The sequence below is a fragment of the Chenopodium quinoa genome, unplaced genomic scaffold (genome assembly GCF_001683475.1).
Source record: "Chenopodium quinoa cultivar QQ74 unplaced genomic scaffold, ASM168347v1, whole genome shotgun sequence".
Taxonomy (NCBI): domain Eukaryota; kingdom Viridiplantae; phylum Streptophyta; class Magnoliopsida; order Caryophyllales; family Amaranthaceae; genus Chenopodium; species Chenopodium quinoa.
The window spans coordinates 1,885,672-1,957,760 of NW_018744697.1; the positions used below are offsets into that span (position 1 = coordinate 1,885,672).

Consider the following 72,089-nt stretch of genomic DNA (forward strand, 5'->3'; position numbering starts at 1 on the left):
CTGGTGTTCAACCTACGGTTGCTAGGATTGTTCAAACTGCACCCCAGAATTGTTCACAATTCAATCCAGAAATGTTCAAATCCAATTCAAGAAATGTTCATTCAACAAATGATCCAGTTTCTCGTGTTCAAAATGTTCAAGTTATTCCTCCAACAGTTCAAAGAAATGATCAAGGTGCTCGTGTTCCAAATGTTCAATCAAGAAATATTCAATTAGATTCTGGAAAAATTTCTTCTAAGTATGACAGGTTGTTAGCCTTTTTTGATACAACTTTAGCTAAACATTTGGCTACTAAAGATAAATAGGTTAGTATATTAGATCTTTATAAATGTGGATTTAACTTCTTTTTTGTAATGGTGGTTTAAGTACTATTTTGTAATGTTGAATTTTCTGTTTATTATTTTAAAGACATAAAAACTATCTGCCTATTTCATATAGTTCTATTTAACTCCATTTTATATATTTTGTAATGTTGAAATTTATATTAGAATTTTATATGTTTTTAAAATTCAACATTTATAAATGATTATATAGTCATTTGTATATGAACAAAAGTAAAAATCAATTAGAAATTTATATTAGAACTTTATACGTTATTAAAATTCAACAATTATAAATGGTTATATAGTCATATGTATATGTACAAAAGTTAAGAAAAATTAAAACTTTAGATTAGAATTTCATATGTTTTTAAAATTCAACATTTATAAATGATTTTTTAGTCATTTGTATATGAACAAAAGTAAAGAACAATTATCTATTTTATAAAGCTTATAAATTTTTTCATTTAAAGATTAAAATGAAATATGAACAATAAATATTTAACAAATAAAATTCATAAGTCTATTTCTTAAAAAGAAACAAAAAACATCTATAAGTCTATATATAATATATGAACATATACATATTTGTAAATGAACATATAATACTACTCCTTTGCAAACTTTCTTGCTTTCCTTCTATTTATTCTTGATTAAGAGTTTTCTTCAAACAACATCAATTCTTTTGTGTATTGGATCCTTAACTTCCTAATTTGGTTCACCTGTTGAAGAAAATGAATTATCAAATTTTAATTTTTAAACACTGTTTTATAAATGAACATTATATCTTATATTATTGAACATTTATCATACTTACATTGTTTGTTTTTAAATCACAAATCCAACTATCATTAGGATCAGCAGTGAAGGTTTCCATATGCTTCATAATGTAAACTACACAGTTTGAATGATCATCATTGCTACGCCATTTCATCTTTTCCAAAACAACTATGTAGTTTTTAATTCTATTTGCATCTTCATATCCAAGGCGTTTCATGTATTCTGTAAATCCTTTTAACAGATAATATCAAGAGAAAAAATTGTTGAATTGTTGGTTTTGTTATGAAGTCATGAACATTTAATAACACATAATTGATCATGTATCTAAGTATAAATGAACATATTATCTCACCATCAATTTTGGTTGTTCTTCATATTTTGCTTGGACTGAGACATGTTGTGTCAGTTTTCTATTGTCTATTATATGAATTTTGTCTTCTACATGATTGACGTACAATTAAAAAAATGTTGAGAAGTTGATACAGGGAAGAAGACTTGAACAAATAATAAAATATTATTGAACATTTTACTAAATATAATTGAACATTTGTATATGATTATCATGGCAATACCTGTTTGTATCCAACAATGCTATCACTTTTATTCCGCTTCAGCTCGTTGTTCATTCTTTCTGTGAAGGATTAAATTCTTTTCTCCATGGATGAGCCTTCTTGACAAACTCTATTTGTGCACATAATGTGCTGTTGAAATAGACATAAAAATATACAAAATTAATGAATTTTTAGCAATTATAAATCATATAAAACAACACATATACTTTAAAAAAGAAGTAAAACTAACATGAAGCATTATTGAGAAGTAAATCTTGTTTCTTGGCTTTTTATGATTAAGAAAACTTGCCCATGCATCTATCACACAATTTGTCACTTCAACATCATCTTCAAGTGTTTTCATTTCTAGTCTATTGATGTGATTCAACCCATCATAATATAAAAGTGCACTGCAATATGAACATTTAGTAATATATAGGTGAACATATTTTCAAATAACATATTTAACCTTAAGTAAAATTAGTAAAAGTAAATACCTTTCATCTTTTCCACCTAGTGCAAAGTCTACTGCAACTTGGTTCATGGTTTTCTCATCTTTGAATAGATCCTTGTATTTGATCATGTAAGGAGATCGGAAAGAAAGAGGAATTGTTTGCTTTTCACATTATGGTCTTGTTGTACATTAAATAAAATAGTGAAATTAAAAACATTATTTCTTATATAGATGGACATTTATATGTATATAGAAAAATTATAAAATTGTACCTTTCAACTTTTTGCTTTCCAGTGTTTTTATCCTTTTCTGCAATTGTAGGGAATATTTCAAGCATTATCCCAAACTTGAACCCCACTGTGATCATACACTAAGTACGGTGGCGTCCAAAGGGAAAGAAGATAGAGTAAAAGAGTCGCCAACAAGTTTTAGGAGCTTGTAAACCGTTCACGAGGTGAAGGTTACACCCCTTAACAATCTAGGAGATCGTCAACTCCAACAGGTCTGGAACCATGACTGGTAGTTCGAGGATGAAGGTACAAATCCAACCTAAAAGAGATTAAACCTGCCCTTATAATAGGCCTCTACTTTATTCTGATCGTATTCATGTGCGCTTTCTGACTAACATGCAATCATTAGGTTTAACCCTAAACCTGTTTATCTATGTTGGTTGAATTTAATGCACAAATAAAACTATTATTGGCGATCACTTGAATTATAATCAAATTAACCCTAAACAAGATTATTAATTCTCTTATTAAGCGTTATTACAAGTACAAATTCCCTTTAAACATGCATGAAAGGTGTGATCAAATAATAATAAATATCAAGAAACATAATAATAATCATAATAATTATCATAATTATAATCATAAAATTATAATAATAATAATAAAATAATCATCATCAAAATAATTATAAATCATAGAAGTAATCATGTTCGCGTTAAAGCATAATAATAACAGCGAGATCCTAGGCATGATACTAACGAGATTAATAACAAACCCTAAAATGTCACTAAGAAATAAAAATCAAAGCTTTAGCCCTAACATGATACTAACATGAATATTAGGAAAGAAATAGGAAGCCACATACTTTTAATCATACTTGATATTAGGATTTTTTAGTTGTTACCCTAAACATGATACTAGGAAGATCAAAACACCCTAACACGACGCTAGGAATCATAATAACAACCTAAGCATGATTTCTACATCATAATATTAATTAAAATCATTAAACACTTACTTGGATGCCTTGTATCTCTTTCTAATAACAAAATACACGCGTTAGTAACTTCAAGGAAAATAATAAAACAAACAATTAAATTAAATAATTGAAATAAAGATTAGGGACCAAACCCTCATAAATTAAAACTTTTCACGTCTTGGGCGAAGGCAACTTCGAACAATGCTAGGTGTTTATTGGTCTTGTGAATGCGGAAATTGTATGTAAAAAGGTTGGTTTAGAAAAGAGAGAGAAAGAACAAGCTTTAGCTTCGAGAGAGAAGAGAATTAGAGAATTATTATATTTTATGAGAATTGGTGATGAAAAACGGAGGTTTTAGGAGGCTATTTATAGAGAAAACCAGCCAAACGGATAAACAAACAAATTAGAGTTTCGACGAGGAAAAAAGAAGTTAGCGCCAGGCGCTAAGGCTAACGCTAGGCGCCAGGCATTAGCGCGAGGCGCTAATGTCTGTCGTTAGGCGCTGATTAATTTTTTCACGCGTTTTCTCAATTCAGATAAAATTTAGCCGTACAGAAGGGCAAAATCGTATTTTTTGTAAAAACACTCTTTTATTTTGATTAAAACTCTAAAAAGTCAACAAAAGTCAATTTATCAATGCTAATTGAATTAGGAATGAAAAGAACCTTCTAGAAGAATCTAGAAGACTAAAACCAATCCTAATTGCATTAGGAATGATAAATCCATATTAGGCCCTCCTCTAGATCATTGGGCCGCATATAAGGCTCAAACCGGGCCTAGTTTAGTAATTTGACCATAACTTCCTCATTATTCATCGGAATTGGGCTTATAATATATCTTTGGAAAGCTCTTTTCAAGCCCCATACAACTACACCATTATTGGACCCATACTATGGACCAAACAAACTAGATTGGCTGACCAAACAGAGAGAAAAGAAAAGAAATTAAAACTATCCGCAACACTAGACTTTCCAAACTTTCACTTCATCCGATTATGATTCGATGTGAAAGGTACTCATCACCGGGTTTGGTTTTGGGGAGACACAAATGGGTGTCTACAGAAGCCCCCACTTTGACTGAGTTTGGAGAAACGCAAGTTTCGAAAACAAAAGTCAAAGTATCGACAGGGACGGAGAATTATTTAGAACGTTCTGCGATCCTAAATCACTCTTGTAACACCGATACTTGCAAACTAACTTTAGTTAAATAAATAAGAGAGTTAAGAAACGCGTATCTTGCACTGTCGAGCACACGTCTCCGATTTGCTGCTGTATTGTTGTATTTCTGTATTTTTGACGACCACCTACAAGCTTGAGAATGTCGCCTGAAGACTGATACGCTTGTAACTGCCTCCAATTCTGCCATGATAGACTTTTGCAAGCTAGAGAACCCCACCGAAGATTGCTTCGCTTGAAACCACCTTCTAGTACTTTGTGACCATCTTCCGCAAGCTAGGGAATACGATCGAAAACAACTTCGCTTGAAATCACCTCCAGTTGTTTGTGACAACTCTCCGCAAGCTAGGGAACGCTGCCAAAGGTATCCTCGCTTGAAGCTATCCTCATTTGTTGTGATAATATTCCCGAGGAAAATTACCAAAGACCCATGCTTGTCGATCTTGAAAAGCTCGCTTGAACTTTGCTTCCGCTATGCCAGTACGTCTGCGCTTTTGCTGCCTTTGAACCTGTATGTCGGTGCTTTTGCTGAATTTTTGAACCAGTATGTCGGTGCTTTTGCTGTATGAACCATTATGTCGGTGCCTTGCGATGAGTCAATGCTTAGGTGCTTTAAGCTAAGTGAGACGATCATTTATCAGGTCGATCACTTTACGCAATTGTAATCGAGCTGATTACTAAATCCTGTCAAATTGCTCAGAGGGGCTAACTGGCGTACCAAGGAACCCAAAATATTGCATGAAGTTGAAATAACTGCACTGAGTGGATGAACAGTCTGTCGCCGTTGAAATATTGTTGGCGCCGCATATTTGGCTCTAGCGATAGGCGATGGCACTAGCGCCAGGCCCTAGCCTTATCATCTGGCGCCAAAGCTTGTCGCTTGGTGCTAGAGTCGGGATTTCCATATATACCCCTTTCTTCTACATTTTCGCTGCTGCTACTCATTCTTGCTCGAGAAATCGCCAGGAACTTCAATTTATCCGTTCTTGCTCGTTTCTCAACCAAATTCGCTCAAATTTATTGCAAATAAAAGCTTATTTCATCCATTTTCCTGATCTATGTAAGTTTTTTCCAAACTCACTCCGGTTTTAATGAATTTCACGCAAGTTTGTTCACAGATTTCTTAAAAATTCGAAACTTGAATTGCTTAATTCACTTTGTTTGTCAAAATTTATTCCATGAAATTGCTCGATTATGTTTATATATTGCCTTGGGAGTAATTTGAGACTTTTTTGACTCAATTTGGTGAAGAAACGAACAAATCACCATTGTTGGACCTCTTAAGGTCGGGAAGACAATGTGGCTTGTTCTTGATGTTTTTGCTAGCAATTCTTCTCCAATTTGTCACATTAATTACTATAGTATTGCAAGAAATTGTTTAAATTCTTGAAAAATGCCGTATATGCTCAATTTAAAATTGTGCTCTGTTTTAGTACTACGTACACTGTTTTTGCGAACATAGTACCATGCGGCTAGGCGAACCTTAGATACTATAGAACCTTAATTTATGTCAATTTTTCACAATGTAGTATGGATAGACAGCGAGGTTCGGGTTCACGGTCTAGAGACGTGCGAAGGGAGCACGACAGAGGACGACGCCGACCCGTCCACTTCTCTCTGTCCTCTCCCTGAGTGGAACGAGCAGACCCTGTACTTCTCTCCCGTCCACCACATTTCTGAGAGGGTGCAACGTGGGATCACAGTTGGTAGGACGTGCTGCCATGGCTCGGGCTGCGATACCTTGGGCGACCTATACAAGATGTACATCGGCATTGACGAAGAGGCGAGACTTCTCTGGGAGTCTTGCAGGTTGACTGCGTTGTTTGAGAGCTCAGAGGCCATAATTGCCTCTAGCGGGGGTCATCACGTGACTCGTGTCCTGGTGGAGTTCTTTTGGGACATCACCAACACCTTCCACTTTCCTTGGGGTGAGATGATGGTCACCCTGATTGACTTCAGTCTTATTACGGGACTGGAGTTTAGTTCTGTTGCGCTTCCGTTTGACAACGAGATCAGCGTCTTTTCCCCTGAGGTCGAGGAGCTGTTAGGTCCGATTGTTGTTCGGGCTCATGCTGAGGTAGAGTCAACTCAGTTTAGCGCAAAGGGGATCCGCCATTCGACTCTAGCGGCGGCTTTCGAGGATGATGCGACCACTCGAGAGCAGCGGTTGCGCATCTTTGTGTTTATCTTGCTGTCGGGGACGTTCTCTCCTAACAAGGGTAGTAGAGTGCTGCTTTACTACCTACCTGCGGTCCGTGATCTACATTTGATCGGGACTTATGACTGGGCCAGCATGGCCTATGCTGACTTTGTTTGAGCGTTACGAGACTCGTGTCAACACAGGTCCTTCACGGGGAACGTCGCTCTATCCGGCTTTTGGAGAGTCGTAGAGGTATACTTTATCTCCCATAAAGTTTATCTTTAAGCTTTGGTTAGCACTTGCTGATGATTTTTGCCTTTTATAGATGTGGTTCTACGAATACTTTCCCTCTGTTGCGCCAGCAAGACCGCCGCCGCGCAGATTTCCAGTGAGTGCCTCTTGGGGAAGCCACCGCGCTGGGATGTCTACTGTTTATGTCCGAGATCAGATCAAATCGGTATGGTTCTTATATATTTGAACACTTTTGTATTACCTTCGATGGATTCTTATCTGATAGGCGTTTTTTGCAAGAGCCTGATGTGCTGTACCGGCCATGGATCGGCTTGGTTGTCCTTGGGTTAGCCGCGCAGTATACTGCTGAGCGTCGCTATTTCTTAGGGACATATGGAGCAGTCGCATATCTTGGAGAGAGGGTTGCTATTCAGCATTCCTCGGACACTTTCGTCGTTCCTGCTCCTCCGCCGCGTCACATGTTCAATGCCGCGAGGTTGGTGAGCATGTCAAAGAGAGCTGGCACCCCTTGGCGATCTTATACGATCCCTGGGCGGTGCTATGAGAAGGAGCTACTGCCGTTGTTAGCTCCAGTCCCTTTACTGGCTGAGGAGGTGGCAGTATGATTTCCATTTTTTACCTTTTGTTAAGTAGCCCCCAAGTAATTTTATACTAACTTTGATTTTCTTTTGTCAGGCTGGAGCTATTGAGTTTGTGCCACCTCGTATGTCCATCCATTATTAGGGGACATACGGGCCGATCGAGGAGATGATTCCTTCGGCTCCTGAGGGTGAGCGCTTCGTGGAGCGGTCGATCCCTCGTCACCAGACTCGGGTAGGTTTTATTTATTTGCAATTTTTGTCCATATATGTTATGCATTTTTACTGACTTTATTTTCTTTGGCAGTTCTCACGCGAGGTGGTCACGGCGATGGCACGGTGTATAGATGCCTTCCGGAGCCAGCTCGTTCGGATGAGGAATGTGGCTACGTGTCGTTGCGACGACGCCGTTCAGGAGGTAGTTTTCTTTCTTATTTTTGCATTACTGCTTTTATTTTGATTGTTTCTGACTTAGTTTCTTCTCGTACCCGTACGAGACCTGAGGTACGGAGAGAGCCGGCGAGGTCTAGCTCGAGACGTCGTCGTACTAGTTCTGGCGGTCGAGGTGGTCGTTCTGAGGCTGCCCGGACCGAGGCGGTGGAGGGTTCAGGCTCTTCACTTGAGGGTGCACACGCTGCGCCGGTAGGCCAGGGAGAGGCTACCTTGGCTCTTAGAGGTGGTGGGATATACGAGGTCGGCTCGTCATCGCAGCAGCCTCCGCAGCCTCAGGTTGATCTTGGGTGGACAGGTCATGTGCTTAGTTTTCCATCTCCCGAGGAGACTAGAGCTGGAGATGGAGCTGGTGGAGAGGTTACTCCTCGTACTACGCTGTTTTATGACATGATGGGCATACGTCCTCCGGCGCCGTAGTTTATTCCTGTGCTTTTTTTATTTTGAATTTTTATAGAACTTTGCCTTTATTTAGACTCATTATTTAGACATATTTGTATATACATACTACTATGAGTTTTTTTTAACATTCATTTATTATTTTTTCATTTTTATGTGCATGTTTGTGTGTGCAAGGAATTGTGGTAATTAATTTTGCGCAAAAATTCCGTCATTTTTATTATTATGGAGGGTATCCGACTTTCTCCCCCAAAAAGAAAAAAAATGAAAAAATAAAAATAAAAATATTGGATTTACAAAAACTTAAAAGTTAAGTTTAAATAGAATCCAAAAAATAATATAATTAATATAATTGATATATTAATTAAGAAGAAAGAAAAATATAATTAGAAAAAAGGTATAAAGAGAATAAAAAAAACCGTAAAGGCATTGGTCAGACTCGAATCAGGCAAAAAACGCGGTTTTGAAAAGCTCATATGATAGACACGTCAGCGCCATCTGGCGCCACGCGTTTTGAGTTAGCGCCTTAGCGTTTGGCGCCAGGCTCTGGCGTCAGGCACCAATGTCTGGCGTCTGCGATGAGCGCTGACTCTGAATCCTTTCTGGATTAAAACTGTGCTGATTTTGTGCATAAATAGCCCCCTGCCCAGCCGATTTTCTTCATAATTTCAGCAGATTAAATATATCCTTAGCTTTTGAAAAAATAATAATCATGTCTCTAGTCTCTAAAAGTTTTACCAACTTCACTCATGAATGGTGTTGGTCTCTAACTGTCAAGGAGAGAAAAGAGTTAGACTTTTTTCATATGGGGGGTATTTATGGTGTCAAGGGGTTAGATCTTGATGTAAAATTTATTCATACCGCCTTAGAATACAGGGATGTGGATACTCATTGTTTTAGGTTAGGATGTGATGAAATTAGCCCTTTGCCGAAAGAATTCGGTGCTATCTTAGGCTTCCCTACATTAGATATGGCAGTAATCCCTAGACTAAATGAATATTATTATAAGGATTTTGAACGCTTCTTTAACTTAAAAGACAAAGATCTAACAAAATAGTAGATGGTAGCATAGTTTATTTCAAAGAATTTGCTCACCATTATTTTGATAGACCTTATTCTGAATTTTTTCATGTTTATAGAAGAAGGGCTTTTCTTTTTTGCATGCTTAATCAATATCTTCTCACTAGTGGTAGAGCTAATGAGGGTCAGGCAATCATATCAACTATTTTGAAGCAGATTGAATCTTGGAGAAATCCAATGCCATTAATTTTTGGAGAGACTATGCTTAGTCTTAATAAATTAAAGAAGAATACAAAAGCACCTTTTCGGAGCTCTCCAATTTTATTACAGGTAGAAAAAAAAATAATATTTTTAATTACAGAAATCAAAAACATATTTTTGTATAGTAATATTAATTTATTTGTATTGATTTTTTTTTTTTTTTTTTTTACAGATGTGGCTAATGGAAATACTAGAATTAATTAGTCCTCAAGACAATGTTGAAAAGTACACTCCAAACTGCTTTGTGAGAAGGAAGAATCGCTTCTCTAAGATAGGGCGCCATGAATGGAAGGTCTTCGGCTCTTGCAATTTTACCATCAAGTGGGTCGTCCCTTGGTGGAAAATAGAAAAGATGATTGGTGTCAACAAGCAACCTTTCTACCGTCTTCCAAGCCTGTCCAGGATGACTTTTTATTATCCCTGCAGGGTAAAAAGACAGTACGGTCTACTTCAAACAATTCCCTCCGGGGATCTTCGTCGTCCCTATGAATTTCCTGTCTCTCAAGAATTAGACAAATTTGATGCTTATTGGAGCACTAGACCTTTATGGGAAGTGATCACCCAAAAGGTTCCTCCTTCCTTGCCCAATGATGTGAAGAAGTGGCTTCTAAAGAAACCTTCAAAGGACATGAAGAAAAACCAGAGTAAACTGATGTGAAGAGTCGTCTAGGTGACAAAGTGATTCCCGTTAAGGAACGTTTGGGTGAAAGAGTTGAGTTCAAAACACCTACAATGCCTGAGAAGAAAAACTCTACGAAGGGTAAAGGAAAGAGAAAAGCTAACACTACAGAGAAGAAGGCTTGGGTAGAGAAGAAACATGGGGTTCTAGCTAAGGGAGAAACTATTTACTCCAAAATTGAATGTAGGTCCTCTAAAGGATGCCTACTAGCTAAAGTTATGGATGAAGAAGAGGATGTAGATAAAAACTGGAAGATAGCAAAGAAAGAGAAAAGATTAAAGAATTGCTTAACTTTTGATTATTAGACTTAGTTTTAAATTCAAAGTTAATTTATTTAAGCTTTATTTAAATTCCATCAATAATGTAATTGTTAATTTATTTTATTAATGAAATTGCAGCTTTTTTTAATTAAATTATCTCCTTTAAATTTAATTTATTAAAGCAATGAAAACTAAAAATTTAATTTTCCAGAAATTTTTTCGAGTACGGAAGTCGAAAATTTTCCGAAAAACACCGAAATATTCCCAGGGACTCTCCAGAAAAATGGCGCCACGCTTTTACGACTGGCGCCAACTGCGGCAGTCTGGCGTCAGGCGATAGGCGTTGTCGTCTGGTGCTAAGGTCAATCGGCTGGCGCCAAGATTTATTTTGTGACGCCGAAGTTTTGTCGATTTTCTGTCGAATTTGTTATTAAGTCTGGGAGGCGAGGTTTGAAAAAAATAAAGTGGTTGCACCCGTAAAGGGTTGCCTACGTATCCTTTCTTAAGGAATCAGGCCAAACGTAGCTCTCTTGAGTGTCCTACTCAAGTAATTATGGGTAGTACTTTTTAAGTTGGTCAAGATTTGTCATGTTCGAGAACTCATTGCCATCCATATCAGTTAATTTTGCTGCACCTCCTGATAGGATTGTTTTGACAATATAGGGTCCAGACCAATTAGGCCTAAATTTCCCCCTTGGATCTAGAACATTCTTCCTTAATGCTTTTAACACCAAGTCTCCTACTTTGATGTTTCTTGTCTTGACCTTCTTATTAAAATGTCTAGCCATACGAGTTTGATAGCATTGAGTATAATGTAGAGCTTCTAGTCATTTTTCATCAAGTAGAATTAGCTCCTCATATCTCGCCCTAGTCCATTCAACTTTATCGAGTTTGCTTTCTAATGCAATGCATAGAGATGGTATCTCTAGCTCTACAGGTTGTACGACATCCATTCCATAAACCAAGGAAAATGGCGTATTTCCCGTTGATGTGCGAATTGACGTGCGATAACCCCCAAAAGCGAAGTGGAGTTTGTCAGGCCAATCCTTGTAATTTTCTGTCATTTTCTCGATGATAGTCTTTAAATTTTTCTTAGCCGCTTCGACTGATCCGTTTTTCTTGAGGTCTATAAGGAGAAGAATGATGATGTTGGATGCCATATTTTTGTAGCAATTCTTCACACTCGGCTTGAAAGTGAGTTCCATTGTCACTTATCATTTCATGTGGGACTCCATATCGACAAATAATATTTCTTTCGATAAAGAGTGCTACATGTTTTGCAATGAGTTTAGCATATGATTGTGCTTTGACCCACTTTTTGAAGTAATCAATTGCTACTAGAATATATTCGTTACCTCCTGTTCCTGGGGGAGTGATTTTACCAATAATGTCAATTCCCCATGTAGAGAATGGCCATGGCGAAGTGTAGGTGTAGAGTAGAGATGGAGGAACGTGTTGTAGATTGGCGTAAATTTGGCACTTAGGGCATCTTTTTACGTATTGATGACAATCCCTATTCATGGTAGTCCTATAGTATCCTTCTCGCATTATCTTTTGGACTAGCATTTTGCCATTTACGTGAGTTCCACAAATTCCTTCGTGGACTATCCTCATTGATCTTTGAGCATCCTTTTTTCCTACACATAAGAGAGCTCGACCCTTAGGTACCCTTTTGTGTAACTCGTTGTCTATGAGTACGTATTGGGAAGCCAAGAGCCTTAATGCTCGTTTTGCTCTTTTGTTAGCATGGGGAGGGTATTCTCCTTTGGTGACATAGTTGAGTATATCCATATACCACAGTTCTTCTTCTTCTTCATCTTGGATCACTTCATCATCTTCTATAGCTTAAATATAAGCCGGTTTATGCCTTTTTCTATAGTTAGAGGAATTTGCTCGATTTTCGTTAGAATTTTAACCATTGAGGCTAGTCTTGCTAAGGCATCAGCAAATTACTTTTCTCCTCTAGGTAGATACGTGTATTCCACCTTCTCTAACTGATTAGTGAGAGTTTCCAGATAAGTTTGGTAAGGAGCTAGACTTTCGCTCCTTACTTTCCATCTTTTAAAGATTGTATTGATGATCAATGAAGAGTCTCCGAATATCCGTAATTATTTCACTCCCAATGCCAAAGCTGTTTCAAGGCCTACCACGCATGCTTCGTATTCGGCTGGGTTGTTGGTAACGTCGAAATCAAGCTTTATGGAGATTGGAACATGCTCTTCTTTAGGTGATACTAGTAATACTTTAACGCCTTATCCCTTTTGGTTTGAGGCTCCATCAAAGTATAAGGTCCAAGTATCGTCCTCGGTGACCATCAAGTCTTCGTCTGGAAATTCATTCTTGTGTATTGGCGTCGAATCTTCTATTGGAAAGTTCGCTAGAAAATCCAAAACCACAGATCCTTTGATAGTTTTTTGTGGCATGAACCTTACATCAAAATGGGCTAAGTTGACTATCCATCTTGATATGCGCCCATTGAGTGTAGATTTCTCGAATAAATACTTAAGTGGATCCAATCGGGAAACTAGAAAGACTGTATGCATGAGCATGTAATGTCTTAACTTGGTTGTAGCCCATACCAATGCGAGGCACAAAATTATCAAGTGGTGTATAGCGTACTTCATACTCGAGCATCTTTTTGCTTAGATAGTAGATCGCATTTTCTTTGCCTTCTACTTCTTGTGCGAGCATGGCTCCTATTGTCTCTTTGGTGACTGTTAAGTACAACCTAAGAGGTATTCCCGGAAGTGTTGGTGCCAATACGAGAGGATTTGCCAGATAGGCTTTGATCTTTTCAAAGGATTTTTGACACTCGTCATCCCATATTACTGGTACATTCTTTTTAAGATTTTTAAAAATTGATTCACATATTGTTGTCAATTTTGATATGAACCTGCTTATGTATTGCAACCGACCAATAAATCCTCGAATTTGCTTCTCGGTTTTGGGCGGTGGCATTGACATGATTGCTTTGATCTTGGTTGGGTCTATCTCTATTCCTCTAGAGCTGATGACATAACCTAAAAGCTTACCTGAGGTGACTCCAAGAGCACATTTGGATGGATTCAACCTCATGCTGTATTTTCTTAGCCTTTCGAAGAATTTTCTCAAGGCTATTTGATGGCCTGGGCGATCTTTTGATTTCACAATCATATCGTCCACATATACTTCAACTTCTTTATGCATCATGTCATGGAGCAAGGCAGTCGCTGCTCGTTAGTAAGTAGCACCCGCGTTTTTCAACCCGAATTTCATTACCGTGTAGCAGTAAGTAACCCATGGTGTTATGAAGGTTGTCTTCTCCATGTCTTCTTCTGCCATGAGAATTTGATTGTACCTTGCGTATCCATCCATGAACGAGAGAAGTGCATGATTCGATGTGTTATCTACCAGAATATCGATGTGTGGTAAAGGGAAGTCGTCCTTTGGACTTGCCTTATTTAGATCTCGATAGTCGACACACATTCTTACCCTTCCATCCTTTTTCGGAACTGGGACGACGTTGGCGACCCATTAAGGGTATTTGGATACCCTTATAAAACCTACAGTTATTTATTTTTGAACTTCTTCTTTTATTTTAAGAGCTACGTCGGGTTTCATTTGACGTAACTTTTGTTTTACAGGTTTCATTCCTGGAGTTAGCGGTATGGTGTGCTGAGTTATTTCTCTATTAATGCCTGGCATATTTTCATATGAATAAGCGAATACATCGATGAATTCTTTAAGCAAATTAATTAAATCCGTTCTTTCTTGTTCATTAAGTGTTAATTCGATTTTAACTTCCCTTTTATTAGTTGAATCATTTGAGATATCAACTTTCTCATTTTCCTCAATAATCGGTGTTTTCTTTTCAAGTGTTTCCATTGCTTTAATAAGTTCTTTGTCATTTTCATTGTTAGTTAAGCAATGCTTGTCATCTTGGGTTAAAGAAAAACACGAGGAGTAAGAGGAAGAAGACATATTATTAAATTCGGAAATCATTACATCGAAGAGAGATATGTCCTCAGGGACTTGATCGCCAACTTATCTAGGGGAAGAGATAGAAGAAGAGGGTGCTACAACTAAAGATTTAGATGACTCTATAGGAAGAGACTCTAACTCTGACTTTGACTCGGACGACTCTTCGAACGTCGGTCCTTGCCCCGTTGTGATGGAGATTTTCCTTCCGCTCGGAGTAGTCACCTTGACGGTTTTGCGCCACCCTTGTAGTGATCCTTCCGCTAGAGTGATGAGATTTGAGGGATCAAAGCTTTCGCTTTGTAGGACCGTTTGGATGAGCGAGGAGTTATCCTCTATGTACGTTGGCTCATCTTTTTCTTTCCCAAATAGTAATCCCATGACATTAAAGTCAAAGCATGGGGGTGCTTTCTTCTTATGAATAGGAGTTGGGATTTCATCTATAAAATAACAATCTAGGAAAATTTCGAATCCCGGTTGCCTTATGCCATTTACGACAAAAGGTTCGGGAAATTCGTAACACGGATAGTCCTCTCCTTCTTTTATGAATTATCCATTGAGGGTAAGAGGATACTGATCCATTGGGATTGCTTTCTTTTGGATGTGAGCATCCCTACGTGCTTTTGACTTTACCTGCGCTCGCTTGAGACCTTCCCGAGTCGGTTCGAAACCAAGTCCGAAATGGTCTAATTTAGGGAGGCCAGGTAATTCCAGCGGTTTTGCTATTCCTTTCTTCTTTCCTAGAGTCATCCTAGGAAAATGTCCTTATTTCTTTAGAATAGCGTTCACTATCATATTGGAGTGGGGATCGTGGCAGAGAGGGGTCCTTTCATCCTCTTCGATTAAGGAGACCTCTTCATTAAAGCCCCACAAATCTTCATCATCTTCATCATGATCCACATTAATTATTGGATTTTCTATGGCTTTAATCCTCATGGGTGAAGCATCGATCGTAATGGGAATTCCTCCAACTATGGCTTTTACCTGTTGGTGGAGAGATGAAGGGACGACCTTTAGGTCATGAAGCCAAGGGCGTCCCAACAATAGATTAAACGAAGCCTTAATATCTACTACTTGGAATGTAGTAGCGTGTTCTATTGCTCCTGCCGTTATATTCATAGTAATCTTTCCAAGAGCTTGACGACGAGTGTTGTCATAAGCTCTTATTCCTTGCGTTGACAGGGTTAGGTCTTCATCCCTTATGCCTAGCATCCTCGAAGTTCTGAGTGGACAGACATTAATGGCCGATCCATTGTCTACAAGATTCATAGGGACGTTCATTCTCTTGCAGACTACTGTGAGGTTTAAGGCCTTATAATGCTTGTCACCTTCTAGAGGTAAGTCCTTGTCGGAAAAGGTGATCAAGTTGATAGGACTAGGGAGATCACTCGTAAGGAAGTTAGACAACCCCTCAGGAGTGGTGTCAGAATCTATCCCTATCTTATCCAAGACATTCATCACTGCCAACCTATGTTCTCGAGATGTTGCTAGAAGCTTCCATACATTCATTTCAACCTTGGTTTTCTTGAACTGTTTGACAATATCATTGTCTTCTATGATTGGTGCGGGAACTTATTACATAGTTGGTATAGGTTGTGTCGAAATAGGAGGTTGAATTCTCCCGGATCTTATGAGGACGCCTATTGATGAATCTTCTTCGACCTAGAAGTCATCCATGGCATATGACACCGAAGGTGGAGGTCCTACCATGTCTTTTAAGTAAACGTCTTCTTCATCATTGTCCCAAACTCCATTAATACTTATGTCTTCTTCTTCTGGAATTTGGACTAGCCTTTTATCATCAATCATTTTCTTAATTAAATCTTTAAATTTAAAGCAGTTTTCAATAGTGTGACCCCCTGATTGATGGTATTGACAGTAGAATCTATCTGTCCTTTTTAATGATTCAAATGGTCTCGGTTTGAGAGGTTTGACCTCGCCACTCTCGGAGAGCATATTGAACATTTGAGCATATGGAATCCCAATTGGAGTATAGAGTCTATTACTCTTCTTGGGTTTGTCAATTACTTGCAGAGAAAAGGGTTTCTTTTTTTTTTTTTCTCGCTAGCTAGAGGAAATGGGATCTTGTTTACTTCCATGAGATCTTGAATGAGGTTTTGAAACCTGTAGCATTCATTCGTGGTATGACCGTTCCCTCGATGGTACTTGTAATAGGAATTGGGATCCCACCTTTAAGATCGCTTTTCTGGTGTTGAATCCTCGATAGGGCCAATAGGTTTGATTAATCCTTGATCATAGAGACGTTCAAAAGTAGCATCATAGGTCATTCCCATGGGTGTGAACTCTCTCTTAGGTTTATTTTTCGTGGGTGGAACCTTGTCACACTCTTTCAGAAGCTCTTTTAATTGTTTCTTTGCGACTTCAAGAGCTTTACGTAACAAGTTTGATCCCTCCAACATGGACAACGTAAGCACTTGTACATCCTCTGTACTTGCTAGTTCTGGAAGGTCATCCATGGCATCGAAAAAGATCTCCTCCTCTTCTTAAATAGCATGGATTTCCTCGATAGGCTTGATGAGAGATGAAGGATCAACCTCGTTTTCCTCATCACAGATGGCTAAGGAGTGAGCGAGAGGTGCACTATCAATGCTCGACTTCTTACTGGAAGGAGGAATTGGTAGTTTGTTGTTGTCGATTAAATCTTGGATAGCTTCTTTAAGCTTCCAACAATTTTTGGTAAGATGGCCCTTACCTTGGTGATACTTGCAATGTGCAGTGGGGTTCCAATTAGCATTCTCTTCTCGACCGGTGGGTCCCCAAATGGTCCAATAGGAGTTATAAGACCTTTTGCATTTAATCGGTCAAATGCGGTGTCATAACTCATACCTATAGGAGTAAAGTTCTTCCTAAATGGTTTCTTTTGTCCTTGATTATTCATAGCAAGGACTTCACTTAAGTTAAAGGTACTACCATTGTTTGAGTGGGTGATTTTGGAAGAAGAAGGATTGTCGTTCTTCTTACCTTTCCAGCCACTGTTGGAGTTACTGTTAGCATCTTTCAGCTTAGCCAGGTCGTCTTCAATATTGATTCTAATGTCATAGACGGCGTTGAAGGTATGGAGATTATTCTGTAATTTGAGATGCTTGGAGTACTTCTCTTGAAGGTTCTTGATGAATAACCTTACAGATTCTTTTTCGCTTGGCACATCAATCATCTTAGCAGAGGTTTCTCTCCATTTGTTGAAGAAAGAGGTAAAACCTTCATTCTCTTTCTGCTTGAGGATTTCAAGTTCCCTATAGCCAGTCTCAACTTGAATGTTGCACTTGTATCTATCAATGAAAGCATTTACTATAGACTCCCAAGTAGAGGTTCTTTCTTTGTCAAGAGAAAAGAACCATTGTTGGCAAACGGTTTCGAGGGATAGGGAGAACAACGAGGGAAACAACTTCTTGTCAATGCCTTTGATACTCATTATCGTTTCGAAGGCTCTTAGGTGAAAGTAAGGGTTGTCAATCTCTTTGAATTTTGGGATTTCGTTGGCATTGAACTTCTGCGGAAGAAGATCCTTGTCCACCGAGACCCCTTGTGAACTAATTCCTTGAAACTTATAGCCACTAGACAGTTTGCTCATAATTTCTTGCATGAGGTCCATCTGTTGTTGTTTCACAGGATCTTCGATTTTGAGGTTTAAAACCTTTAACACCTCAGTCACAGTAATCAATTGGTTCCTGAGCTCATTAACTTCCTCTTGAGTTGCCATTATTGTCTTAGCTTTCCTTTTACGAGCGATCGGTTTGTCGAAAATTTGGGCTTGAATAAAAAGGTTGTCTTTAATCAAACACCCTTCCTTTCTTGACCACGCGCTGTAAATTAAACCATTTTTGTTTTAATGACTTGACTCAAATTGACTTTGACTTTACTATTTGAAGAAGGAAAAAGCAAAAATAGGTGCATATTTTTGGCAAAAATAAGGTATATATTTTTGGGAGTTAAGTATAGAGTTCAAACAAATGGTTTAATCGGAGGATTAATATCCGACTTACCCCCCCTAAAAAAAATGACGGAAAATACGCGCATACAAGACTCCCTTAGACATGGTCAAAGTGTACATTAGTGTGTGCTTTTTATGGTGAGTGTAAGTGACATGCTTTGACTCTTATGTAAGACCATAGGACTTAGTGCTTAGACTCAATTAATGACTTGACAAGGTATTATTACCAGTAAAAATTAACTGAATCGACTAGAAAACTTTTCAATTAGACATAAGGTGATGACTCGAGCAACAAACCGAACTGTCGCCAAAACGACACGACTGGCGCCTCTCTTTGCAGTGTAGCGCCAGACGACAGGACTGTCGCCAGGCACTACACTCCAAAGAGTGGCGCTGCAGTTTTAATCTTGGCGCCATTGCTGGAACGTCGATCTGGAACCGCTTTCGGTATTATTACTCTACAAGGTATGCCTAAAGTCGTACTAAGTCAACTCTGATTAAATTATTATACTTTAATTACTCAAATTAATTAATTAATTAATTAATTAATTAATTAGGCAAAGTTCTTTAGTCATAAATCAGTTTATTTAATCTCAACACAAGTCAAACAAACGGTTAGGAAAAACACATAGAGGATGCACAATTAGTCAAGTAGGCACAATCATGATGCAATGAGTTTGCAACCTAACCATGGCTCTAGTTCTCTAAAGTTAGGGATATGGGTTAGTCAATAGAGGGTCCATGGTTAATTGTCCGGGTGCACCACGCGAAAGCCTAACCGTGAAGGGTTAGCGCGAGTGGATGGGACACCTCGAGTTTAGAAAACTAGCTTCCATGGTTTGGTGAATTCAACATTCTCGGATGTACCCTTTGGTTCTCAGAGCGTTTAATCAGGTAGATGGAGCATGAATTTTCAGGGAATTATGTCCATATGAAGAACGCATATGGGTTTCAGAAAAGTGAGAAAAACTCAATCAGGAAGTAAGATCGAGCAAATAGTGCTAAAAACTGGTCGAAATTAGAACGCATATTTCTGGCGCGGTATTGGAAGAACTTGGCGCCCGCAAACAGAGGCCAGCGCCACCTTTTGGCTTTAGCGCCTGGCGACAGAACTTTGTTCCGTGATGTTAGTTCCTACATGCCTCAGCAGCTTTCTATGCTCGATAAAATTTTCCAGTTTCGCGCAGCATTATTTCGGTTCTAGTTGTGAAAGATATTCCTCAAATTTCCTACGTGTAAAAATCCTATGTTTTAACTCATTACGGATGGTCTTTCCAATGAGATCTTTTTTATGCATATGACAATAATGTTAATCAAAATTACGCACATGAAATACTTAGAACTTTTCGAGTCTCATCCACTCATTCTAAATCATTGCCAATATAAATTTTAGGAATTAAAATAGAAATCCTCCCAGTGGAGTCGCCAAAAACTGTAGGGAATATTTCAAGCATTATCCAAACTTGAAACCTACTGTGATCATACACTAAAGTACGGTGGTGTCCAAAGGGAAAGAAGATAGAGCATAAGAGTCGCTAACAAGTTTTAGGAACTTGTAAATCGTTCACGAGGTGAAGGTTACACCCCTTAACGATCCAGGAGATCGTCAACTCCAATAGGTTTGGAACCATGACTGGTAGTTTGGGGATGAAGGTACAAATCCAACCTAAAAGAGATTGAACCTGCCCTAATAATAGGCCACTACTTTATTCTGATCGTATTCATGTGCGCTTTCTGACTAACATGCAATCATTAGGTTTAACTCTAAACTTGTTTATCTATGTTGGTTGAATTTAATGCACAAATAAAACTATTATTGACGATCACTTGAATTTATAATCAAATTAACCCTAAACAAGATTATTAATTCTCTTATTAAGTGTGATTACAAGTACAAATTCCCTTTAAACATGCATAAAAGGTGTGATCAAGCAATAATAAATATCAAGCAACATAATAATAATCATAATAATTATCATAATTATAATCATAAAATAATAATAATAATAATAATAATAATAATAATAAAATAATCATCATCTAAATAATTATAAATCATAATCATGTTCACGTTAAAGCATAATAATAATAGCCAGATCCTAGGCATGATACTAACGAGATATAAGGAAAGAAATAGAAAGCATCATACTTTTAATCATACTTGATATTAGGATTTTATAGTTGTTACCCTAAACATGATACTAGGAAGATCAAAACACCCTAACATGACGCTAGGAATCATAATAACAACCTAAGCATGATTTCTACATCATAATATTAATTAAAATCATTAAAGCACTTACTTGGATGCCTCGTATCTCTTTCTAATAACAAAATACATGCGTTAGTAACTTAAAGGAAAATATTAAAACAAACAATTAAATTAAATAATTGAAATAAAGATTAGGGATCAAACCCTCAGAAATTAAAACCTTTCACGTCTAGGGCGAAGGCAACTTCGAACAATGCTACGTGTTTCTTGGTCTTGTGAATGCGGAATTTTGTATGTAAAAAGGTTGGTTTAGAAAAGAGAGAGAAAAAAAAGCTTTAGCTTCAAGAGAGAAGAGAATTAGAGAGTTGTTATATTTATGAGAATTGGTGATGAAAAACGGAGGTTTTAGGAGGCTATTTATAGAGAAAATCAGCCAAACGGATAAAACAACAAATCAGAGTTTCGACGAGGAAAAAAGAAGTTAGCGCCAGGTGCTGACCATTAGCCCCAGACGCTAAGGCTAGCGCCTGGCGCCAGGCATTAGCGCCAAGCGCTAATGTCTGTCGTCAGGCGCTAATTAATTTTTTCACGCGTTTTCTCAATTCAGATAAAATTTAACCGTACAGAAGGGAAAAATCGTATTTTCCTTAAAAATACTCTTTTATTCTGATTAAAACTCCAAGAAGTCAACAAAAGTAAATTTATCAATGCTAATTCAATTAGGAATGAAAAGAACCTTCTAGAAGAATCTAGAAGACTAAAACCATTCCTAATTGCATAGGAATGATAAATCCATATTGGGCCGCATATAAGGCTCAAACCGGGCCCAGTTTTGTAATTTGGCCATAACATCCTCATTATTCATCGGAATTGGGCTTATAATATATCGTTGGAAAGCTCTTTTAAGCCCCATCCAACTACACCATTATTGAACCCATATTATGGACCAAACAAACTGGATTGGTTGTTTTCTTAAAATAGGTTTTCAAAAACAGAGAGAAAAGAAAAGAAATTAAAACTATCCGCAATACTAGACTTTCCAAACTTTCACTTCATCCGATTATGATTCGACGTGAAAGGTACTCATCACCGGGTTTGGTTTTGGAGAGACACAAATGGGTGTCTACATCAATTAACTTTTTCTTTTCATCAATCCTGGACATATTAAACAAGAAAAATGAACATTTAGTTATCTGAAAATGTTCATTAATAATTTTGAACATTAGTTTTATGTATGTACCTTTTTGTGACTTTTGAGGATGTTGTATCAGTCTCCTTGGGTTCACTAAAATGTCAAACAGTGTCAGTACATATAAATAAAATGATAAGTCATATAATATGTTATGTGCGTTTTCAATTTATTGAATGAAAGATATTTATATAACATAAACCACACATTCATAATACATATTCAACAAAATATTGTACACACATACAATAGTTTATGAAACACTAGTTTGAAGTTACAACACGATAGTTACATAAGTTAAATTGTTCCATCTAGATAATTTATCCTTACTAATTACATAACCCTAATAGTAAGACATGTCTTCAAGTTTTTCCCCTCCACTTTTTCATCATTCTTTGTTTTTTCAAAAACATCTTCCTTGTCTTGTTTTGCTTCTCCGATCGGATCATCACTTTTTCCACCAATATCTGACCTAGTGTCAACATCATTTTTTGAACCAGATCCTGCGTCTAAGAAGAAATAAAATTAGATATGAATATTATTTCTTTGTAAATGAACATTTTACTCTTTTTAATTGAACATTCTATCATTTTTAGGCAATCCTTCAATATTTTCTTCTGAAGCTGCTGAAGTTTTACCCATATCCATTTCTTCAACTGTATTATAAATCATCATTATGGATATACATAAAGTTATTATTTTTTTACACATAATAATTAGAAATGAAGATTTAATTTTCACTTATGTACATTATTTATTATATAAATTAACATTTTATCATTTGTTGAAGTTGTTGGTGGTTCAATTATATTACCAAGTGTTGAAGTATTGGGTGTTGTTCCTATTTTTAAAAATTAACAAATTAAAACAATTTAGACCACAAATTGAGAATTTTGCATATAAAAATCAGAATAGTGTCTTTGAGTTAGAATTTACTAATGGCCGGAAAAGGTGAAGTCAACCCCAAGCTGAAAGCTTTTCTGATGTCATATTCTTGTTCTTTTTCCTTTCCCTTTTTGGCCATTTGCTTCTCAGAAATTTGCTTCTCAGTCATTTGTTTTTTAGTTGTTTGCTTTTCAGATGCTTGCATCAGATCCTTCTCAGCTTGATCAAGTGCATTAAGGAAATCATCACTGCTAAAGAATTTTTCATCTTGGCTTAGAATTGACTATTCCCTACTTGCCACATTTCCTAACACTTCATCAACTTTTTTGACCAAGTCATTTCCAGGAAAGATGCTCTTTGGCTTCACTAATTTTGTAGAAAGCTTTGACGGGTTTGAACAAGCTGTCTTTACCAGGGTTACAAAATAATCCATGAAAACCTAGATTATAAGAATGAATATTCAGAATTATGAAGTTGAACATTTAAGATCATACAAATGAACATTTATGTTAGCAATTTTGATCATTTTATAACCTGAGCACTTTCTTCAACTTTTGCAGCAATCCTTGGTAGGATTTTTCCTCTCCCAAATCCCAAATCAAATTCAGTCTTCATCCTTTCAAGAACCATGTCTCTTTTCCATGCAGAAATAATAGGAAATGTTCTTGGAGGCCTTTTGTCTAACCTCTGAACCCTATCAAAATAAAACAGCTACAAGAACAAATAAAACAAGGAACATCAACAATATAACAAATGAGCATTTATCTAAATATGAATGAACATTTTGTATTTAAGAATTTAGCATCAGAAATTGTAGAGAGCCTTTGTAGAACCCCTTGCCTTTCTGCTTTCTCCAATCAACATGACTTTTGATAAGTGAGTCAAATATATACTAACACCAATTCAAATTCTTTATTTTTTCTTTGTCCATCATAGAAAAAAGAAACTTGAAATGGCATTGATTTTTTAATTTGCATTTCATCATGCAGTTCGCAGCCACTGCTAAAAAGTTAGTTATGAAATGTTCACTTGGTGGTCTTTTGTTGATGAATTATTAATGTATGTATCCATTCACAATCTGTAAACAAAATGAACAAAACGTTTACAATTTTAATCATGTAATGTATTAAAAATGAACATTTAAAACTGATCATACCTGACTCACTGATGGAGTTTTTCCTGACCAAGATTTTCTCCATTTCTTCAGAAATTCTGCATACTCCTCACTAGCTTTATCAGACTTTGCCTCAACAATTGGAATTTCTCGTGTAGGCAAGACATAAACTACCCTCACATCCTCTACCTCAATTTCTATTTTTTCTTTCTTTGACAATTCAAAAGTTTGGCTACTCTCTTCAAAACTTCCCAATATCCAATTACAGAAACTTTAAGTTGAGGTAAACTAATGTCAAGAAGTGATCCTAACTCTATATCAACAAGTTGTTTTTGCTCAGCTGTCATTTTATCTATCCATTGCATGAACTTGACATGTCCTCTCTTTGATGCTTTCTCTTCCTCAAATTCCTCTTCCTGTATTTCCTCAACTTCCTCAGTTTCCATTGCTTTAACTATTTCAGTTTTATTTTTCTTTTTTCCCTTACCTTCGCTCTTTCCTTGATCATACACTACCAACTTTTGCTCCCCCTTTTCAGCCTTTGCCTTCACTAACTTCTATGCCTTCCCTTTTTTGCTTGTTTCTTCTTTGGATTTATTTCCTTCTCCTCCTCCTCCTCCTCCTCCTCCAACTCATCATCTTCCTCACTGACAGGCTCTGCTTCAGCTTTATATATTGACTCTTCACTATCATCTCCAATGTCAGTTGAACTTTCATCAATAGGATCTTGAGATAGTTCATCAGATGGTACTTCTTGTATTTTTTTTCCTCTTCCCAACATTTTTCTTGGCAGGGTTGACAACTGAAAAATTGAAATTTAAATTAATATCATCTCCATATGATTTTTAATGTATTGAAAATGAACATTAAGCAAATTATAAAATGAAACAAAATTGTTTTCATAAATGATCATTTTATATATAGAAATTGAACATTTATAATGTATCATTATATATCTGCTTTTCTTTTGCCGGCAACCTTAGAATTTTCTTCACTTCTTCTGCAGTTTTCTTTTTTCCACCTATATATTGAAATTGAACATTAATAATACATCATTATATATATTAAAATTGAACATTTACCCTTTTTGCCTTGTACAACTTTTTCAGCAGGAGCACCTGCCATTTTTTGATTGGAGTAGGTGATGTAGATGGTGCATCAACTTCCTTTTGAATAGGAGAAGTCCTTGTAGACATTCTTCTTTTCTGACCTTTTTTTGTGGTTTCTTCAGCAGGCTCAACAACCTTCTTCTTGCCTCCCTTTTCAGATTCATCCAACAGAACATCTATTTTGTTTTAAATTTTATGTTAGTAAAGTTAAAAATGTAATATTTATTATTAAATAGAAAAGTATTACCTTTACCTAGGCTTCTTGTAACTCTACCACTTGGCACAACAGGACTTTTATTTTTGTTTTGTCTTGCAACCATTTTGTATCTTGATTTCCTTTTGGTTGATTGTTCACTCTTTTGAGATGAGGCAGCTATTTCCTCACTTTTTGTGAAATCTTTATCCATATCTTCATCTAGCAGATCAGTTTCATCCTCAATTTCAACATAATTAGATGCCATTTGTGTTGCATATTAAATGATCAAATATAAAATATTAAATAAACATTTATGTAAATAGGATTACAAATGTTTAATATATACAATATAAATGAACATTTCATATAATGAATATTAACTTTCTTTAGGCTTTCATTTGCAATTGTATCTTTCATTTCTTTAGCCTTTGGCATGTCTTGCTTTTGTCCATCTATATAAAATTAATTAGTGGAAATTATTAATCTTCTTGAACATTTAATATTATAAAGATAAAAAATGAACATTTTATGTAATGAATATGTACATTTTTCAATATTTATCTTTCAGATTTGTTGTCTTTGGAAAGACATCTTCCACAATTTTCTCTTTAGGGCTTTTTCCTTTTTCAGGCCCTTTTTTCCCTCTTGTTCTTCTATGAAAATTTAATCAGTTAAAATTAAAATTTATTAATCTTATTGAACATTCAATATTATTCAGATCAAATATGAACATTTTACGTATTAAAAATGTACATTTTAAAATTTTTACCTTTCAGATTTGTTGTCTTTGGAAAGATATCTTCCACAGTTTTCTCTTTAGGGCTTTTCTCTTTTTCAGTCCCTTTTTTTCCTTCCTGTCCTTCTATGAAAATTTAATCAGTTAAAGTTGAAATTTATTAATCTTATTGAACATTCAATATTATGCAGATCCAATATGAACATTTTATGTAATAAAAATGTACATTTTAAAATTTTTACCTTTCTGATTTGTTGTCTCTGGAAAGACATCTTCCACAGTTTTCTCTTTAAGGCTTTTCTCTTTTTCAGTCCCTTTTTCCCCCTCTTGTCCTTCTACGAAAATTTAATCAGTTAAAATTGAAATTTATTAATCTTATTGAACATTCAATATTATGCAGATCCAATATGAACATTTTATGTAATAAAAATGTACATTTTAAAATTTTTACCTTTCAGCTCAGTTTCCACAGTTTTCTCTTCTACTGACCCTTTTTCTTTCTGTTTTGCTTCACCTTCAAAAGTAATAGTATTGTTAAAATTGATATTTATAATTATTAAACAAAAATATTTAATAAATTTGAACATTTACCTCTCCTGATTTGCTTGCTTGCCTTTTCCATTCTTTTGAGAATTTTCATAATTCTGATTGTCGATTCTTTGTACTTCATGTAAATGTATGATACTGTTATATAATTTTGAAATATCTACATTATTTGATTATATTAATTCACTTATTCAAATTTGAACACACTTTGGGTTTCTCTCTATGTCTAAATGTATTTGTTGCATCTTGTCCTTTAAGGTTGTTATTTTTGAATTATTTTTTTCCTTGCACGCTTCTATTGATCGTCATCTTTGAGTTTTCTGATAATTCATTAAAAATATGTTTGAATTTACAATTTTGATTAAATAAATAAAAAATGAACATGAAGTCTTAAAAAATGAACATTTAACTTATCTTACTTTTGGCCAGGAGTATTCTTTTTTGTATTGCTATGCAAATGAACATAAAGTCTAAAGAAAATGAACATTTAACTTATCTTACTTTTGGCCAAGAGTATTCTTTTCTAGATTGCTTTTCCCTCCTAGTTGAACTTCTTTTTACTTGCTGAAATCAATATTAAAAAATACTTTAAATAAAAATGCACATAATATATTTATCAAAAATGAAATGAAATTAACATTATATATTTATACCTTTGATCTACTTCATTTTTGTCCTTTTCAGGTACAATTGTATCCTGTTTTTGCTCCACATTCTTTTCACTGAATATTGTATATATTCATTAATTAGAATTTGTATTATAAAAAATTAAAAAATTTTATTTGTAAAATGAACATTTGTTTATATAAAAGTTAGCATTAGTATACCTCTGATCAACTTCATTTTTGTCCTTTTTTTCAGGAGTATTCTTTTCTAGATTGCTTTTCCCTTCTGGCTGAACATGTTTTTGCTTACTGAAACCAATATTAAGAAATGCTTTTAATAAACATGCACAAAATGGTACACAAAATATACAGTTATCAAAAATGAAATGAAAATTATTTATTAATACCTTTGGTCAACATCATGTTTATCCTTTTCAGGTAAAATTGTATCCTGTTTTTGCTCCACATTCTTTTCACTGAATATTGTATATATTCATTAATTAGAATTTGTATTATAAAAAATGAAAAAATTTTGTATGTAAAATGAACATTTGTTTATATAAAATTGAGCATTAGTATACCTTTGATCCCTACTCTCTTTGTCAGTTGTGTTATGTGTAGCAGACACACTCTCAGTTGTTGCATGAGTAGCAGAGATGTTCTCACTTTGTTCACTTTTAAAAAATAGAATTATTTTATATAGTATGAAATTAAAGTATGAAATAATTTATACAATGAAGAAGATAATTAGTTATTTTGGTATAAAGCTTTTATACCTTATTGTTTGATTTGTCTCTGGTGGTCTTGATTTTGACATAAAAAATTTCACTCGAATCTTTTTTTTTCACTAAAATTTTAAGAATTACCTAATAAGTTTGGTATATATACACAATGTACAATGATTGCATGTAAAAACAATTATTTTATGCATATAAACTTACTTGTTTAAAGTGTATCTTTGATAACTACTACCATATTCATTTTTTTATATAACCTTCTTTAGAGCTAATGGTTCTGATTTTCCATCTCTTAATTGAAGCAAGTGTATCACTCTAAATGGCACATCACTACATTATAAAATAATTACAGGACATTAGTTTGAATGCATATCACTGAAATGATTATTATCATATTTATATATGTGCATGATGTTTAAATGAAATGTACATTTGTTATTTAAGCCTCAATGAATACTCAAATGAACAAATATACATGTATGATCATAATTATATCTACAAATGAACATTATGAGTATCAAATATGATCATATACAATGATGTTTCACTGAAATGCACTTTTGTTATTCAACCTCAATGAATACTCAAATGAACAAATATAAATATATGATCATAACTATATCTATAAATGAACATTATGAGTATCAAATATGGACAAATACAAATAGCATATCAAACAATGATAAAACCAATTTTTATGAAAAACAACTAGCATATTAAACATGAACATAATATATTATGTAAATGATTACTTACCTTGGTAATGGAGACTTTTTAAAATCCGTACCAATTGACTTGTCAATATCTTTTTAATGTTCGGGATCTACAATTAGAGCCTTTTAGCGGTTTTTTTTTCAACTTTTCTACTCTTGACTGAAGAGGTACATCATCATCGTCTCTCTTTTGTTTAATGAATTGTTATTGTTTTTATTAATTTGTTAATTTTCAGTAAAAATTTTCTACAATCGAAAGAAATTGAACAAAAATTGATCAAAAATTAGGGTTCATACATAAAATTGAACAAAATTGAACAAAAATTAGGTTTCACATATAAAATCGCACTATAATTGTCATCGAAAGAAAATGAACAAAATTACTTACTCTTTAGATACATCTTGCTCTGATTTTGCAGTTTCATCTTGCATGTTCATCTCTGAAGTGGTTTTTTTGCAAAATCAAACTACAATCGCACGAAATTGAACAAAAATAAGGTTTCAATCGCAAAAAATGAACAAAATTAACGAAATTACTTACTATTTTTCAAGATGTTGTTGTGGTTGTTTCATTTCATCTCGAATATTAGACATTTGAAGCAATTTTAGAGTATTTTTAAGAAAATTTTCAGTAATTTGAAGTGAATTTTGTTCCCATTCGGTGGGTTTGATGAGAGAGAAACTCTAGAGAAATAAATAAAATGGTTTCCAGAAAGAGAAAATGATTTGAAATTTGTTTTTTTTTTATCTAAATATATATGTGGGGTAGGGGCGGTAATTTTTTCATTTACTAAGGTTAATGGGGACTGGGGAGGGTAGTATGTAGTTACCGCGGTTAGTGGGGGTGTGGGTAGGATATTAAACGGTGTGTTTAGAGGGGGGGGTGTAGGGTGTGGTACACTGGTACCTACACTAGGGTCTACTATACACTAATTAACCTCCTCATTATTCATCGGAATTGGGCTTATAATATATCGTTAGAAAGCTCTTTTTGAGCCCAATCTAACTACACCATTATTGGACCCATGTTATGGACCAAACTAAACTAGATTTGCTATTTTCAGAAGAGTAGGTTTTAAGAAACATAAAGAAAGATTTTTATAAAAACTTACCACAACATTAGACTTTCCATACTTTCACTTCATTGGATTATGATTCGACACGAAAGGTATTCATCACTGGGTTTGGTTTTGGGGAGACACAAATGGGTGTCTATAGAAGTCCCTACTTTGATTGAGTTTGGAGAAACGCAAGTTTCGAAATTAAAAGTCAAAGTAATGATACGGACGGGGAATGTTTCAGAACGTTCTGCGATCCTAAATCATTCTTGTAACGCCGATACCTGCAAACTACTGTTAGTTAAGCAGATAAAAGAGTTAAGAAACGCGTACCTTGCACCGTCGAGCACACATCTTTGGGAGTAACCGATTTGTTATGACGATCTTCCTCAAGCTAAGGGATACCGCTTGAAGATTGCTACGCTTGTAAATGCCTGCAATTTCTGCTGTGATAGTCTTATGCAAGCCAGAGAATACTATAGAAGATTTCTTCGCTTGAAACAATCTTCTACCGCCTTGTGACCATATTCCGCAAGCCAGGGAACATGATCAAAGATTTCCTCTTTTGAAGCCATTATTGAAAACCCTCCGTAAGCTAGGGAATGCTGTCGAAGATATCTTCGCTTGAAGTCATCATGAGTTGTTGCGATAATATTCCGAAGAAATTATCGAAGATCAACGCTTGTCAACCTTTAAAGCTCGCTTGAACTTTGCTTCCGTGATACTTGCTGAAAATTCCGCGGTGCTAGTATGTCGGCGCTTTTGCTACTTGTGAACCATTATGTCAGTGCCTCTGCTGTTTATGAACCATTATGTCGGTGCCTTTGCAATGAGCCAATGTTTAGGAACTTTAAGCTAAGTGAGACAATCATTAATCAGGTTGATCACTTAATGTGATTGTAATCGAGCCGATAACTAAGTCATGTCAAATTGCTTATAGGCACTAACTGGCGTACCAAGGAACCCAAACTGCCGCATGAGGTCCACATAAGCATATTACGGGGCCATACATTCTGTTGCCGCACCAGCGCCTGCTGGAAGACCTTGTTGCCGCACATTTAGCTTTTCGCCAGACGACAGGATAGTCGCCAGGCGACAATTTTATCGTGCACTCGGGATTTTTGAATAAATCCCCTTTCTACCTCATTTCTGCGTCTGCTGCTGCTTTTGTTCACGATTCGCTCCAAACTTCAACTCACTCGTTCTCTCTCATTTCTCAACCAAATTCGCTCAAACCTTTTGCAAATCGAAGCTTATTTCATCTAGTTTCCTGATCTATGTAAGTTTTCTTCAAACTCACTCGAATTTTGCTGAATTTTTGCATGTTATTTCAGGAATTTTCTTAAAATTTGAAACTAACTTTGCTTAATTTGTTTTGTTTATTGAATTTTATGCCATGAAATTGCTTGATTATATTTGTATATTTCCTTGGGAATTTTTTTAGACTTGTTTGACTCAATTTAGTGGAGAACGAACAATTCACCATTGTTGAACCCCTTGAGGTCGTGAGTACAATGCGGCTTGTTCTTCACGTTTTTCTAGCTATTCTTGTACAATCTGTCACAATAATTGTAATAGTATTGTAAGAAATTGTTTGATTGCTTGAAAATGCCATATATGCTTGAATTGAATTCGTGCTCTGTTGTAGTACTACTTACTCTGTTTTTTGCGAACATAGTATCATGTGGCTAGGCAAACCTTAGATACTATAGACCCTTAATTTTTGTTATTTTTCATAATATAGTATGGATAGACAACGCGGTTCCAGTTCCCGGTCTAGGGATACTCGATGGGAGCATGATCCTGTTGGTGAGGGCGAGGAGCTATCCACCTCTCTAGGACCCTTCCCTGAGTGAGATGAGCGGACTCTATTTTCTCTCCTGAGCACCACATCTCTGAGCGGGTGTGTTGCGGGATCGTTAGCGGGAGGACTCGTAGCCACGACTCTGGTAACGAGACCATTGACTCTGTGTACAACAAATATTTTTTCAACGATGAGGAGTTGCGACTACTCTGGGAGTCTTGTTGGCTGACGGCCTTGCTTCGGGCCACTCGGACTACGTACTCTATCAACGCAAGCCACCACGTGGTTCAAGCTTTGGTGGAGTTCTTCTAGGACACCACCAACACCTTTCACTTTCCCTGGGGCGAGATTACCGTCACCCAGTCTGACTTCAGTCTTATCTCGGGACTGGAGTTCCATTCTACTGCGCTACCGTTTGACAGTAGGATTACAGTCCTTTCTTCGATGGTTGAGGAGTTGTTGGGTCCGATTACTATTCGGGCCCGTGTCAAGGCTGAGCCGACATGAATTAGTTCTCAGTGTATCCGCCGGTCTACTCTAGCGATGGCTTTTGAGGATGATGCGACAACTAGTGAGTAGCGGGTGCTCATCTTTGTTCTTATTTTGCTGTTAGGGACCATTTCTCCTGACAGAGGTAGCCGAGTACTTCTTTACTACCTCCCTGCTCTCCGCGACCTTAAGCTGGTCCGGACCTATGACTAAGCCAGCTTGACATATGCTGATTTCCTGCTGGGCTTGCGACGCTTTTTTCATTACACATATTTTACGGAGGACATCGCACTCTCAAGCTTTTGGAGGATTATAGATGTATACTTTATCCCTTTTTAAAGTTAGCTCTAGATTCTTATTAGCATTCGTTGATCTTCTTCTATCTTTGTAGATTTGTATCTACGAGTATTTTCAATCGCTTGCGCCAGCGAGACCTTCCCTCGTGAGCTCCCTATTGGCGGCTGTTGGGGAGGTCATATCAGTAGCGAGGCCGCTACTGCCCATGTTCAAGAATTGGTCCTCTCGGTATGTTCTTTTTGAACACTTGTCTCTTATATTGCCTTTTAATAAAATTTAATCTCACAGACATGTCTTGTGGGAGCCTGATGTGGTGTATAGGCCATGGGCCGATCTGGCTGTTCCTACGCTGGCTGCGTAGTATACTACTAAGCGTCGCTACTATCAGGGGACGTACGAGGCCGTGGTGTACCTCGGTGAGAGAGTGGTTGTCCAGCACTATTCGGAGACATTTGTCGTCCCTACTCCTTCGCCTCGACACATGTTTCATGAGGCGATGCTGACAAACTTGGCGGAAAGGTTGCCTACTGGTACACCTTGGCGGTCTCAAGCCCGTCTAAGGCGGTGTTACTGGGATTATTTGTTGCCATTGCTAGCTCCGGCTCCTGTTTTATCCGAGGAGGCGACGATATGCTTTTTATCCTTTTGTTTTTTTGTAGATATCCCCCAAGTAGACTTTAATAACTTAGATTTCTTTTTTTGCCACGCTGCGCCTGCTGAGTTCGTTCCTCCTCGGATGTCCATCAGCTACCAGGGGACGTACGACCCAATTGAGGAGATGATTCCTTCGGCTCCTCAGGATCAGCGCTTTGTTGAGCGGTCTATTCCCAGTCACCAGACTTGGGTGAGTTATCTGTTTACTGTTTTTTTGCATTAATCTTGTACGGTTACTGACTTTGTTTTTGACCGTTCTCGCGCGAGGTGGTGACAACGATGGCGAGGTGTATAGATGCCTTTCGGAGTCAGCCGGTGAGGATGAGGAATCGAGCTTCCTGTCGTCGTGACGACGTTACTGAGGAGGTATCTCATTTTCTTTCATTTTGTATTGTTTATTCTCATATTTTCTTTGTATCTGACTTGATTTAATTTTGCAGGGACAGCTTATTCCTTCACCACATACTCGAGCGAGACCCGAGGCTAGGAAGGATCCCTTCAGGTCTTACTCGAGACGTCACCGTACTACTTCCGCTGGCCGAGGTGGCTGATCTGATGCTGCTCGGACTAAGACATTGGAGGGTTTGGGTTTTTCGTCTGAGGGCGCATAGACTAGGCCGATGGGCCAAGGAGGCGCGACATCGGCTCCTCCGGTGGGTGGTAGGATGTACAAGTTTGGCTCATCGTTGCAGCAGCCACAACAGCCTCAGGCTTTGTCGATTTAGTACCAGGGTGAGCCTTGGTGGACTGGCCCTGTGTTGAGATTCCCACCTACTAGGGAGTCTGGAGCTGGTGAGGAGCATACTCCTCGGTCTGCGATGTTCTTCAATATGATAAACATTCCTCCTCATCTGCGTCCTCCGGCACCATAGTTCTACTTGTGTTTTTTATTTATTTTGACTTTGTAGGACTTTGCCGATTTGTATTATTTGACTCATATTTTAGACATATTGTATATACAAACTATTATCTATTATGACAGTGTTATATTTGCATTTTTATTTTTCATTTTATATGCATATGCGTGTGTGCAAAAAATATGTGATAATTTTGCGCAAAAATTTTCCGTCATTTTTATTATCGATGGAGGGTATCCGACTTTCTCCACCAAAAAGAAAAAATGAAAAATAGTTTGGACTAAAATAAGCCTAAATTTAATTAAGCTTGATTAAATCCAAGAAAAAGGAAAAATATATTGAATTTTTGTGTATACGGTGATTGAACAAAGGGCATAATTGTAAAGTCATTATACGAATTCGAATCATGGTCATAAAACGCAGTTTGCACAGCGCATTGAGCTGGCGTTGCAACGTCTTTCGTTGCGACGCGCTGCATGTCGTCGCCAAACGTTGCTTTCGTCGCCAGGCGACAGGCTTCGTCGCCAAGCGACGAATTTGTCGTCTGGAGTTACAGTGCTTTCCTCCGAATACTTTCAGGAGTCGAACTGCACCAATTTTGTACATAAATATCCCCCTAATCTGCCGAGTTCTGTATAATTTGAACAGATTAATCATTAATTATAATCTAGCTTCTCAACAAGTAATCATGTCTTTAGTCACTAAGAGTTTTAGCGATTTTACTCGTGAGTGGTGTCGGTCTTTGACTTCTAAAGAGAGAAAAGAACTTGACTTTTTTCACATGGGAGGTATTTATGGTATTAAGGGGGTATATATTAATGTAGACTTTATTCATACCGCCTTAGAATATTGGGATCCAGACACACATTGCTTTAGACTAGGCTATGAAGAAATTAGCCCTTTACCGGAAGAATTTGGTTCCATTCTAGGCTTCCCTTCTTTAGATCTTGCGGTAATTCCTAGAGTGAATGAGTATTATTATAAAGATTTTGAGCACTTCTTTAATTTAAAAGACAGAGATCTGACAAATATTGTAGATGGTAATGTAGTTCATCTAAAAGAATTTGCACGCCACTATTTTGATAGACTGTTTTCTGAGTCTTTTCATGATAGAACGAATCCAATGCAATTAATTGTTGGAGAGACTATGCTTAGTCTAGATGAATTACACAAAAATCTAAAAGCACCTTTTCGGGGCTCTCCAATTTTATTACAGGTAGAAAAGTAATATTTTTAATTATAGAAATCAAAAACATATTTTTGTATAGTAATACTAATTATTTGCATTGAATTTTTGCAAATGTGGCTAATGGAGCGACTAGGATTAATTAGTCACCCTGACAATATTGAAAAATACACTCCAAACTTCTTTGTAAGGCGAAAGAAACGTTTCTCTATAAAAATGGGTCGCCATGGGTGGAGTAAAATATTTGCCTCTTGTAACTTTGCTATCAAATGGGTCGTCCCATGGTGGAAAATTGAGAAGATGGTTTGTTGTAGCCAAACCTAAAAACTTGGTTATGGACATTTCTTTGGTTCAAGATGTAGCATCATGTATTGGTGCTATGCATTCTATCCATGGGCAGCAAGATATTAAACCCCTTGAATTTCTTGTTGTTCTTATTAACTAGTTTATTCTAGTTCATTTTATGCTTTGAATAAATTGTAAATTTTACTCATACTTTAAGTTTGCATATTAGTTATATTTTTCTTAGTTCTTTTTAGCTGATTTTAGTTCGAAACATATTGTCACATTCACACAAAGTACAAGTGCAAAGATACATCAAAATGGCAGCCATTTAAGCTTGGAATCCGAAATTCTTTTACAAGGAATTTCAAAGCTTTGACTTGGAGTTACAATTAGTTTCAAAGAGGAATTACAAGCCTTAAATTCAGCCTTCAATTGGCCGTTTATTTCAGTCAAGCATTGGAGCAACTAAAGGGCGTCCAAGTGCATCTTTGTCCACATTCATTCAAGCTTATTTCAAGGCTTGAATCAAGGAAGAGTTATACCTCTTTTCTGTTTGAATTTGGGCGTGGATATTGGAGGAAATACATCTCCTAATTACTGCTATGTTGGGCGTGAATCAAGGGAGAGTTATGCTCTCATTTCTGATTTTATTTTCAGTCATAATTTGGAGGTTACAAACTACCATTTTCTCTTTGATGTATCTAGTTAAATAAGACTTCTTTTATTAATGTATCTAGACAACAAAAAGCTGATTTGTACTTAGCTTTAGCTTAGGCGTGTAACAAGTGAGCTGAACAGCCACTTAAGTTAGCTTGTACTTAAGGATGCTTGTTTACTATAAATAGCAAGCAAATGTGAATGAAAAAAGCAGATTATTCAAACAAAAAAAACTTGTCTTACATTTGTTTCTTGGATAAGAAACAAAACCTAGAAATTCTTGGATTTGGAATTTCGTTTCCTTTTCTTAGTTAGCTAGTTTAGGCTACTAGTTGGCTTATGATCTTAGGAATCCAAACAGTTTCTTAGTGGTGTGACTTTATCTAAGAAGCCTTTGGTTCTTTAGCCTTAACTATCCCTTGGTTTATCCCTTGTGTATTTCGAGTGTTACTCCAAATATACAACATTTGGTGTCAACAAGCAACCCTTCTGCTGTCTTCCAAGCTTAACCAAGATGACTTTTTATTATCCCTGCAGGGTAAAAAGGCAGTACGGTCTGCTTCAAACAATTCCTTCTGGGGATCTTCGTCGTCCCTATGAATTCCCTGTTTCTCAAGAAGTAGGGAGGTTTGACACATATTGGAGTGCTAGGCCTTTATGGGAAGTGATTACGCAAAAGGTTCCTCCTTCCTTGCCCAATAATGTGAAGAATTGGCTTCTTAATAAGCCTTAAAAGAAGAAGAAGAAAGATCAAAGTAGAACCAATGTGAAGAACCGTCTAAGTGACAAGATAATTCCTGTTAAGGAACGCTTAGGTGAAAAAGTTGAATTCAAAACACCTATGATGCCTAACAAGAAAGACACTACTAAAGGCAAATAGAAAAGAAAAGCTGACTCTTCAGAAAAAACGTTTGGGTGGAAAAGAAACATGGTGTCCTAGCTAAAGGAGAAACTATTTACTCCAAGATTGAATGTAGGTCCTCTAAAGGATGCCTACTAGCTAAAGTCATGGATGATGAAGAAGACGCTGACAAGAATTGGAAAAAGAGCAAAGAAAGATAAGAAAGATTGAAGCATTGCTTAACTTCCAATTTATTAAACTAATTTAATTTTTTCAAGTCAATTTACTTTATTAAGCTTTTATTTAAATTCCATCAATAATGTAATTTTACTTTATTTTATTAATGCAATTTAAGCTTTTTAATTAAGTTAAATTTACATTTGATTTATTAAAGCAATGAAAACAACTTTAAATTATTTATAGAAAATTTCTCCAGTACGGAAGTCGAAAATTTTCTGAAATACACCAAAATTTGCCCAGATATTAGCAGAGAACTGGCGCCGCGAATTTAATTTTGTCACCAGACGCTGCTTTTGTCACCGGACGACAGGCTTTGTCGCCTTGCGCTGCAGTCTATCGTATGGCGACAGACTTTTTTTGTGTGCTGATGTTGCGTCGAGTTTTTTTTTGATGCTGGGATGCGAGATTTGTGAAAATTAAAGTGGCCGCACCCTGTAAAGGGTTGCCTACGTATCCTTTCATAAGGAATCAGGCCAAACGTAACTTTCTTAAGTGTCCTACTCAAATATTTATGGGTAGTACTTTTTAAGTTTGTCAAGGTTCGTCATGTTTTATAACTCATTACCATCCATATCAGTTAGTTTTGCTGCACCTCTTGACAGGATGGTTTTGACGATATATGGTCCGGACCAAATAGACCTAAATTTTCCTCTTGGATCCAAAACACTTTTCCTTAGAGCTTTTAACACCAATATGCTACTTTGATGTTTCTTGTCTTGACCTCATTAAAGTGTCTAGCCATACGGGTTTGATAGCATTCAGTATGATGTAGAGCTTCTAGTTGCTTTTCATCGAGTAGATTAGCTCTTCATATCGTGCCCTTGTCCATTCGACTTCTTTGAGTTTAATTTACTTTCCAAAGCAATGCATAGAGAAGGTATTTCTAGCTCTACATGTTGTACGACATCCATTCCATAAACTAAGGAGAATGGCGTATTTCCTGTTGATGTACGAATTGATGTGCGATAACCCCAAAGTGCAAAATGGAGTTTGTCAGGCCAATCCTTGTAATTTTATGTCATTTTCTCGATAATAGTCTTTAAATTTTTGTTAGCCGCCTCAACTTCTCCATTTGCTTGAGGTCTATAGGGAGAGGAATGATGATGTTGAATACCGTAATTTTGTAGCAATTCTTCACATTCTGCTTGAAAGTGAGTTCCATTGTCACTTATCATCTCATGTAGGACTCCATATTAACAAATAATGTTTCTTGCGATAAAGGGTGCTACATGTTGTGCAGTGAGTTTAGCATATGACTGTGCTTCAACCCACTTTATGAAGTAATCAATTGCTACTAGAATGTATTCTTGACCTCCTGTCCTCGGAGGGGTAATTTTACCGATGATATCAATTCCCCATGTTGAAAATGGCCATGGTGATTGTAGACGCCTAAAATGTCTCACTAAAACCAAACCGGATGATGAACAAACTTTCATTGCCATTATTGGTCGGGTTGATTATTTAATCTTTGGAGTTCTTAAATCCATATTTCCATTTCATAAACCAACCAATTCTTAGCCCATTTCCCCCAACCATAAATTATTTCATCTTTTCGTGCCTTTAAACCCAAAATAATTCATTTCGTGTCCCTTAAAATCATTCATTTCGTGTCCTTTTTATAAAAACGTTTAGTCCAGTTTATTTTGATCCATAATCTGGGTCCAATGATTTAATAATTGGATGGCCTAGAAATGAATGCACCTTTTTGCTATCTTTATCGAAAAATACTAGAATAAATCTGTACACTGGATCTGTAGATTTATGTGTATTCCAAAATTCTGGTCTTCTTCAATCAGGTTCTCAAACCAATCAAAGCGACGAAAACTCTCGCGAAATTCCCACGGCGAAACCTCGAGATACTTTTCACTTGTCTTCTGCGAGTCTGAGACCTCTGGTGGAAATACGGGAAAACTCCATTCAATTCTCGATGGAAACGAAGTTTTGCGAATTCTCCCCGGAACTAGAAGGGGTATTAAAAGAGCATTATAACGATATATTATAATCCCAAATTCGAGTTATAACGAATAAGTTATGGCCAAAATATTAAACTAAGCCCAAACCGAACCTAAGCCCACCTTACCTACGACCCAATGATCATGTGGAGGGTCCAAAGGATTTAATCCCATTTCTAAACAAATTAGGATTAATTGGAAGCTTCTATAAGTTCTTAAATGTCTTAATTATCCCTTTTGAAAACATAAGTTTAAAGAGTTTGAAATTGAATAAAACTTTTCTTTTCGAAAGTCCTAATTCAATCCGAATTGAAAGACTTTAAAGATAGTAAGATATTACTTTTTTGCCTCGTAGTTTTATCCAAATCTTATGTGGTTGGATAGCCCATGAAATTATCTTTCCAATGATATATTATAATATCAATTCCGAGCTATAACAAAAAATATTATGAATGAAATATCAAACTCTATCCAAAACTGACACCGTCTCACTATTTCAGCCATATCTTTTATTCTACAAAATACTTTAATCTGATTTTAATTGGGTTAGAAAGTAGATTTAAAGAGATTTCTAATGATGTATTTTTTTTATCTTATTCTAATTTCTAGATTAAAAGATATGATAAAAATAAAAACCGCTAAAACTGCTGTCTATCGCAAGAGTATTATTCAAATTCGAATTCTTATCTTTTCTTTATTCTTCGACCCTTCTTTTTCATTATAAATAGAGGTCATATCTCCCCTTTTTCAATCATCAATAAGCTTGATCATCAAATAATTCTCCTCTCCCTCTTTAGCCTATATACTAGCCATCCTATTCTCTCAAAATACATCCCTTAAGCACTCCAAGGAGTTTATAATTAACCCGAGGTTCCGTCCTTAAACCAAGGCGTGAAAGGTATAATAAAATGAGGTTTTGGACAAAATCAACTCTACTTTTTATTTAATTTAATTTTTATTTGATTTTTTTTATTGAAGTTACTAACAATTTAATCATGATGTAGCAATTTAAAGGAACTTCCGGAAAGTGAGTAATTAATCACTTAATTACTCTTATTTATATTCTTGTTGCTAGTATCATGATTAGGTTTATTATTTATATTTAATTTGACTAAGTGATCGATATTTAATTAAGATGAGTGGATGAGACTTGAAAGATTCTTGAAAAATATTCCTGTGATTATTTTGGCATTGTTGCATAAGTATAGACGTTTTAACGTGGCATTTAGCTTTGTCCCGTAGGAAAAATTGAATAACTTGATTGCGTACGAAGGAAAACAGGGCACTAGTCAGATTTTCCGACTGCCAAGCCACGACGGAATCTGACGTGTCACGGTACAGTACACCGTCTGACGATGTGCAGCACCGTGGCACGTTGCTCTAGCTCTGCCGTGTCATGGCAGTCCTAAAATCAGTCCGATGGCTTGTTTTCTCTTCTCACAGTCAACTTCCTTTGATTTTTTTGAAAAACGTGTGTTTTCTACATGCGTCTTATCCCCGGGGGATTTAAGCTCTATCAACCCAAAAACGCTCATGGCAACAAGGGTTCATCCGAATTATTAAATCCACCAAAACCATGGAGTTGGGTTCGATTTTATCACGAACTCGCGGAGCCGCCCGTTGGCATACACCCTCAAGGGAGGCTGCCTTGCTAAGTGTCCAAACTCTTAACCATGGTACCCTATTGACACCAAATAAACCTGACCATAGTCGAACATAGAACTTGATCTTAGGTTGCGAACTATCCTTTGCATCATTGTGCCTACGTATTTTATGTTTGGTCGTTTTGATCCTAACCTTAACGATCTTTCTTTGTCTATGGTGGATTATTTTATGACTAACGATTGCCAATGGACTGTACTCACTTAGTAATTAGCGCAAAAAAAAAAAAAATTGTCGTGCCACGTCAGCATCCACCGTGCCACGGGACAGTTCACCGTGGCACGGTGGATTTCCAGCAAAAAAGAAGTATATATATATATATATATATATATATATATATTATATATATATATATATATATATATATATATATATATTCCCGTGCCATGTCAGCATCCACCGTGTCACGGTAGTTTACACCGTGGCACGGTGGATTATTTAAAAAAAAAATTAAAATGATCACCGCGTCACGGCAGCTTGTACCGTGAAATGGTACAGTTTGTTATGTCACGGTGTCTAGGAAATAAGTCCAGTCAGCTTTTTTTTTAGTCTTTCGTGTAAATTTGGTCCTCGCGTCAGTCATTTTTGTTACTGTTCACATGTCTAGCCATACGATCATACCACGAGTCTTATAACATCACTTAATCACTCACGAGTCAAGTATAGTCCACACACTTTCTTTATTTTTTTTTACTCGAGTCATACACCATGTCGTTTATGATCGTATACTAGGTTCATGCACCCCCATTTTCGTCATAATAAAAGATGAGTGGATAGGAGTTATTCTCACCTATTTTCAAATGACTTTTTTTTTCCTAGCTTGAGCAATGTGTCAAACAAGTGCAGTTTTTTTTTTATTCCACATCACTTGGTCAAGGAGCAGGGGTAGATTGGTACGGTTCGAGTCATGACTACATCAACCTCTTAGACCTAAGAGGCGTTTAAAGAGAACTTTGCCATCTCCACATCACTCATCACCTTCGAACTACTTTCAGTTTGTCCCAAGGGCCACTAAGGAAGATATTGAGAACATTAACAAGTCCATTGAGACAATGTCTAACATGTTACAAGCACTCACTACCAGAGTCAACACAATAGAGCAAAACAACGTTACTGCGGCTGCAATGGAAAGATCAAAGAACAAATGAGCAAGATTTCTGAGGATTTCACCTATGTGGAACGGCCTCCCACTCTTTTTGATGTGAAGGACAGACTCCCTGAAAAGTTCTCCACTACTAATATTCCAAAGTTCAAGCCTACTGACAATCCAATATTCCATTTGAAGGCGTTCTCTGCAACCATGGCTCTTAAGGGATTGGACGTAACACTCTTCCCTACGGTGTTCCCTCTCTCCTTAGAACATGCTTGCCAACAATGGTTTTATTCCCTAGATGCCAAGCGTACTGCGACTTGGCAAGATGTCACCGACAGTTTTATGAACCGTTGCAAGTGTAACATTCAAAGTAAAACTTCTGAACGTGAACTCTCCATTCTCAAACAGAAAGAGAATGAAGGCTTCACTGCTTATCTTAACAGGTGGAGGGAAACAGCTGCACTCTTGGTAGATCCTCCCAAAGAAAAAGAGACGATTTGCCTCTTCATCCAAAATTTGACTCATAAATACAAGCTGTATATGACATTGGCATCAATATCTAGGATGATCTAATAAAGACTGTTGGCAGTAACAATAATAACACTTGGAAAAAGAAGAAGAACGACCATCCTTCTTCTCGTCTTCTAATCACGAAAATGCTAGCAACAATATAAGCCAAGTTGATCTCAAGGAAGTGTTAGCTCTTTATGCTCCATTGCCCAAGAATAAAAGAACTTACACTTCTTTAGGAATGACTTATGATGCGGCCTTTGATCGCCTTTACGATCAAGGGTTGATCACACCTATTAGGCCATTTCCAAAGCAAAAACCTGAAGAAAGGAGCGCCAAATGGAATCCCAATGCCCATTGCAAGTACCATCAAGGAAGGGGCCACACTAAAGAGCAATGTTGGAATTTGAAGGATGTCATTCAAGACTTGGTGGATGCAAACAAACTTCATGTCCCTCCAAGCGGCAAGAAGTAATGAACACAAGGCGCATAGAAGATCCTTTGTGCAAGATTTCATGATTTTTTTTATCATTCATCTCCATTCCCCCAATCATGTCTAGCATAGGTTTTCCATTTCAATTTTTTTATATGTTTCATGTGTTTCGTTCACCTTTATTCCATTAATAAAATGAGCAATTTCCTTTACATCTTGATCATACCATTTTTCATTCACTCCTACTAAAAAAAAAATTAATTGCCAAACTATACACAAGGTACACTAATGATTTGAGGCGCCTTTGCAACCCTGTCATTCCCTGTTATCCGTTCAATCACATTCCATTTATTCATCAACCACTTTGAGCCTTGTCTAGCGTTTGGTCTTCATTTCTTCAACCCACATTCACTTAACCCTAGAATTGGAAGATGTGTAATTGTATAACATTCAAAAAGCAAGTTAAAAAAAAGCAGCAAAGCAACAATAAAACAATGTCTAAAGGCAAGTGTTCCAATGTCTTTGATATGAACACGTCTCAAATTGCATCTCTCATCGAGTGCTTGGTACCGTGCCTGAGAAACATGAATGCTAAGTAAGTGATGGACCGCATGATCTGTGGTTGCCTACATTGATTCAAAAGAATTAAAAAAAAATTCAAAAAAAAAAAAAAAATTAAAATAAACTTGCAAAATTCAAAAATTTCAAATTCAAAATTACACATCTTGGGGATTCTCTCGGGTCTTGAGCCTTTTACCCATTTCTTCCTTAAACCATCAACATAACCACATTACAACCCTTGAAAGACCTCTTTGAGGTTTACATACACTTGTGCAAAGTTTGGTTAGAGCTACGTTCGGCCTGATTCCTAAGGGATACGTAGGCAACCTCACATCGAGGTGCGGCCACATTCATATGCATGATCGAGTCAAAGAATATCCAATGCTTACCCCTATGACCCTATCCATCTAGAGATAGATTTGGGGGCTTGAACCCACATCATTTAGCCTACCTAGCCTAAAGAGTCATCATCTTTAACTCTTCTCACATATATTTCCATCATCATAACCCTTGTAGCCAGCCTTAGTATCACATTCACACACTTCCCTCACACATACATATCACCTTTCCTTCTAGGAACCCTCTATCATGAAATCTTAGTTCAACGCTGTGCATGTTTCATCATCTTTCAAGACAACATCAAAAGAGACATTGTATACTTGCTTAGCTTCTAGACCTAAACAATGTTCATTGTTTCATACATCACATATCGTGCTTAGCTCCTTGACCTATGTTATGCGATACTCATCGATCACTTCTCTATATATACGTGCTTAGCTTCCAGACCTAAGTAACGTTCAAGATCGTTTCTTTACACCATATATGATGCTTAGCTCCATTACCTAAGTTCATTCACCTATCGTGTCACATGACGTAATTTCCTTTAGCCTCCTAGCCTAAGAACATGCATCATGCATACATTATACTCAAGACGAACAGTTCAATATGACAAGAAGAAAATCCATGTGATTCATTTCGTCTTGCTCAACAAGGAAGTTCAAAAGTTCATCCCTTTTTTATCATGACTTTTATTTTGGGGGAGTTTAAAAACAAAACTTCATTTTTCACGTCTTTTTTTTCGGGAGAAAGTCACTACCCTCCACTCATGACAAAAATGAAGGAAAATTTTTGCCATTTTTAATTGCTTGTGTTAGTGCACACATTCACTCAAGAAACACACAACCACAAGTCATACACATGTCATGTCATGTCAAGTCAAATTTGGTCAATTCAGTTGGTCAAGTCAATCACAATATATACGAGTCCCTTGGCAAAGTTTATTTTGCAGGTCTCATCTACAGCCCACATCGGGGACAAGCGGGCCATTTACAGCCCACGTTCGGGGACAAGCGGACCATTTACATCCCACGTCTGGGGACAAGCGGACCATCTATAGCCCACGTCCGGGGACAAGCGTCCATTTATAGCCAACGTCCGGGGACAAGCGGACCATCTACATCCCACGTCCGGGGACAAGTGGACCATTTACAGCCCACATCCGGGGACAAGCGGACCATCTACATCCCACGACCAGGGGACATGCGGACCATCTACAGCCCACGTCAAGGGACAAGCGGACCATCTACAGCCCACGTTCGGGAACAAGCGAACCAACTGCAGCCTACGTTCGGGGACAATCGAACCACCATCATTTCAAGGGGCAAGGTTCTCGATACACATAGACTTGCAATCTCATCATCTGTCGACTTTCCTCAAGCATGGAAAGTATTATCCGGTGGATTTCTTCAAGTATAGAAAACCGCCAAATTCATATGTCGGCTTTCCTCAAGCATGGAAAGTATCATCTGGTAGATTTCTTCAAGCATAGAAAACTACCAAACTCATCAGTCGACTTTCCTCAGGCATGGAAAGTATTTCAACAAAACGTCATTCGGTGGATTCCTTCAACCATAGGAAGCTACCAAACTCATTTGTCACCGATACACTGGTGTCAGATAAGCATTCTATTCCTTTACTCTTTTATTTGTGGAACTAACATTTTTCTACAAGTATCGGCGTATACAGAATGATTTAGGATCGCAAAACGCCTTAAATCATTCTCCGTCCCTATCGACTACTTTGACTATCGTTTTCGAAACTGACGTTTCTACAAACTCAGTCAAAGAGGGGGCTTTTGTAGACACCTAAAAATGTCTCCCCGAAACCAAACCCGATGATGAACACCTTTCACCGCCATTATTAGTCAGGTTGAGTATTTAATCTTTGGAGTGATTAAATCCATGTTCTATCCAATATATTTCATGAACTAATCCATTTCCTAGCTCATTTCCTTAAACCATAGCTTGTTATCCATTTTTCGTGTCCACATCGCAAAATCGAGAGAAACTGATTTTTTTGGTCTTGTAATTTTGATCCAATTATTATTTGGTTGAATAAGCCTTGAAATAAGCTTTCCAACCATATATCATAAACCTAATTCCGAGCTATAACGAAAAAGATATGAGCAAAACACTAAACTCTGCCCAAAACCGACACTCTTCCACTAAAACAGCCATATCTTAAATACCCCGGTAACCTTTTTTAGGGTTTTTATCCTCTTTTTAGGGTACCGTATTTCCCGTGTTTTATTCACGTTATTTTTTCAAGCGCAAACCCCCGCGTCACACAAGTTTCCCCCGTGTCACAGCAGGTTCTATCCTATCGCGGTGGAATCTGCCGTGTCACGGAAGGGTTTTTAGGGTTTTTATCCATTTTTTTAGGGTTCCGTGTGTTCCCTACTCATTTTCCCTAAAAATACCCCTCTCCTCTCTATAGTTCGGGGCACCAATAATCATTCTCTCTCATCTTACATCAAAGATCATTCTCTTCTCCCTCTTCAACCTAATTTCTAGCCTCCTTATTCTTCCATAATAATTCCCCTAAGCGCTCCAAAGAATCCATACTTAACTCGAGGTTCTGTCCTTAAACCAAGGCGTGAAAGTACAAATAATTGAGGGTTTTGACAAATCAACTCTACTTTTTATTTAATTTAATTAAATTTTTATTTGATTTATATTTTTTATTGAAGTTACTAACAGTTTATTCATGATGTAGCAATTTAAAGGAACTCGTAGAATGTGAGTAATTAATTAATTCAATTACTCTTATTTTATTTTAATATTGCTAGTATCGTGATTAGGTCATTTTATATTTGATTTGACTAACAATTTTTTGTTGAATTTCTTCCAATATTAATGTTTATTCTATTATATTTTATGATCACCATATTGTATGTTAAAGGGAATATGTAATTAAAAATCACGTCTAATAAGATAATTTGGACAACCAGTTTAGGTTCCTTTTTAATCTTGTTGTTAATTAAAGTGATCACTAATATTTTAGAATTATATGTTGCATTAATATTCAACCAATTTAGCTTAATAATAATTTGGAGCAAATTGAATATTTTATTTACATGCCTTTGAGATCGTAGGAAGCACTTTTCAGTATAAGAATCGAGTAGAGGCCAATACGGGCGAATGTGACTCCATGAATCACTTCGTACCATCATCCCCGATCCTCCTTTCGTGGTTCCGAACCATATGGAGTTAGTAATCTCATGGATTATGAATGGGGTGTAACTTTCACGGGTCAATCGTTGTTGCCTATTGTTGTCCCTTATTCGTGGTTGCCTTTTATGATCCGTGAACGGTTTACAAGTTCCTTAAAAACTTGTTGGAGGCTCCCTACTTTCCTTGTCCCTAATCGTATTATGTTAATTCTCACTTCCTATGAGTGCCAAGCATATTCACACATGCTTTAACGTAAGCGCACTTCGAGCGACGCCTACAGTGACATGTTGGCGTCTTTTATCACCTTTAACATGTAAATGTCACTTTTATTGCGAATTTATGTTCTGTTAACTTTTTAACTATATTATTATTCATTAATTACTTACTATCCTTTGTATATATATATATAACACTTTTTTTATTGTATTGCATTTAGGAATATTTATATCTATATATGAATTATTGTTTTAATATTATTTGTATCTTATTATAATATTTATAATATTATTATTATTGATAATTATAATAATAATATTATTAACTATTTTTGTTAATATTATTGCTGGAATTACGGGCCTGAAAATAGGTTATTATTGCTGGAATTACAGGATTTTTATTTTAATATTATTGCAAGAAAACAGGAAAAAAAATATAGAATTAAATGGCACCGGTTAACAAGTGCTAAAAGTGGATGCCACTAAAAAAAATGCACGGGCTTTATTATTAGCACCGGTTAACCGGTGGCCAAAATGATTAAAGGCACCGGTTAACCAGTGCCAAATCCGGTTTATATCACCGATTTTGAACCGGTAGCAAAATGGGGAGGTATTGGCACCGCCCACATTATGACCGGTTCGAACCGGTGGCTTCAACCTGGTTTGAATCGGTGCCTTTCAAGTTTATTCTACTAGTGTTAGATAAATCACTTTTCTTTTATTGTTTAAATACCTTTAATTGAATAAATAGTGTTGTTTGATCACTTTAAACAAACTTTTAATTAATTAATTCACATAATATTTTTTCGTTAATCAAAACTAGAATTTGATAATTAATAGTTGTTTTATCACTTAAGACAAGGAGAATATTGTTTGTTTTGTTCTTTTCACGAATATTCATTAAATAAAAATAACGACTTTTGCAAAGTAAGTCCTACGTGATTGATGCTTGTAAATATAATCAACTAACTTAATTTTTAGGAGCCACGATGCATATATTGTTTGGTGATGAAATTGTGAAAAAGGAAGAGCTCGTAGAGGCCGTAACTAGGGCTAGAAATAGTGATTCCTCCCTTAAAGGAACATTATTTTAGTACCCTCGCTCCAGAACTCATTTCTGGCACACGTAGACAAATTTGGGCATGGGTAAACTTATGATTCGTGCTAATTATCCCTTGAAATCTACTTGGGAGAAAGACATGAACAAAGTTTATGAGTTTTCCTAAAACTCATTGCCGACTCCCACTTGTTTCTTAGAAAAAAGTGTGATGAGAGGATCATTTCTAATTCAAGGTCCCCCAAACAGTCAGGAATTCAAATCCTAATACACCCTAACACCTGTAAAGTCCTAGCCTTTTAAAGGGCAATGGGCATCTAAGGAGAAAGATCCCCTATGATGGGAACACCCTCCTTACAGTGGCGACTCCACTAGGGACTTAGAGGTTACAAGATTAGTTCTTAGTTATGATCCAAGGTTTCCAACACTAGGTTGCCTATGGGTTGTAACGAGAATTAACTTGGATAATCTGTAGTTAGAAGCGAGACTCGAACGCATAATATCTTCCTTTTTTACAAATTTAAAAACCAAACAAGCAACATTGCATCATGCATAATCATAGCACACTTTAACCATTGGGGATTGTCTCATTGACTAGGGGTTGCCAAAACTAGGCTTCTATCCCAAAATCAATAACAATCATCCCACCCATATCGCCAACAAAATGTTGGGAGGGCTATGTCATGGGTCATCACGTTGAGTGATTGATTTGTGTATCGTCCCTTAAGATATGGTACCTTTTGACACCCATGCCTTGACCTTAGAATGACATTGTATGCTTTGACGGTTCCTTTTATGTGCTTATGTGACTATATGAATATGTAATTTGTATCTAATCTAACTAATTTCAATTTTTTATTTAGAGAAAAAAAAAACTATGGTTCGACCAAAAAAAAATAAAAATTGTCGAACCTACCAGGTGGCATGCGCAACTGTCAAAGTTGCGCGCGCCCTCCAAGCGCAAGTTCAGAAGTTGCGCGCGCCCTCCAAGCGCAAGTTCAGAAGTTGCGCGCGGCACCACCGCGCAACTCTGTGTCTTGCTCACGCCCACTGTTCAACGTTAACTTTGACTCGTTACGAGCAATATCATACGGAGAAAACGATATTACCGCTTTAAGGTTAATCATTAAGTAGGTGCTAAAAATATTTCTTTGGCTAACAACGTTGTCTAACTTAGTTACCTTTACTTTGATCGTCGTTTTCGTTTTTTCAAAAAAAAAATCGAAAAATTATTTTTATCATTCTTTTTGCGTATTCGCAAAAAAAAAAAATCAAAAAAATGGTTTTTTTTATCGTTCTTTTTGCGTTTTCAAAAAAAAAAAAAAAAAAAAAACCGCATGTGGCAGATGCTACTCTTGAAGTTGCACTTTCCACCTTAGCACAAGACGGAAAATTGCGCGCGATACTATTTTTTATTATGATGATTCGTTTACATACTTCATAATCAAACTAATGACATTACTTCTTATGAGGTTCGTCATTAGAAGTTCACATCCCTTATAGTACGTCATCAATATGATTATTCTTAAACGTGCTTATTTTCGTGTTCATCATGTTTTAGTTGTAATTGATCAACCTTGATTTAAGAGTATAATTTATTTACCTCTTCTATGGTTTAAAAAGAAAATCTCGAGAACCTTACTTAGGATGTTTGCCTCATACCAAAAAAAGAGAGAGAGAGAGAGAGAGAGAAAGAGAGAGAGAAATAGAACGTAAGAAAAAAATATATACGATTAAAAAAAATTATTATTATTCTCAAAAAAAGAGAGAGAGAGAAGATAATGAATGATAAAACCGAGAAAATAATTTAATTATTTCTTGGATTTTACATTCGGAGGCCATCATTCTTTTTAAGCAAATAATAATATATTATTGTAGACATCTAAAAATGTCTCCCCTAAACCAAACCCGATGATGAACAACCTTTCACCGCCACTATTGGTCGGGTTCAGTATTTAATCCCGAGAGTGCTTAAAAAATTGTATTTGATTGAATTCATATTTTTGAACAGTCCATGGATTAGTCTTGATGTTTGGTAAAAGCATAGTTTCTGCCCAAACTTATTATTTAATTTTAGCCCAAACCTTTTTTATTTTATTGTTTTATTATTTATTTTTGGCCCAAACCTTTTATTTATTTTTATTTAATTATTTTCTTATTTTATCCTAAATAATAATAAGTCAGAAAAGGCCCCAAAATATCAATCGACACTTAAAATGCCGAATAAAATTAGGGTTAAAAATGTATTTAGACGGAAAAACAGGCTGGAATTTCCCACGCCACGGCAGGTACCTACCGTGTCACGGGAATCCTTCTCGTCTGACGGTGGGATTTCCCGTGACACGGGAAGTCTTGCGTGACACGGGAAATTCCGTGTCTTTTCTGCGTAAACCCTTAACGCGTTTTCTATCCCGTTTTCTGAAAATTTCCCGCGTCACACCAAAAATGTACCGTGACACGGGAAAGTGTGCCGTCTGACAGTGGGAATTCCCGTGTCGCGATACAGTTTGCCGTGTCACGGGATACTTTTTTAGGGTTTTTATCATTTTAGGGTTCCGTGTGCTCCCTCAGCACATTTTCCCTATAAATACCCCCTCATTTCTGATGTACGGGGCACCGAGTAATTCTCTGATTTAATTTTCTCTCTTCTATGCTTTAGCCTAAACACTAGCCTACCCTTTTCTACTTCAAAATTCCTTCTTCAAGTACTCAAAAGAGTCCATACTTTACTCGTGGTTCTATCCTTAAGCCAAGGCGTGAAAGGTAGAACTGTTTGAGGGTTTGGCCCCAAATCTACCTTACTTTATTAAATTTAATTTAATTATTGTTTTATTATTTCCTTGAAGTTACTAACTCGTTTATTATTTTGTAGTTGCAAACAAACAGAATCAAAGTAAGGATCATGCTCCTTTTATTCCTATTGTTTTTCTAACGATTTTATGTTGTTGGAATTGTGATTAAATTGGTTTTGATGTTAATGTTGTTCTATTATTTTTATTGATCACTATATTTCATGTTTAAAGGGAATATGTAATTGGAAATCACGACTAATAAGATAATTTGGACAACCGGTTTAGGTTTCTTTTTAATCTTGTTGTTTAATCAACTGATCACGATATTTTAGAATTATGTGTGCATTAATATTCAACCAATTTAGTTAAATAATAGTTTGGAGGGAATTGAATTATTGTTTGTATGCCTTTGAGATCGTAAGAATCATTTTTCACTATAAGAATCGAGTAGAGGCCAATACGGGCGAATGTGACTCCATGACTCACTTCGTACCATCATCCCCGATCCTCCTTTCGTGGTTCCGAACCATATGGAGTTAGTAATATCATGGATTATGAATAGGGTGTAACCTTCAGGTCAATCGTTGTTGTATCCTTTCGTGGTTGCATAATGATCCGTGAACGGTTTACAAGTTCCTTAAAAACTTGTTGGCGGCTCCCTACTTTATTTGTCCCTAATCGTTGTTCCTAATCGTAATGTCAATTCCTAATTCCTATGAGTGCCAAGCATATTCAAAACATGCTTTAACGTAAGCGCACTTCGAGCGACACCTACAATTTGGCGACTCCACTAGGGAGGATTCTTAATTATTTATCGATTTGAGTGATCGGTATTTAATTAAGATGAGTGGATGAGACTTGAAAGATTCTTGAAAAAATATTTCTGTGATTAATTTGGCTTTTTTGCATCTGCATAGACGTTTTAACGTCGCATTCAGGTCTGTCCCGTAGGAAAAATTGGATATTTTGGTTGCGCGCGAAGGAAAACAGGGCACCAGTCAGATCTTCTGACTGCTGTGCCACGGCAAAATCTGTCGTGTCACGGTACAGTGCACCGTCTGACGGTGCACTGTACCGTAACACGGGAATTTTTGTCGTGTCACGGCAGTCCTAAAATCAATCCGGTGGCTTATTTTCTTTCCTCACAGTCGACTTCCTTCGATTTTTCTGAAAAAACGTATGTGTTCTACATGCGTCTTAGCCCCGGGGGATTTAAGCTCTATCGACCCAAAAACGCTCATGGCAATAAGGGTTCATCCGAGTTATTAAATCCACCCAAACCATGGAGTCGAGTTCGATTTCAGCACAAAATTGCGGAGCCGCCCGTTGGCATACACCCTCAAGGGAGGCTGCCTTGCTAACGCATCCAAACTCTTAACCATGGTACCCTTTTGACACCCGAAGCTTGACCAATAGTTGAACATAGATCTTGACTCTAGGTGGCGAACTTTTTTACATCATCGTGCCTAAATTCTATGTGGTTGTTTGGTACTAACCTTCATGTGTTTGCTCTTTTGTTTAACCCATGACCGAGGGTTTTTATTCTCACATAGTAATTAGTACGGACCTAAAATCGGTAAAAATCTGGAAAAATCACAAAACTGACCTGGAACTGCGCACCGTGTCACGGCATGTTCTGCCGCGCCACGGTGAACAGTGTTGTGACACAGGGCTGTCTACCGTCTGACGGTAGACTGCACCATGTCACGACAGTCTACACCGTGACACGGTGCCCAGGAAAAGTGTTCTGTCAGTCTTTTTTCGATTTTTGTGCGAATGTTGTGTCCAGTTTTGTATCATGTCTAGCTATACGGTCAAAACAAGCGTCTATAACCTCACTTAATCACTCACATATCGTGTTCACACACTTTTTTTTTTCTTTAAGTCGTGCACCACTTTTTTTTTACCGTATTTTAAAGAAGTCTTGTTTTTGTGTCGTCTTTTTTTGGAGTAAGTCGGATGGTACCCTCCCATATTGTAGACTATAGATTTTTTAATATAAAAAAAAATAAAAGTAGAATTTCAAAACTATAGATTTTTTAATAAAAAAAAAATTCTTTTTTCTTTTTAATCCGGATGGGTTAAGATTAAGTTTGGTCATTAAAGGTGTGTTTGTTTCGGTGTCACAACACTTGGTCAAGAAGCAGGGGTAGATTGTTACGGTTCGAGTCCATACCTCAACAACCTCTTATACCAAAGAGGCGTACAAGGAAACCACCTCAATCATCTCCACAAAATCCATCTCCAGTCTACTTTCAACCTATGGCCACTAAGGAAGACATCGAGAACCTCAATAGGACAATTGAAAGATTTTCTGACATGATGCAGACACTCACCACTAGAGTCAGCACGGTGGAACAAGACAATCAAAACAATGTCACTACTGCTGCAATGGACAAGATTAAGGAACAGATGAGCAAGATTCCTGAAGAGTTCACTTATGTGGAACAGCCTGTCACCTCTTCGTCCATAAGAGACAAGCTTCCTGAGAAGTTTTACACTGCTGACATTCCCAAATTCAAGCCTATTGATAATCCGCTTTCTATTTGAAGGCTTTTTCTGCGATTATGGCTCTTAAGGGAGTAGATCTGACACTCTTCCCTACGGTGTTCCCTCTTTCCTTGGAGCATGCCTGTCAACAGTGGTTCTATTTTTTGGAATCCAAACATGTCGCGACCTGGGAGGATGTTGCTGAAAGCTTTATGAATCGTTACAAATGTAACATTCAGGCCAAGACTTCTGAACGTGAACTCTCCATTCTCAAACAGAAAGAGAATGAAGGCTTCACCACTTACTTAGGCAGGTGGAGGGAAACAGCTGCGCTCCTGGTGGATCCCCCAAGGAGAAAGAAATGGTTCGCTTGTTCATTACCAATCTGACTCATAAGTACAAGCAACATTTGAAGTTTCTGCCTCTGAGTACCTTTGAAGCTGTATACGATATTGGAATCAATATCAAGGATGAACTAATGAAGTCTGTTGGTAGCAACAATAATAACAGCACTTGGAAAAACAAGAAGAACGACACTCCTTCTTCGTCTTCTAAGCCCAATAATTCTACCAACAATATCAATATCAATGATGTGCTGGCCCTTAATGCTCCTCCTCAAAGATTCCAAAGGAAAAGGAGGGTTTACACGCCTTTGGGAATGACTTATGATGCTGCTTATGACCGTTTGCATGGTCAAGGACTGATTATGCCAATCGGACCATTTCCAGAACCTCGGTCATAGAATAGGACCGCTAGCTATGACCCCAATGCTTATTGCAAGTTTCAACAAGGCAAGGGTCATAATACTGAGAAGTGTTGGAGGCTGAAGGATGCAATCCAAGACCTGATCGATGCTAATCAACTTCCTGTCCCTCCAGGGGGCAAGAAGTCTAACATTCAAACAGGTCCTCTTTCTGATGCTTTGGCTATCATGGGAGAAGAAGCCTCCTTTAATCCGTCGATACTCATTCAACCTGTGAATGAACCTCTGCCGGAAGTTGTATTTATTTCAAGTACTGAAGAAGTGAATGGAATTTGGGATAGTGATGATGAAGACGTCTATCTCAAGGATATAGCCTGTTCATCTCTTGGCACAAGTGAAGATGTTTGGGGGGACTTTGAGGTCAAGGTTCTCACTAGAAGTGGACGGTTTCAACAACCTAATCCACCTCCACCTCCACAACAATCACATCCAATAGTTGATCCCATCGACCCTGTGAACAGCGATGTGGTCAAACAACTACAAAAGACCAAGGTGGAGATGAATGTATGGAAGCTTTTGGCCACTTCCCACGAGCATCGAAAGGCTGTGATGAATGCTCTGGTGAAGATAGGAGTTGATGATGACATGACTCCTCAAGGGCTGGTCAACTTTCTCACTACTGAGTTGCCAAGTACTAGCAATCTGATTTCGTTTTCTAATAAGGATCTGCCCCCGGAAGGGGACCAACATAATAAGGCCTTACACCTCACTGTGGTGTGTAGGAAGATGAATGTTCCTATGAGCCTGGTTGATAATGGCTCTGCAATCAATGTGTGCCCACTCCTTACTGCAAAGAAGATGGGCATAAAAGAATGAAGAATTGACTCTCTCCACTCAAGGGATTCGCGTTTATGATAATACTCGTCGTCAAGCCGTGGGTACTATCATACTGAATATAACTACTGGGGCCATTGAACGTCGCACCAAATTTCAGGTGGTGGACATTAAAGCCTCTTTCAATATGTTGTTAGGACGCCCTTGGCTTCATGAGCTAAAGGCGATTCCGTCATCGCTGCACCAGAGAGTGAAAGCCATAGTTGGAGGGGTTCTGATTACTATTGATGCTTCTCCTATGCGCATTCAAGTTATTGATACTCCTATCGTCCATGTTGAACATGACGAAGAAGATGAAGATCTTTGGGGGTTTTCACTTGATGATGTTCTCGTGATTGAAGAGGAGGAAAAGTGCCATCTCGACTTCGATCCCTATTCAAACACCAATATCAATGCCATTCTAAAGAAGCAAGGTCATTTCCCTGGAATGACCCTTGGACTAAAGAAGAAAATGGCTGAATCTTGGGGCCATCCTGGTGCACTCAAGAAAGATACTTTTGGCTTGGGATTCAAGCTAACAAAAGAAGATCTGAAACAAGCTTTACTGAAGATGAAGGCTCGCAATAATGCTCGAATCACAAAGACGGAAATGGCAATGAATCCATATCCGTTCACCCTCAATGGCCAGTACATCAAAGAAGGGGAAGACTTCCCATGCTATGAATTCCCTGAGCCATTCGTCCATGATGGGATCCGTGAACCAGGATTCGAGGTGTTCCTCGATTGTGACTTCGTTGATGAAGACGAAGGGCTCTTCACAACCGAGAAGCCAACTAGCCCGAACTCTGATGATCTAGGAATCAACCTACTTTTTGGAATGGAGAAGAATGAGTCTAAGTTGGTCCTCAATGACAACTCCGAACTCGTTCAAGCTGTCATAGAAAACAAGGATTTTGACCCCTCCGAGTTAATCGTCCAAGCTGACAACATTTCAAGGGGATGGCGCAAGACATTGAGGATCACTACGCCGAGTGGAGAGAAGATGGAAATAACCACTAGCGAGGGTCCTATGTTTGATGAGTCTGAGTCAGCTGGGCCCGAGTCCGAGTCTGAGTCTAAGTCTTTAGACGAGTCCTTAGATTCTGAGGCCGACCCTATTTCTGCTATAGAATTCAACCCTGAGTCTCTTGTTGAGTCCTCTCTTTCTAGTCCTAATAAATCTGGTGAGGTCGCAGCCGACCTTGCCTCTCTTGATGTATTAGCCAATGAATTCAATAAAATGAGTACCTTTGCTTACGATAAGTGTCATTCCCCTAGCCCTGATCAATATTGCTTTGATAATGATAAAAATGACAAAGAAATAATAAAAGAAATGGAAGAACACAAAAATAAAACAGCAGTTATCGAAGATACAGAAACAGTTAATATTTCCAATTATACGACTGTTAAAGAAGTAAAAATTGGATTAACACTAAGTCAAGATGAACGCAAAGAGCTAATTAACTTGCTTATTGAATTTGTTGGTGTATTTACTTGGTCATACCAAGACATGCCAGGAATTGACAGGGATATATCTCAGCATACAATACCACTCATTCCAGGTATGAAGCCTATCAAACAAAAGCTACGCCGTATGAAACCCGATGTGGCTCTCAAAATTAAGGAAGAAATCAGGAAGCAGTTGGTCGTAGGTTTCATCAGAGTATCCAAATATCCAGAATGGATAGAAAATGTGGTTCTAGTTCCAAAGAAGGATGGAAGGGTTAGAATGTGTGTTAATTACAGGCATCTCAATAAAGCAAGCCCAAAAGATGGATTCCCTCTACCTCACATTGACATTTTGGTCCATAATACAGCAAACCATGCACTCCTATCATTTGTGGATGGTTACGCCGGATATAATCAGGTATTGATGGCTGAAGAAGACATGGAGAAAACCACATTCATCATGCAATGGGGTACATATTGCTATACGGTAATGCCATTCGGGTTGAAAAACGCGGGTGCCACCTACTAAAGAGCAACTACAGCATTGTTACATGACATGATGCACAAAGAGGTGGAGGTCTATGTCTATGATATGATCGTTAAGTCTAAAGATCACCCAGGCCATATTATTGCACTTCGCAAGTTCTTTGAAAGACTCCGTAAGTACAAAATGAGATTAAATCCAGCAAAATGTGCATTCGGAGTCATGTCAGGCAAATTACTTGGGTACGTGATCAGTTCTCGAGGGATTGAAATAGATCCTACAAAATTAAAGGCGATCATGGCCATGCCACCACCCAAAAATGAGAAGGAAATTCGAGGTTTCATTGGAAGGTTGCAGTATATAAGTAGGTTCATATCAAAGCTCACAGCAATATGTGAACTTATATTCAAGAAGCTCAAGAAAAATGTCCCAGTCACATGGGATGACGATTGCCAAAAGGCTTTCGACAAAATCAAAGAGTATTTGGAAAACCCACTCGTGCTAGCGCCAGCAATACCTGACTTTCCTCTTTGATTCTACCTTACGGTCACAAGAGAAACGATGGGGGCGATGCTAGCACAAGAGATCGAAAGTAAGGAGAAGTTGTGTCTCGCACTTGTATGGGTATGAGACGCGATACACACCACTTGAGAAGTTGTGTCTCGCACTTGTATGGGCTGCACGGAAACTAAGACATTACATGCTCACTCATACAGTGCATGTCGTGTCCAAAATGGATCCTCTCAAATACTTGTTCGAAAAAGCAACACTCACTGGCAGATTATCAAGGTGGATAGTCAATTTTGCTCAGTTTGACTTGAGATTTGTGCCACAAAAATCCATCAAAGGTTCTGCGGTTTCTGAATTCTTAGCGGACTTTCCTCTAGAAGAAGTTGAAAAAGAAGAAGATGAGTACGATTTCCCTGACAAAGATTTACTCATGACTGAAGATGATAGCTGGACACTCTATTTCGATGGAGCTTCAAACCAAAAATGATGTGGTGTAGGAGTCTTGCTCGTATCACCCAATGAAGAGCACATCCCAATTTCCATGAAACTCAACTTTGATGTCACCAACAATGCCGCAAGAATATGAAGCATGCATTTTGGGGTTAGAAACAGCTGTCGCCTTGGGAATTAAGAAACTCAGAATCTATGGTGATTCTTCACTCATCATTAACCAAATCTCCAAGAGACGGAAAGTGAGAAGTGAAAGTCTCGCTACGTATCAAGCTCATTTAGAAACTCTCACGGAGCAACTAGATGAAGTGGAATATACGTATTTGCCAAGAGAAGAAAACCAATTCGCCGATGCACTTGCTAAATTAGCATCAATGGTGCGAATTCCAACTGATACAATCAGAATGCCACTAACCATAGAAAGAAGATATGAGCCGGCTTATGTTCACGCACTGGACGATGAACGAGAACCACAAGAAGAAGATGAAGAGCCATGGTATATAGACATCCTTAATTATGTGACAAGAGTAGAATACCCTCCTAATACTGATAAAAGGGCACGCCGTGCTTTGAGGCTCCTAGCCTCACAGTATGTGCTCATCAAGGGAGAACTCCACAAGAGATCTGCAATGGGAAGAAATCTCTTATGCATAGCCAAGAGAGAAGCACATAAAACCATGGAAAACCTTCATGTCGGTATATGTGGAACACACATGAATGCAAAGATGTTAGTCCGAAAGATTCAATGACAAGGTTACTATTGGACTACTATGGAGAGAGATTGTCACGAATACGTCAAGAAATGTATGAAGTGTCAAGTCTACGCAAATTTACAGCATGTTCCACCTTCGCTTCTGTACACATATACTTCTCCATGGCCTTTCTCCACTTGGGGCATCGACATCATTGGAAAAATTACACCACCAGGACAAGGAGGGCATGAATTCATTCTCATAGCAATCGACTATTTCACCAAATGGGTCGAAGCGGCCTCATATGATAAGCTGACGGCGAAACATGTAGCTCAATTCATTGAGGAAAAATATCATATGCCGCTATGGGGTACCACATGAGATGATCAATGATAATGGAACACATTTCCAAACCTAATGCGCGGAATTATTACAGAAATATCATATCAAGCATCACAGATCATCGCCTTACAGACCACAAACAAACGGTGTTGTCGAATCGGCCAACAAAAATGTGAAAACTATCATCGAAAAGATGACAGAAAATTACAAGGATTGGCCAAGTAAGCTACATTTCGCCCTTTGGGGTTATCGAACCTCTGTTCGTACATCAACGGGAGCTACCCCTTTCTCGTTGGTCTATGGATTTGAGGCTGTGCAACCAATCGAGCTCGAAATCCCTTCTCTTTGAATCGCATTAGAATGCCAACTAGACGAAGTTGACTGGATTAGAGCAAGATACGACGAACTGGTCTTACTTGATGAAAAACGCTTGGCAACTTTGCATCATGTCCAAACCTACCAACAGCGTATGGCGCGACATTCTAATAAAAAAAGTCAAGACCAGGAATACCAAAGAGGGTGACCTAGTGCTCAAGGCACTTCGTAAAAATGTGTTAGATCCAAGAGGAAAATTCAGACCAAATTGGTCAAGCCTGTACATTGTTAAAGCCATCCTGTCTGGCGGAGCGGCAAAATTAGTAGACATGGACGGTAACAGCTTCCACAATTTAACCAACTTGGATCAACTCAAGAAATTCTATGCCTAGTCGCATGGGTTCATGACCCAATAGAGCTACGTTTGGCCTGATTCCTTTTTAGGATACGTAGGCAACCCCTCAAGGGGGCCCGACCACTTTAAAAAATAAAAATCCTCCCTCTGTTGATCAAGTATGTGCGTCAGTTCAGCATTGCGTCACGACAAAAAGAAAAAAATAAAAGGGGAATTGTCGCGACACGGGACATTCCACCGTGTCACGGTACTGTTCACCTGGCACGGTGGCCCTGAGCGACAAAAAAAAAAAGGAAATTGTCGTGACACGGGAATTTGTAACGTGTCACGAGATTTTTCACCGTGACACGATGGAATTTCAGTTTTTCTGTTTTTTTTAATGACGCATTCGTTGCGAATTCATTGTTTGTTCGAGTTTTTTTTTATTTTCGTTCTTCCATTGCGTCCGACTCCTTGACTCGGATAAATAAATAATAAATAAAAGTTATTGTAATTTTTATTTTTAAGGCTGAAATAATTGTGCTATTATTATTAAAATAAATGCGACTACAAGTATTGTCATCATATGCCTTATTTTAAATAAAAATTATAAATCATAAAAAGCAAAGCACTATTGATCTAATATTTCTTCACTTTAGGAATATCATTCTCTTGGTCAATTAGGTCGGCCTTCACCATTAATGTGTCTTTCGTAGCCCGAATCGTCACACGCCTAGTCGAACTTTCACCCCTTTCACCTTTCTTGAATTTTTTCGGTTGTTTCTCCCTATACACCATCTTTTCTTTACCCTTTCCTTTCTCATAATTCTTCTTTCTTGGCATTATAGGAGTCTTAAACTCAATCCATTGTGTTCTCGGACCTAGACAATCTTTAGGAGGAGCTTTCTTATTTCCAAGACGACTCTTCACATCAGACTTGCGTGATCCAAATCGTTCCCTCCTACTTCTAGGGTTCAACCATGCCTTGTATGCACTAGATAAAGGAGGAGGAGCTTGGTCACTTGCAGAAACGGTCCACAAAGGTCTTCCAATCCAATAAGTCTCATACTCGTGAACGTTACTTTCATGCAACGATACTTCACGAGGACTATCGTTATAACGTGGAATTACTTGTTCAAGTCCATACTGCCGCATCAGTCGAGAAGGGCAATAAAAGGTCAGTTTTGAGATACTAGGAACACGGCAATATGGAGTATCATTTGTGCCAACCATCCTAGTAAGCCTCCACCAAGGCACCACCCAACGAATGGAAAATTCCCTCTTTGCAAAGAAATTTTTCCAATCTTCATACAACATGTTCGCAGAGTAATTCTTTTTCCTGCGAACTAGGTCGTTAGGGCCATATTTTTCAACATCGTCGGGGGCTTCAAATAATTCTAAACGCTCCATCAACCAAATTTGCAAAACGAAAAAAAAGAGAAAAATCAGTCGAAAAAAAAAATTGCAGATTCCCGTGACACGGCAGATTTCACCGTGTCACGGCAGACACCCACCGTGACACGGTGCCTGTTTTGTGTCACGGGGGCTACTCGGAACGTATTTTTACCTGCAGCGGTACCAGAGAGCCCTTACTGATGGCTTTCCGGTCATCTTTTGCTTCGTAAAGGCCACGAAATGTTTCTCCAAGGCACGTCGGCATAGAAGATCTTCCAGATTCGACATGTTCAAGCACAGACGCTAGACAAGCATGTCCTACCCTACCGTTTGCAAATAAAAGCTTGATAAACATGCAAAAAAATATATGCCCTTCTACGATATACATGATAAGACTCGGAGATAGGGCGATTAAAATATAAATTTGCAAGTTTTTCTAAGTCTACCTCATTACCACACACAATTCTATTTAAATCTGGATTTGTTAGATTCAGATGGCGTTCAAAATCTTGGTAATAATATTCACGTAGGGTAGGCATGGCAATAAGATTTCTAGCAGGAAATCTAAGGATTGCACCAAATTCCTCTGGCAGGGGACAGATTTCATCATAATCAAATTTAAAACGGTGTGTTTTTGGACTCCAATAATCTAATGCTGCCCTAAGAAAATCATGTTCAATAGCTACATGTCGCAAGGCTAGCAAAACCCTTACATTAAATAATTCTAACTCTCTTTTTTCAGCATTGGTCAAAGAATAAGACCAGTCGCGCAATGTATTATCAAAATTCTGAGACTTGATTATTGAAATATGAAATTCTAAATTATTTTGTGTTTCGTAATTATGCATATCATGAATAAACTGGTCTTATTTTATAGCAAAAGCGCTCGAAACTGCCCAGAAATTATCTTTTCATACGCGTAAAACACACCGTTGAGTAATACGCGTACCGTGACATGGGAAGTTCCACCGTGTCACGAGAACTTTAGCCGCGACACGGCAAGTTCTGCCGTGACACGGTGCATAGTGCCGTGTCACGGCACCTCACGCGTTTTCTTTTTTCATCTTTTCCCGTATCGATCCGGATTTTTTATAGTATTTTATCTTCACCGTTTATCTTTCAGTTTTCTGAGAGTTTTTTTCTAATAAAATTCTAAAATTTTTTGTCTCTATTATTATTTTTATTATCTTTATTTATTTATTCATCACTTTAATATTTTATTTCTTTATCATTTTATTTATTTTTGCTTGTCTTTTTATTACCTTTTCTTTTGGAAGGTAATTTTATTTATTTATTTATTCATCACTTTAATATTTTATTTCTTTATCATTTTATTTATTTTTACTTGTCTTTTTATTTCTTTTTCTTTTGGGGAAGGTCGGTACCCTCCATTACTCCACTTACTTTTTTTGTCGTGTCATTAATAAATACACGATCACACACAATGAGTTTCAAGCACACACTAACACACAATAATAAATACATAAACTACGAATAATGTACAAAAGAGTCATAATAAATAAACATGTCAAGTGTCACCATAGTATGTACAAATAAAAACCCTCGGTCAAAAGTCTCTAGAGCCAGAATCAGTATCATCTCCACCCTGCGAATATGGAAACGGTGAGCCAAAGAGTCCCTCCATCATCCGAGTATGGGGAGTAGTGTCCCTACTAGTCCCGGTGACCCCAGCGGTAGTCAAACTCAAGGAAGGACCCGTCCAGCCGGAAAACGGTGTAGACTAGCTCAAAGACACAGGAATCGTCGGTGAAGGCATCGTCCCATACATCGGAAATGAGAACAAGCCCGACACTGGTGTAGGAATCCCGGACAATGGAGCTGAAAATGAACCAGGATCCAAGGGAGTCAAAACAGACCCAAGCTCGGGCTGTGGAGGCTGTGAAAACGACTAACGCTGCCCCTGACTATGGCCCGGAAAGCGCTGGGAAGACTGAGGCTGCTGCCACTGAGCCTCCTGAAACGACTTAGTAGTCTGAGGCTCTCGCTGAGAATGAGAACGCCGGTGAATCTCAGGAGATCGTCTACCACGACCAAGCTCCTCCTCGTCCGAGCCTCTGTGCCTCGAGCGTGAGCGAGACCTCTGTTGCTCCTGAAAGATACAAAATCAAAAGGTGTCAACAGTGCAAAATAAAACAAATAGTAGAAGTAAAAAAAATGAATGATACCTCAAGAACGTCGCTAGAGCTCCGACAACTCGCACCACGCCGAAGCTTGATGATGCAATACTTCAGGGCGTCAACCAGCTTCATGAGTCCCATCATCTCCGGGCGGTTAGGCTGAGGATAAAGCAAAGAAAAGTCAGTAACAAGCGGTGTTAAAAGGATGAATAATGCATCAAAAACTTACCGGCTCAAAGACCTCGGGCAGAGACTCATGCGCCTGTCTGTAACCCTCGGGCGCGTCAGCAATATGGTCCTCGGTAATACCAATCGACCCTGGATAGAGAACAGACTGAGGAGGAATCTCGATCCTCCCACGGGGCGGATAGTCGTCTGAAAAAATAATCGAATAATCAAGTTATTCGACTATTTAAAACAGAAACTAGTAACAAAGATCCTCAAAAGAAATCATACCTCAGGAAGACGAGGTGGAGGAGCCAGAGAGGGAAGCAAGTCCCGCGCATAGTCACTCTCCATGTGTACAAGCTCCTGCCATGGAAAAGTATAGCGCTCTCCCCTGTTTATCAACTCTCTGATCAAGAGTGAGTCTAGCATCGACCCTGGTGGAGACGAGGGCACCACAAAGCAATCGCCGCTATGCTGACGAACGACTCGCTCCCCCAAATACCAGACAAAGCGTCCGGTACCAACCAAAATGGTGCGGTGCGCTGAAAGACGCAAGGCCTCAGGTAGATCAGTCATCCCGGCCCAAGGACGATACTGGACATCAATGGCAACCTGAAAACCATAAAAAGTTGGCGTGAAACAACAGAAACAACGTCAGAAGGAAAATAACAGGCAACAAAACTAATCCTTATGCCAACAGAAGAGGTGCCTTGGCGTAGTAACCCACGAAGTGCAGGGACGGACTCCACCCGCGACTCTCCTCGATCACGCCAACTGGCCCCGACAAGGAAATCATGGACCACTCCACGACGCCGGCGAGGAGCCAAGCCTGGGAAGTACTCGTAGAACCATAGCTGCGATGAAAAGTAATCTTTAGCACATGAGTCGAACAAGTTAAAGTGAAACAAAAGGGAAAAGGTTATCACCTCTACGACTCTCCACAAACCATAGACGGTGATGGGAGACTCGTCATTCAGCTGCCGACAGCCATGACGTAGCTATAAGAGAAGATCGGCGTATCCAAGGCTGGCCCAGCTATAGGATCCTATCTCATGGATCCTGACCAAAGCGGGGAGGTAGGAAAGGAGTATGCGTGAACTCCTATAAGGAGAAAGGGTCATACATATCAGGATCAGGATGAAGATCCACACTCGCTGCTCAGCCGACGTATCCTCCATGTCGAAGCCACGAGCTAAAATTGAAGCCAGCTCCGATCGTCCGCTCCTAGGACCACCTCGAGACACTGGTCGGGTCCTGATGTGCTAAACGATCGGACCTAGCAAATCAACTGCCTCGGCCGATCCCCAAGACAGATCAGACATCTGAGCTACAGCCCGGTCGGTGAAGCCCAGCCCGCTAATCATACTGAAGTCTAGAGGGGTCACCGTCATCTCCCCCCAAGCAAAATGAAAAGTGTTGGTAGTATCCCAGAAATACTCCAACAATGCGCGAACGACCGTCGCACTGCAACCCCGGGGGCTGCGAAACCCTACAACCGCCGTATAGAAATCTACTAAACCAGCCGATTCCCATAGGGCGATCGTAGAAGGATCCCTCGTAATGATCTGGTGAAGTCGAGGGATCAAATCGCCGGCTCCAGAACCGTGGTGGCGAAGCGTGCCATCGACTATGCCGGAGAGTGGGCGATGAGAAACATGGTTTTCACGGCAGAAAACCAACTGGTCAGGAGTCCACGGAGGTGGAACCCACCTACCTCTACTCGTGGATGCCCGAGGCTCGGACTCTAAAGCATCGTCGTCCATACCCTCAGGAATATTGGGAGTGTCCTCCCGAAAAGCCCGACGCCGGCCGTGGGTAGAAAGATCGCAATTTCGTCGCCTAGGCATGCTATTATAAAAATCTAAATGCTTAGCATCATTTCCTAGGACATATAATTCAAGTTGATTTTTAAAAAAAAAGATCTAAATACTTAGCATCATTTCCTAAGTTATTTAGTTATTTATCGAATTATACGCTAAATTCTTACCTCCAGGCTAAAAATTGGCAAAATTATGGTATTTAGTTTTTCCATGACAAACTAATACTACAGTTCTCCTAGCCGCATGATACTATGTTCTCCATGACAATATAGTACATACGCAAAATATGTTTCAAAGTTGCACAAAAACAATGAATCAACACATCATGAAATATTTCACAAGGTTTACCACCATTTCAAGTACAAAGAAGTAATATGAACATCATTTCACAAAGTAGTACCCAAAAACTTCGGCCACCAGCAGACCGCCGCGACACGGTCAAATAAAGCCGTGACACGGCGAGGCTGTCCCATGTCACGGTGAGCTTAAGAGGAGACGGAGCTCCGGTGACTGTGACGGCAACCTCAAGCGGTAAACAGCAACAGCAAAAGCAGTAGGTAGCAGCGAAAAACAGCAGCAGCAAGTCGCAGAAAAAAAAAAAAAAAACAAAAAAAAAAAAAAAAGAGGAAGCAAACCGCAGCGACACGGTGGTGAAAGCCGGCCGACGAGAAGAAAAACTGAGCGCCGGTGAGCAGTCGACGAGAATCGGACGAGGAAAAGAATGAGCAAAATGGAAAAGTGTTTGGTATTTAAAACATAAAAATCCCGTGCAACGGACCCTGTTCACACGTAACGGTCAAATTTTTGTGTGGTGCACAAGCTTTGACCGGTCAAAGATGTTTTTTTGACCGTTTTTCAGCCACTTGATTCCCGCGACACGGGACCCCTTTGCCGTGTCACGGGAAGCAGCTCCGCGTGACGGGGGGCCCTTGCCGTGTCACGGGAATGTTTTTTGTGACACGACGGTTTTTGTACAGTTATTTGCGAATATTCTGACATTTTGGCTAAGGTTGTACGTTTTTTTTTTGCATAAATTGGACGGTTATTTTCACTAGAATTACGCGGAAAATTGTAATTGATACTTAAAGGGGACTAAAATTACCATTTTACCCCTAGCAAGCATCAAAGTCTATTTTTCGGCATTTTAAGCACCTAATATGCTCGGATAATCAACTTAAAATTGTGAATCATCTGCGGCCCACGTTCGGGGATAATCGAACCATCATACACTTACAAATTTCAGCAATCGTCGGCTTTCCTCAAGCTTGGAAAGCATTATCGGTGGATTTTTCTTCAAGTATAGAAAACCGCCAAGTCGGCTTTCCTCAGGCTTGGAAAGCATTATCGGTGGATTTTTCTTCAAGTATAGAAAACCGCCAAGTCGGCTTTCCTCAGGCTTGGAAAGCGTTATCGGTGGATTTTTCTTCAAGTATAGAAAACCGCCAAGTCGGCTTTCTTGGAAAGCATTATCGGTTGATTTTTTCTTCAAGTATAGAAAACCGCCAAGTCGGCTTTCCTCAGGCATGGAAAGCGTTATCGGTGGATTTTTTTCTTCAAGTATAGAAAACCGCCAAATTCCTTTGTCGGCTTTCCTCAAGTATGGAAGGCATTATCGGTGAAATTCTTCAAGCATAGAATGACACCAAATTCATACGTCGACTTTCCTCAAGCATGGAAAGTGTCATTCGGTAGGTTTCTTCAGGCTTAGAAAACTACCAAATTCTTCAGTCGGTTTTCCTCAAGCATGGAAAGCGTTTCAACAAATGTCACTCGGTGGATTCCTTCAAGCTTAGGAAGCTGCCAAATCCGTTTGTCACCAATACACTGGTGTCAGATACGTATTCTATCCTTTTACTCATTTATCTGTAGAACTAACATTTTTTTGCAGGTATCGGCGTATACAGAGTGATTTAGGATCGCAGAACGTCTTAAATCATTCTCCGTCCCTATCGGTTACTTTGACTATCGTTTTCGAAACTGACGTTTCTACAAACTCAGTCAAAGTGGGGGCTTCTGTAGACATCTAAAAATGTCTCCCCAAAACCAAACCCGATGATGAACAACCTTTCACCGCCACTATTGGTCGGGTTCAGTATTTAATCCTGAGAGTGCTTAAAAAATCGTATTTGATTGAATTCATATTTTTGAACAGTCCATGGATTAGTCTTGATGTTTGGTAAAAGCATAGTTTCTGCCCAAACTTATTATTTAATTTTAGCCCAAACCTTTTTTATTTTATTGTTTTATTATTTATTTTTGGCCCAAACCTTTTATTTATTTTTATTTAATTATTTCTTATTTTATCCCAAATAATAATAAGTCAGAAAAGGCCCGAAATTATCAATCGGCACTTAAAATGCCGAATAAAATTAGGGTTATAAATGTAATTAGACGGAATAAGAGGCTGGAATTTCCCGCGCCACGGCAGGTACCTACCGTATCACGGGAATCCTTCCCGTCTGACGGTGGGATTTCCCGTGACACGGGAAGTCTTGCGTGACACGGGACATTCCGTGTCTTTTCCGCGTAAACCCTTAACGCGTTTTCTATCCCGTTTTCTGAAAATTTCTCGCGTCACACCAAAAATGTACCGTGACACGGGAAAGTGTGCCGTCTGACAGTGGGACTTCCCGTGTCGCGATACAGTTTGCCGTGTCACGGGATACTTTTTTAGGGTTTTTATCATTTTAGGGTTCCGTGTGCTCCCTCAGCACATTTTCCCTATAAATACCCCCTCATTTCTGATGTACGGGGCACCGAGTAATTCTCTGATTTAATTTTCTCTCTTCTATGCTTTAGCCTAAACACTAGCCTACCCTTTTCTACTTCAAAATTCCTTCTTCAAGTACTCAAAGGAGTCCATACTTTACTCATGGTTCTATCCTTAAGCCAAGGCGTGAAAGGTAGAACTGTTTGAGGGTTTGGCCCCAAATCTACCTTACTTTATTTAATTTAATTTAATTATTGTTTTATTATTTCCTTGAAGTTACTAACTCGTTTATTATTTTGTAGTTGCAAACAAACAAAATCAAAGTAAGGATCATTCTCCTTTTATTCCTATTGTTTTTCTAACGATTTTATGTTGTTGGAATTGTGATTAAATTGGTTTTGATGTTAATGTTGTTCTATTATTTTTATTGATCACTATATTGCATGTTTAAAGGGAATATGTAATTGGAAATCACGACTAATAAGAAAATTTGGACAACCGGTTTAGGTTTCTTTTTAATCTTGTTGTTTAATCAAGTGATCACGATATTTTAGAATTATGTGTGCATTAATATTCAACCAATTTAGTTAAATAATAGTTTGGAGCGAATTGAATTATTGTTTGTATGCCTTTGAGATCGCAGGAATCATTTTTCACTATAAGAATCGAGTAGAGGCCAATACGGGCGAATGTGACTCCATGACTCACTTCGTACCATCATCCCCGATCCTCCTTTCGTGGTTCCGAACCATATGGAGTTAGTAATCTCATGGATTATGAATGGGGTGTAACCTTCACGGGTCAATCGTTGTTTCCTATCGTTGTCCCTTTTCGTGGTTGCCTTATAATGATCCGTGAACGGTTTACAAGTTCCTTAAAAACTTGTTGGCGGCTCCCTACTTTATTTGTCCCTAATCGTTGTCCCTAATCGTAATGTCAATTCCTACTTCCTATGATTGCCAAGCATATTCACAACATGCGTTAACGTAGGCCCACTTCGAGCGACGCCTACAATTATCCTTTATATATGAGCAATATGAGAATCATAATTGAGAAAAATGATATAGATCTCTATTGCAATCTAAATGATCAACAAATATCATAGTATATTTGGTCATTTTTAGGGGTATGTTCGGGTTGTTTAATATTCCTAAAAATTTGTTGAGCATTTTTAATCCAACTTTTTTGTCTTTCTCTTCTACTTTTATCGAAAACAATTCATTTAAAGTAAAATCCTTAGATGATTACCTTTTTGAAGTCAACACAAATCATGACATTCCATTAATGATTGTTTGTGAATTTTTTTTAACATTCTTCATCAACAAACTTGCTTAAAGTGAATTCGTATTACGAGAATTAAAAAAAAAAGGAAATAAAACAATCATTTAGACTTTGATTCATTGTTTTAATGCTTGGTAGAAAAGGTTTAAGTGAACGCGCTCAATTTCTCTTGATACACATTACTAGATCATCTTCCACATTCACATACTAGTCCAATCATGGGTGACAAAGTAACATTGGAGAAACTTAGAGAGGAACTCCAAAACCTAAAGTCCCTACGAGAAGAAGAAGCCCAGATGAAGGCTCATAAAAAAGCATAAAAGACTAAAATAAAAGCAGAAAAAGAAAACATTCTGCAAGAAAAGCAAGAGCCGAAAGAGTAGAGGCCTTGGAGAAACTTGTCCTTCGAGCTAGATCGGGGAATAAGTACTTCAATTATGAGCTTGCACAACAACCTAGTGTCAAGACTCTCCCAGAAAAGTTCTTAACTACGGATTTACCAACCTTTAAGGTTATAGGAAATCCTAGGACTCACTTAATGAGCTTTATTGGAATTATGGCATTGAAAGGGGTTGAGCCAATCCTATATGCATGTACTCTTCCTCTTTCATTGGACCCAACTACTAGATCATGGTTTTATAACCTCGATGCAAAACAAACTTCCACTTGGAGTGACATTGTAAAAGTGTTCTTAACCCAATATGGAGAATACATCGAGCTCACAACTACCTCGCGCGATCTTGAATTGCTTAAGCAAGGGGAAGAAGAAGGCTTTATTAACTTCTTTTCTAGGTGGTGATCAAAGGTTGCTCTTCTTTCACAAAGACCTCCAAATCATGAACTTGTCCCAAAGTTCATAGATAATATGTCTCCACCATACAATTATCATTTAAAATACCTTGGTTTAGACACATTTCAAAAGTTCTATACTGTGGGAACATTAATTGAAAGGGACTTGATAAATGAAACCATGAATCATATAGATGGACTAGATTTTTAAGAGAGGATTTCACCTACGTTGGAAACGCACAAAGCTCGAAGACGCAATCTCAAGAAGTTATCAACAATTCAAGATATAGCACCCTAGGTCTTGTTTTGTTTCTTTCCTTTTATGATAGACTAAGAGATTTATGCTGTCGAATCTACTTATTTTGTACCCCCATTAGTTAATGAATAAAAAAAATTATATTTTAAAATATGTCTATCTTGTTCTCTTTTCAATCTCTTTATTGTTATTGACTCGAATTAAATCTCTTTACTGTTATTGACTCGAATAAAATAAAATGTATACATAAAAACAGGCAATATCAAAAGGCATACATACCCAACACTTTAAGAATATTGATGAGATTTGGCTTACAAGATGTATTGAATGAAAAGAGGCCCATCTTGGGCCCATAAAGAAAGGATATGATGATTTCACCAACACAGGAGGCAACTTGAAAATCCACAAAGATAATCCCATGTTCTTAACCTTAGAGAAAATCCATCTTTTTGGCAACCCTTTTGAACCTCGTCAGTTGAGCTTTAGTTATTCAACCTACATTATTCCATACCCTGGGATGGGAATGTTGCAAAGAGATACAAATAGCAAATTGGGGGAACGAAACATAAGAGGGGGACACAAAGTTATTCTAAACCCAAAGACCCAATGTAAAAGAAAGAAAAAAAATCGTTCTAAACCCAAAGCAAAACTTGTCAAAAAAAAAAGAGAGAGAAAGAAAAAAAGAGAGAGAGAAGACAAGGAAAAGGCACCAAATTTAGGAAGTTGCCACACAAAGCAGAAAGGTTTTAATTTAATAAGCACCAAAAGTAAAGTATTTTGGGAGTATACTTGAGCCTGTCCATTCTTCATAACCCCAAGCCTAGCCACGTTACAACCTTGGAAAGGCCCTCTTGAGGTAGACCATAACCATATACCAAAATTATGATTCCATGAAAATATGGTCAATCTTAGGCCTTTGCACATATGGACCTACTATTGAGTATTCATGCCCATATATAAAATGCATGAAGTGTTGAGTTATGATTACAAAATTATATAAAAAAAACTCAAATGATTTGGATGATTTGATAGCTATTGGCTTGATTACATCATGTTAGTAAAGCAATCGAATCAAAATTCGATGTTTTCCATATCTTTTTCCAAAGAAAAATGAGATGACTATCACTTAAAAAAACAATCATCTTATTTTCTTTTAATAATAGGGATATTTATTACCAAGGTAATTCAAGTTTTATATACATTGCCTATAAAGAAAAAGAGTTAATACAATGAATTGATTTGATATATCGATAGCTTCGATGTAACCTGTAGATGTCTTTTACAACTCTCGAGCATTGGTCTTCTCACTTATCATGAGCAACTAATATGTCCGCCTACGTGGGATATCTCCATCTTCTCTAAGCGAGGAACATTGATTGAACATGATCGCTACATGAAAAAATGATCGTTATCGCTATCACATGTATACCTCACTGCTTAGTCATCACGATGACTCAAATATTTAGTCATTAATCCTTGGTTTTGAAAACATGTCTAATTCTCTTTCTTTATTCTTCCACGGGAAAGTTGGATTCCCCTTCCATTTTATGCAAATCCGTCTTTTTTATTCATTTCTTTTTTAAGGGGTAATTCGAGATGATCCTTCCCATTTGACAACTATATCATTGAAAAATAGTATAATTTTTTCTCTCTTTGCCTCAAACTGGGGGATAAAAAAGCCTGGACATCCCCACTTCTATCTATTTACAGATTTGAACACGCTATTTATGCTGCGGAATCAATGTCATGCAAAGCTTATTAATTACGAACCATCTTAATAACTTTAAATGACAAAGGGAAGAATACCACTTCCTATTTTTTGACCAAGATAATTAATTATGTTACTTGATCAAATAATTCATGATAAACATATGCAATATTCCACAAATTAAAAATACAAATGTTGGGGCTTCAAATAAACATGAGAAATATCCCCTAGCATGTGTATACATGAATTGCAAAAGCCACCTAAGGTTACATTTGGGGGCTACAAAAATATAGGTCTCACCTCAACTTTCGTTTTGAAATAAGACCATATTTTGGAAAGTGATTAGAATAATTTTATAACACCAAACCTAGGTTTGATAAACATTCATTTTCATACTACGGTGCTTATTTAATTGAAAGAACTTCACTTTCAAATAGAAAAATATGACAATGATGACAAACATTTAAAAGAAAAACATAAACAAAATCAGATATACGAAAGTTTGCTCACATTTTCTTATCTTTGTTGAAATAAGTTGCAAATTACAA

General features: G+C 37.7%; 2 protein-coding genes across 2 annotated transcripts; one reads left to right on the forward strand and one right to left on the reverse strand.

Annotated features, from left to right (window-relative positions):
* Window positions 1-6,248: 6,248 nt before the first annotated feature.
* LOC110702709 (protein MAINTENANCE OF MERISTEMS-like) lies at window positions 6,249-22,960 on the forward strand. Its single transcript, XM_021880465.1, has 5 exons — window positions 6,249-6,800; window positions 6,955-7,086; window positions 7,557-7,584; window positions 22,435-22,496; window positions 22,919-22,960. Exons 1-5 carry the CDS (start codon window positions 6,249-6,251, stop codon window positions 22,958-22,960), a joined length of 816 nt encoding a protein of 271 aa, XP_021736157.1.
* Window positions 22,961-25,706: 2,746 nt separating this feature from the next.
* LOC110702710 (cylicin-2-like) lies at window positions 25,707-28,917 on the reverse strand. Its single transcript, XM_021880466.1, has 10 exons — window positions 28,868-28,917; window positions 27,611-27,703; window positions 27,437-27,505; window positions 27,252-27,338; window positions 27,078-27,146; window positions 26,492-26,562; window positions 26,330-26,392; window positions 26,121-26,213; window positions 25,912-26,004; window positions 25,707-25,795 (listed from the first exon to the last, which is right to left on the reverse strand). Exons 1-10 carry the CDS (start codon window positions 28,915-28,917, stop codon window positions 25,707-25,709), a joined length of 777 nt encoding a protein of 258 aa, XP_021736158.1.
* Between the last annotated feature and the right edge of the window lie 43,172 nt (window positions 28,918-72,089).

Coding starts and splice junctions, on each gene's coding strand:
- LOC110702709 (XM_021880465.1), top strand. CDS start 6,249: ATGTACATCGGCATTGACGAAGAGGCGAGACTTCTCTGGGAGTCTTGC. Junction 6,801..6,954: donor GCATGGCCTATGCTGACTTT/GTTTGAGCGTTA, acceptor TGCCTTTTATAG/ATGTGGTTCTACGAATACTT. Junction 7,087..7,556: donor TCCGAGATCAGATCAAATCG/GTATGGTTCTTA, acceptor TTCTTTTGTCAG/GCTGGAGCTATTGAGTTTGT.
- LOC110702710 (XM_021880466.1), bottom strand. CDS start 28,917: ATGAACATGCAAGATGAAACTGCAAAATCAGAGCAAGATGTATCTAAA. Junction 27,147..27,251: donor AAAAATGAAGTTGATCAGAG/GTATACTAATGC, acceptor TACAATATTCAG/TGAAAAGAATGTGGAGCAAA. Junction 26,005..26,120: donor AGAGACAACAAATCAGAAAG/GTAAAAATTTTA, acceptor AAATTTTCATAG/AAGGACAGGAAGGAAAAAAA.